The 72,089-nt window shown below is 38.6% G+C and overlaps 7 protein-coding genes and 2 pseudogenes across 7 annotated transcripts; 8 read left to right on the forward strand and 1 right to left on the reverse strand.

Annotated features, from left to right (window-relative positions):
* Nucleotides 1-2,932: 2,932 nt before the first annotated feature.
* LOC116214911 (UDP-glycosyltransferase 13-like) lies at nucleotides 2,933-4,655 on the forward strand. The gene has a single exon (XM_031550409.1). It carries the CDS (start codon nucleotides 3,107-3,109, stop codon nucleotides 4,535-4,537), a length of 1,431 nt encoding a protein of 476 aa, XP_031406269.1. The 5' UTR covers nucleotides 2,933-3,106; the 3' UTR covers nucleotides 4,538-4,655.
* Nucleotides 4,656-7,080: 2,425 nt separating this feature from the next.
* LOC116214462 (UDP-glycosyltransferase 13-like) lies at nucleotides 7,081-10,726 on the forward strand. Its single transcript, XM_031549866.1, has 3 exons — nucleotides 7,081-7,379; nucleotides 9,289-9,865; nucleotides 10,022-10,726. The coding sequence occupies exons 1-3, from the start codon at nucleotides 7,081-7,083 to the stop codon at nucleotides 10,724-10,726; spliced, it is 1,581 nt and encodes a 526-aa protein (XP_031405726.1).
* Nucleotides 10,727-13,843: 3,117 nt separating this feature from the next.
* Nucleotides 13,844-15,250, forward strand: LOC116214463 (UDP-glycosyltransferase 13-like). Its single transcript, XM_031549867.1, has one exon. It carries the CDS (start codon nucleotides 13,844-13,846, stop codon nucleotides 15,248-15,250), a length of 1,407 nt encoding a protein of 468 aa, XP_031405727.1.
* Nucleotides 15,251-15,307: 57 nt separating this feature from the next.
* LOC116214970 (probable mitochondrial saccharopine dehydrogenase-like oxidoreductase At5g39410) lies at nucleotides 15,308-17,946 on the reverse strand. The gene is given in 4 exon segments (XM_031550509.1): nucleotides 15,308-16,258; nucleotides 16,327-16,651; nucleotides 17,550-17,763; nucleotides 17,766-17,946. Coding segments are annotated over 4 exon segments (1,356 nt in total). The 5' UTR covers nucleotides 17,887-17,946; the 3' UTR covers nucleotides 15,308-15,562.
* A 2,813-nt stretch (nucleotides 17,947-20,759) lies between these two features.
* Nucleotides 20,760-24,084, forward strand: LOC116214289 (lamin-like protein). The gene is made up of 2 exons (XM_031549688.1): nucleotides 20,760-21,090; nucleotides 23,523-24,084. The coding sequence occupies exons 1-2, from the start codon at nucleotides 20,925-20,927 to the stop codon at nucleotides 23,843-23,845; spliced, it is 489 nt and encodes a 162-aa protein (XP_031405548.1). The 5' UTR covers nucleotides 20,760-20,924; the 3' UTR covers nucleotides 23,846-24,084.
* Nucleotides 24,085-24,233: 149 nt separating this feature from the next.
* LOC116214288 (protein IMPAIRED IN BABA-INDUCED STERILITY 1) lies at nucleotides 24,234-29,149 on the forward strand. The gene is given in 10 exon segments (XM_031549687.1): nucleotides 24,234-25,417; nucleotides 26,168-26,452; nucleotides 26,562-26,870; nucleotides 27,031-27,258; nucleotides 27,350-27,447; nucleotides 27,672-27,780; nucleotides 27,937-28,315; nucleotides 28,318-28,376; nucleotides 28,476-28,614; nucleotides 28,705-29,149. Coding segments are annotated over 10 exon segments (1,977 nt in total). The 5' UTR covers nucleotides 24,234-25,054; the 3' UTR covers nucleotides 28,713-29,149.
* Nucleotides 29,150-29,735: 586 nt separating this feature from the next.
* LOC116214464 lies at nucleotides 29,736-33,430 on the forward strand (annotated as a pseudogene).
* An 11,535-nt stretch (nucleotides 33,431-44,965) lies between these two features.
* LOC116213055 lies at nucleotides 44,966-45,989 on the forward strand (annotated as a pseudogene).
* Nucleotides 45,990-59,617: 13,628 nt separating this feature from the next.
* LOC116214466 (probable glycosyltransferase At5g11130) lies at nucleotides 59,618-65,293 on the forward strand. Its single transcript, XM_031549868.1, has 4 exons — nucleotides 59,618-59,887; nucleotides 60,297-60,484; nucleotides 64,110-64,464; nucleotides 64,581-65,293. Exons 1-4 carry the CDS (start codon nucleotides 59,618-59,620, stop codon nucleotides 65,235-65,237), a joined length of 1,470 nt encoding a protein of 489 aa, XP_031405728.1. The 3' UTR covers nucleotides 65,238-65,293.
* The last annotated feature ends 6,796 nt before the right edge of the window (nucleotides 65,294-72,089 follow it).

Here is a 72,089-nt window from a genome sequence, read left to right on the forward strand (position 1 = left end):
CTTGGACGGTTTATAATCTCAGGGAATGGCACGAATGCCAACCATCAAGTCCTCCATCCCAAATACTGAGATTTTAAAAGTCCTAATTTAAGATAATTGAAGACCTCAATGGTATCGGATGATCTCGAACGGAATACTTATAAGCATATATTTTCTAAATTTTCAGAAATTATTTTTCATTTGTAAAATATTTACATGTCAATATAGATTTGACGGTGATTTAAATGACGAGACCAAACAATGAATGATCGTGTCACTTTGATGAAGATACTAAACAAATAAGTGAATTAGGACAAAACAATAAAAATTAACTAAAAAGTGACTACCAATTTTTTTTTTCAATAAGGTCAATATAGTCAACGGGATGGTGTATCAATTTTTTGGTTAATTAGTCGGAAGTCCACATGCGTTGCATGGGGTCTGCATTTCATGAATTATATATATTTTTATTATTTTTTTGAAATAGTAATATGTCACTATAATAAACAAATTTAAGTAAGCCTTTAGTAGTTTTTTTTTTCATTTTTCAATTCAGGGTTGTTTGTGTACGTATGAAAAGTGTAGTTGACTTGAAGAGTAAATTAGCATAAATATGCTATATAAATTGTGTACGATTAACAAATATGGAGCATCCCACTTAGAAGAGTATGAAATAAATGCAATGCACAACTACAGAAGTTGATGCAAAGTACAAGGCTACCCAACAAATTTTACGTCTGCTAATTTCATAAGCCCGCGGTAGGGCCGCCCGAGGGAAACAGGAGCCTGAAATGAAACCATAAGAATGGGCCTTTTATTTATTTAACGAAATTAATATAACTTCTATGAAAAAGTTATTATTTTAACTTTTTGAGATGTAAAATTACTTTTTTTCTAAGTAAGATGCAAAATTACTAATTAAATCTTTACAATCAATTTCGTCTAACTTTTTGATGCCCCATAAAATTAGAGTGAAAAAAAAGAAACAAAATTGACTTTTCCAATATATTAAAATAGCCGTGGACTTTGGGGAGTAATTGAAAAACAATCTCGACGTTGGATGAATTAATTGAATGAATAATTGAAAATCCGGACCAATTGGAATGAGTATATTAATTTGGATGTACAAATTGAATAAGTTTATTTTGCTATTAATATTAATTAATTTGATTATTGTTGGACTGATTATTTATTTGGAAAATAACTAATTATGTAATCTTTCCAAAACACCAAGTTGTACGTTAGAGGAGTAATTAGGAAGTAATTGAGAGATTAATGAAATTAGTAAGCAATCATTGGAAAGTGTGAGATGAATTGGGCTGTTAGATAATTAATAGGGGCTTGATTTGTTATATGAAGATATTATATATATATATATATATATATATATATATATATATAGTAAGGTTGTGTGAACTATGAATGCCATATTCATATGGTCAAAGGTACTTCATACTGACCACGAGTCATATATATAGCTGGAGTGGGCCAAAAATTGAGGCCCTAAACATGACATAAAGGATTTGGTGGACTGGGAGCCTCAAACGAAGCTTTACTCGCCTATATATAGCTTAGGTCAGCGCTGCCTAGCGGGAGAAAATAGACATATTAAGAATTTATAATTTTAATTATATTACTGGATACTAACATTATGTACTCTTATATCAAATATTACAAAAATTGTAATTACAATGTCATTTTCCTGAAAAGAATTTGTCACTTTACCCTAGTTAGTTTTTATATAAAAAACAAAAAACATAAAAAGGGGAAAAAGACAGTTACCTAAATACTGAAACTTAATCAGCCGCCGCCCCACCCCCCCAACAACCAAAAAAAAAAAATCACCCTCTAGGATGATTGACCAGCCGGCCCTGCCTAACTGGAGAAAAATGGACATATTAAGATTTTCTAATTTTATTATATTACTATAAACTAAGATTATGTACTGTTATATCAAATATTGCAAAAATTATGATTACAATATCATTGTCTTGAAAATTTTTTGTCACTTTACCCTAGTTAGTTTTTATATAAAAAGCGAAACGGAGAGAAAGGGGAAAACGACACTTACCTAAGTACTGAAACGTAATTCAAAAAAAAAAATAAAAAACTCACCCTCTAGGACAATGGATCAGTTTTAATTGTTTAGTTAGATAGATTAGATAGATGCTAAACACAAGTTCATCAAAATGAGCTTTTTTTCTTTTTGGTGGGGGGTATGGGTGGGGTGGGTTTATACGGTGGCGGGAGGCCTAAGATTAAGAGGTCAAAATGAACTAGTTAAATTGAATACATTCTACCAGTTTTTGTATTTTCAGGAATACATCTTTCTCACTATTTTTTGTGCTGTCCTTTTTCTTTTTTCTTGTTCTTTGTCTGGGAATTTTTATATTTGTAATAATATGATACACCAGAAATGGACGCAATCGGCCAAGGTAGCTCATGTATGACGCTCCTTCAATTAATCATGGAAAAAGCGACTTGCGGAAGTAGTTGTCACTTCTACCCACATGACTCACCTAACTTTCAGCAATCCGCCCTTCAACCTTATTGTTATGACTAGGGATTTGGCCTAGTGGTTAACGTGCACTCAAGTTTGCACCGAGACCCGGGTTCGAATCCCCTTGGGGCCACCGGAGCGCCTTTGGCGTGATTACCCGCTCCATGCGCCGCCGGGAGTTCACGGAGCCTCGGGGATTAGTCGAGCGAAGCCCGGATACCCCGAGTTAGCAAAAAAAAAAATGACTAGGCAATCAGCTCGCGCATATGCACGGGCTAGAAATATAAGAATCAACCAATTTTATTTTGGATATGGTTTTTTGCCATATTTTTCATATTGCTTTAAATTTACAAATATTAAACATAACAGTTAATATGTAAATGGATAAATAGTGATAAAAATATGTTTTATTCATATGTAGATATATATTAAAATAGGGGTGTCCATAGGTGAAGGATAGGCCTGTATGATAATATATAATATACTCTTTGGTGAGTACATAGATAATCCTGAGGGGGACATGAATTGCATCTATAAAAAGAAGACCAACTATTTTATATATCCCTTCAACTCTAATAAGATCTATCACACTGATATTTAAGGTTTCATTCTTTCGGCAATATATCAATGTCGAATTGTGCACGGGGAGACATGTCCGGTAGCCCGCACATAGCCCTCTTCGCCCAAGCCGGCATGGGCCACCTGATGCCGCACCTCCGCCTTGCCACCATACTTTTGGGCCGCCACTGCCGCGTCACCCTTATAACGCTCAGCCCTACCCTCACCACAGCTGAGGCAGCCGCCATTTCTTCCTTCCTCTCGACCTACCCTGAGATCAACCACCTTGAACTCCATCTCCTCCCTGACGACAATGGCCCCGACCCGGCTATCACTGATCCTCGTTTCTCCCAGTTTGCCCGGATCATCCGCTCCACCCACCTAATCCGCCCCATGTTGTCCTCCGCAAGTCCGCCCCTCTCTGCTGTCATATCCGAACTTTATACCGCCTCGCAGATTGCCCCAATCCTAATCGATCTCCACATCCCGCACTACATTCTATACACGAGCTCCATTAAGACTCTACCTTTAATAGCTCTTCTCCCAAAGCTCTTATCAGACCCATCAAGATTTAATCCATCCTGTTCTGACGTCAACTTCCCGGGCTTACCTCCATTGCCTGTTAAGAGCATCCCATCGCCACTATTTAGCCCCGGTCATGTCTTCACGCAAACGTTAGCCACAGCTTCCCTGACATTCCAACGAGCAAAAGCAATCTTGATGAACACCTTTGAAGAGTTTGAGAAGTCAACTCTAACCGCCCTAAATCACGACAGGATCATCGAAGACTTGCCCCCACTACTGCCGATCGGACCGCTCACACCGTATCGTAAGAGCCGAGAGCTCACTCCAAAGGGTGACTATAAAACGTGGCTAGAAAGTCAACCGGTCGACTCCGTGGTGTATGTGTGCTTCGGGAGCAAAGCACCCATGGGCGTAGCTCAGATGCAGGAGCTGGGAAAGGGGTTGGTAGGGAGTGGATTTAGGTTCCTGTGGGCCTTCAAGACGAAGATATCATTGGACGATGAATATAATGACGAGGACGAGGAGACGAAATCAGAGGATGTCAGGGAACTGTTGGGAGACTCAGTATGGCATGAGAACGGAAGAAGGGGAATGGTGATGAGCAGTTGGGTGGACCAGGACGAGGTTCTGGCCAGCTCGTCGATTGGGGGGTTTGTGTCGCACTGCGGGTGGAACTCGGTGACGGAGGCCATGTGGGCTGGAGTGCCAGTGCTAGCATGGCCTCATAGTGGGGACCAAAGATTAAACGCACAGGTCGTGGAGGAGTCCGGTCTCGGGGTTTGGATGAAGGAGTGGGGGATGGGGAGCGAGAATGGTTTAGTAAATGGGGAAGAGATCGGGGAGATGATCGGAGAGTTCATGAGGGATGAGAACTTGAGGGAGACGGCCAGGAAAATCGGGGAAGAGGCCCGGAAGGCCGTTGATGCTGGCGGAAGCTCTCATGAGACGATCACCAAATTCCTCAAGAGTCTTTAGTTTTCGAAAATTAGATCGGGCCAGACATCTAGACATCTATTGTTTAGCAGTTATATCTTCAGTTCAGCTATATGTGGATATTGGTGAAAGTTAAATATGACATGTTCCATCGAGACTAGCCGTCAGCGTATATATATATATATATATATATATGTTTTTGGTTCAACATAAAAATTTGTGGACAACAACTTTGCTATGAGTGACAGGTCAAAGTAGCACAACTGCATGAACTTGTTAATGGCTAATTAAATGCAACTGGAAATGGTTTCTTTTTTTATTTTTAATTTCGGGCGAGAAATGGAAATGTGTTTAAATTACTTTAAAATGGATTTTAATCAGGAAAATCTTGAAACAGTTGTTCAACTTATAATCGGATTGAGTGAGACTTTTATGCAATAATTGCTTTTTTGTCTGCGCTTCTCCTCAATATACGGATTAAAAAGGTTTTCTCTTTCTATATTCCTGCAAAATTTAGGTAACTCTTTGCTAGTAATCGCGCAGTTAACAAATTACATTTAATTAAAAAAGGACTGTTGCTGTGATATGCGTAAGAAATAAGAGATTTAATATCCGATTCTCATGGATGGAAAAAATAATAAAAGAAAGTTCGGAAATAAATGATATGTAAAGAACAATAGGGGAGAACTTTGGGCCAATATCAGAATGATTAATTAATATTTACAATAATAATCTATATAATTAATTGGGGATGAGGAAAGAGAAAGATGGTGCAAGTGATGCCAAGAAAGGGAGGAGGCTTCTTGGGGATGGAGATTTCGAAGGATGACGACGGTATCAAGAAAACCTTTGGATATTTAAGAAGAATAGAATAATTAGAGAATATTTTGAAAAATCTAAAATTAGTGTAAACGTTAATGGAAATATTAATATAGGGGATCTATAAATTATGTAAATATCACTCTCTTATCTTCTGAACCACGAGAACCGGTATCTATAATTTATAGGTGGGTATATTAATGGAATGGTTACGGTCTCCTTCCCTAAATCTTTCTCAAGTGATATTAAACTCTCTTCTACCCAGAAAAGTTGACATTCTCTTTCCTTGAAATTTTCTCAAATAACAAATAATTTCATTTGTAGGAAACCTTAACACCCCCTCCGCATTTGATTCATGCTGACTAACACTGTTAACGAGCATTGTTGGAGAAAATTGGGGAGTGTGAGAGGACAACAAAGTTCCATACCGATTGAAAGAAAAATATGGAAAAAATTTATAAAAGACAAATGCCCAGTAATCCATTGACTTAAAGTTTTTGGGTTGCATATGGATTCAAGTTTGAAATAGGCCCATTTTATTTAAAAATTTATTCAACAAACACTCAGCAAAAATAAAAAAACACTGTTAAGAAAAAGAAGAAGAAGAAGAATAGGATCGTGCTTCGAATTCTGATTTAAACATGCTCCAACATATTCGTTAATATAACGGGATATTCTACAAAATATCCTAATGGCGATGCTCAACGTAGTTAATTAGGAAGTGTCAATTTTTTCTGTTGGGATCTACCGTTAGTTGAGATCGATTTGTAAAGATCAAAATGGATCTAACTCCCAATAATCTTGACAAAACAATTGAAATGAGATAAGGGAAGAGAAGCTTGCACATTCGTGTACGTGGTTCTGGTTAGTAGTGTGCCAACCATATGTCCACGGTCAAAGAAGGCTGTGTCGGTTCTTCTTTTACTATGGGCGATGAAGCCGTGGAACGCAGAGAGTTTTCCCCAAGTACCAATTACAATGTTCTTTCTAGATCATCTCTACTTTTCTCTCACCCCTTATGTAATCTTGTACAAGAAGAAAAGAATCAAGGAAAATAAATCTCATACAAAAAAGAAATCCATTGAGCAAGGAAATACAAAACTAGCCAAATCTGATTCTGATATGTTCGATCTCATTCAGAAATTTCTACTATTTTCTGTAGTCAATTGCGCGGCTTATCACAATCGACTGTCTATGACTTCTCTCCTCTTCAACCTATTCAAACTACAGTTGGTAAACAAACAATCGACTATCCGCAACATAAGTCTTTCCTGTTGCTTTCAAGTCTTGAGGTGAGAATTCGAGCCACACTCGACATTTTCAAAGAATGGGGTTGAAACATCCGATGCAGAGGTACACCCCGTCATGCATCGAATTCTTATGCAAACATGCTCAAACATATTTGGTACCGGTAATAAGTACCTACGAAATGCAATAAAGTTTCGAAGGTGGGTTTTTAGAGTCATGATGGAACGTAAATAAAAAAAAAGGTCCATATGCTTGAACATTTAGGGCCGTTCCGGTACCCAAAACCCGATCGTCCCTATGAGGAAACTGGAGTGCCATGGCATTGAAGAAGTGGGACTGTATGGGCAATTTTTTTCATGCTTTTCTTGGGAAACACCCCTAAACAACTTGAAATACTTACGTTGTTCAATTTCCTGGCCGTCACGTTTGACTCTAAACAACTCTTTATTAATACCAACAAGACATATTTAAATAAGCAAATTCAGTTTACCTTAAGGCTAAGCTGACTTTCAAAGAAAATGTCAAGAACCGTCACTCACTTGGATTCCATGTCCACCCCTCATGTGGCCCTCCTCCCGAGCTCCGGAACGGGACACCTGATGCCCTTCCTTCGACTAGCCGCTGCGCTTCTAGCCAAGGAAGTCCATGTCATGCTCATCACTGCCCACCCCATGGTCTCGGAGGCTGAGAATGAGGCCCTGTCTAGCTTCTTGTCAGCATTTGATAAGGTCAACTCAGAGCGGCTGGACCTCCTTCGGATTGACCCCGAGCAGTCCATGGCCACTGATGACCCATTCTACCGCCACATTGATCTTAAGTTTTTACAATCAATTTCGTCCAACTTTTTGATGCCCATAGCAATTCAGAAAATTAGAGTGAAAAATAAAGGAACAAAATTGGCTTTTCCAATATATTAAAATAGCCGTGGACTTTGAAGAGTAATTGAAAAACAATATGGACGTTGGATTAATTAATTGAATGAATAATCGAAAATCTGAACCAATGAGAATGAGTACATTAATTTGGACGTACAAATTGAATAAGTTTATTTTTCTGTTGATATTAATTAATTTGATTATTGTTGGATTGATTATTCATTTGGAAAATAACTAATTATTTAGTCTTTCCAAAACACTAAGTTGCACGTTAGAGGAGTTACTAGGAAGTAATTGAGAGATTAAAGAAATTAGTAAGCAATTATTGGAAAGTGTGAGATGAATTGGGTTGTTAGATAATTAATAGGGGCTTGATTTGTTATATAAAGATATTATATATATGTAAGGTAGTGTGCACTATGAATGCCATATTTATTTCGTCAAAGATAATTCATACCGACCACGAGCCATATACATAGGCCTTAGTGGGCCAAAAATTGAGACCCTCAATAGACTGACATAAGGGATTCGGTGGACCGGGAGCCTCAAACGAAGCTTTACTCGCCTATATATTGCTTGGGCCAGACCTGCCTAACGTGAGAAAATAGACATATTGAGAATTTATAATTTTAATTATATTACTATATACTAAGATTATGTACTGTTATATCAAATATTACTAAAATTATAATTACAATATCATTGTCCCGAAAATTTTTTGTCCCTTTACCTTAGTTTTTATATAAAAAACGAAACGCAAAAAATGGGGAAAAAGACAGTTACCTGAGTACTAAAACATAATTCACACCCAAAAAAAACAAAAAAATAAAGAAGAAAAAAACTCGCCTCTAGGATGATGGACCAGTATTAATTGTTTAGTTAGATAGATTAGATAGATGCTAAACACAAATTCATCAAAATGGGGCGGCTTGGGTTAATATGGTGGCGGGAGGCCTAAGTGGTCAAAATGAACTAGTGAAATTGAATACATCTACCAGTTTTTTTTTTTGTATTTTCAGGAATACATCTTTCTCACTATTTTTTGTGCTGTTCTTTTTCTTTTTTTCTTTTTCCTTGTCTGGGAATTTTTATATTTGTAATAATATGATACACCAGAAATGGACGCAATCGGCCAAGGTAGCTAATTATTGACGCTCCTTCAAGTTTTTTTTTTTTTTTTTTGCTAATCCGGAGTGTTCGAACTTCGCCCGACTAATTCCCGGGGCTCCGTGAACCCCCGGAGACGCACGGAGCGGGTAATTACTCCAAATAAAAAGCGACTTGCGGAAGTAGTTGTAACTTCTACCCACATGACTCACCTAACCTTCAGCAATCTGCGCTTCAACCTTATTATTATAACTAGGCAATCAACTCACGCATATGCACGGGCTAGAAATATATGAATCAATCAATTTGTGAATTTTCCATTGATTGGAGCAGCAAGAGTCACTCAACTTGAGGGGTCTTTCATCCTACATGGTATCATCCCGCACTTTGACTCGACTTTTAATATTTATATAGATAGGTAGATATAGATTATAAGTAGGGAGCATGCGGATCATAAACTATCGTAAACAATATAATCAATAACCAGTAACTGCACATTTACTATACACTCGAAAAGCATTTTGTTATCAGTCTCAATTAATAAACTGTGTACGCCTTGATTCAAAAAAAAAAGAATAATAATAATAATAATAAAATCCCGACGCACATATATATAATATACACTTTGGTGAGTACATAGATATTCCTGATCTGTAGGGCACATGCATTGCACCTATAAAAAGAAGACCAACCATTTTATACATTCCTTTAACTCTGATAAAATCTATCAGATTGATATTTAAGGGTGCATTCTTTCGGACATATATCAATGTCGAATTGTGCACGGGGAGACATGTCCGGTGGCCCTCACATAGCCCTCTTCCCCAGCGCCGGCATGGGCCACCTAATGCCGTACCTCCGCCTTGCCACCGTACTTTTGGACCGCTGCTGTCGCATCACCCTCATAACGCCCTGCCCTACCATCACCACAGCCGAGGCAGTCGCCATTTCTTCCTTCCTCTCGACCTATCCTGAGGTCAACGACCTCGAACTCCGTCTCGTCCCTGACAACAATGGCCCCGACCCGGCTATCACTGATCCTCATTTCTTCCAGTTTGCCCGCATCAGCCGCTCCACACACCTAATCCGCCCCATGTTGTCCTCCGCAAGCCCACCCCTCTCTGCCGTCATATCCGACCTTTCTGCCGCCTCGCAGGTTGCCCCGATCCTAACCGATCTCCACCTCCCGCTGTACATTCTATTCACGACCTCCGTAAAGTTTCTACCTTTAATAGCTCTTCTCCCAAAGCTCTTATCAGACCCATCAAGACTGAATCCATCCTGTTCCGACGTCAACTTCCCGGGCTTACCTCCATTGCCTGTTTGAGAGCATCCCACCGCCACTCTTTAGCCCTGGTCATGTCCTCACGCAAATGTTTGCCACAGCTTCCCCGGCACTCCAACGAGCTAAAGCAATCTTGATGAACACCTTTGAAGAGTTTGAGAAGTCAACTCTAACCGTCCTGAATCACGACAGGATCATCGAAGGCTTGCCCCCACTACTGCCGATCGTAAGAGCCGAGAGCTCACTTCAAAGGGTGACTATAAAACTTGGCTGGAAAGTCAACCGGTCGACTCCGTGGTGTACGTGTGCTTCGGGAGCAAAGCACCCATGGGCGTAGCTCAGATACAGGAGCTGGGAAAGGGGTTGGTAGGGAGTGGATTTAGGTTCCTGTGGGCCCTCAAGATGAAGATATCATTGGTTGATGAATATGATGACCACGACGAGGAGACCAAATCAGAGAATGTCAGGGAACTGTTGGGAGACTCAGTTTGGCATGAGAATGGAAGAAGGGGAATGGTGATGAAAAGTTGGGTGGACCAGGACGAGGTTCTAGCCAGCTCGTCGATCGGGGGGTTTGTGTCGCACTGCGGGTGGAACTCGGTGACGGAGGCCATGTGGGCCGGAGTGCCAGTGCTTGCATGGCCTCATAGGGGGGACCAAAGAGTAAATGCACAGGTCGTGGAGGAGTCCGGTCTCGGGGTTTGGATGAAGGAGTGGGGGATGGGGACCCGGAGTGGTTTAGTAAATGGGGAAGAGATCGGGGAGAAGATCGGAGAGTTCATGAGGGATGAGAACTTGAGGGAAAGGGCTAGGAAAATCGGGGAAGAGGCTCGGAAGGCCGTTGATGCTGGCGGAAGCTCCCATGAGACGATCACCAAAGTGCTCAAGAGTCTTTAGTTTTCGAAAATTAGATGGGGCTAAACATCTATAAATCTCGACAATGATCGTATTGTTTAGCAGTTATATCTTCAGTTCAACTATATGTGGATATCGGTGAAAGTTAAATTCGATATGTTCCGTCAGGGACTAGCCGTCAGCATATATACCGGGCCGTTTGGATTCGGAGTTAAAGTCAACGAAACTTTAACTTTAACTTTAACTGAGCAAGAAGACAAGGGTTTGTGGGCCCACCAATTTGACTTTAAATAAAATAAATGGATGTAGTAGATAATTGTGTATAATGAGATTGTGTGTTTGAATAAGATATGGGACCCATTAGTTTGACTTTTCAAATGTGTGTTTTGTTGTGTAGTGTAAAGTTAAAATTAAAGTTAAAATCATGATGATTTTAACTTCGAATCCAAACAGGGCACATGTTTTTGGTTCAACATAAATATTTGTGGAAAACAACTTTACTATGAGTGAAAGGTCAAGTAGCACAACTAAATAAACTGGCTAATGGCTAACTAAATGTAAATGGAATTTTTTTTTTGTTTAATTTTGGGCGAGAAATGGAAATGTGTTTAAAATGGATTTTAGTCAGGAAAATCTTGAAACCGTTGTTCAACTTAAAATCGGATTGAGGGAAACTTTTACGCGATAATTGCTTTTTTGTCTTCGCTCTCCTCAATGTACGGATTAAAAAGGTTGCCTCTATCCATATTCCTATAAAATTTAGCGAACTTTTGGCCAGATATCACGCAGTTAACAAATTATATTTAATCAAAAAGGGACTGCGGCAGGGATACGCGTAAAAATTAAGAGGTTTAATATCTGATTCATTAGTGGAAATAAGAAAGTTCGGAGGAAAATGATATGTAAATAACAATAAGAGAGAGAAATGTGGTGTAGTGCAGTGACTAACCTCCTCACCTAGTAACTTAGAGATTTCAGGTTCGATTATTATCCGTGGGACTACCCGTGCCCCTTTATTTAAATTTTCTTTTCATTTTCTTGTACTAGGTCATGAGATTCCTACTGTAACCGAAAAAGAAATAACAATAAGAGAGAATTTTGGGCCAATATCAGAATAATTAAAAAATATTTACAATAATAATCTACATAATTAATTGGGAATGCGGAAAGAGAGATAGTGCAAGTGATGCCAAGAAAGGGAGGAGGCTTCTTGGGGATGGAGATTTCGAAGGATGATGACAGTATCGGGAAACCTTTGGATATTTAAGAAGAATAGAATAATTAGAGAATATTTTGAAAAATCTAAAATTAGTGTAAACGTTAATCGGAATATTAATATAGGGAATGCGAAGAGCCAACCAACCGTGAGTTGAGGGTTTACAAAAAAAAAAAGTTTATGTGGAAATTTCTCATATGATCAAAAGGGGGTTTAATATAATGATGCACCCCTTACCTGTTCACTTAGAGATAGCACTTCTGATACTTAGCGGGACTACCCATATAACTTTATTAGTTATTTAAAATTTTTCTTTCATCATATTAAATCTTGAACCTCTTTTGTTATGGGAAAAAAAACTCCTCATTAGTTAAGCGGAATAGGAGGCTCTCTTTACTTCATATTAATATATATAATATATTAATTATATATAGATGGTTTTTTAACAGTAAATTTTCCCAGTTTTTTAACTGAAAAAAAAAAAGAGAGCAGCAAGTATTATGTAGATATCACTCTCGTGTCTTCTGAACCCCATGAACCGGTATCTATAATTTATAGGTGGGTAAATTAATAAAAAGGTTACAGTCTCCTTCCTTTAGGCTTTCTCAAGTGATATTCAACTCTCCTCTACCAAGCAAAAAAAGAGACATTCAGCTATCCTCTTAGAAAAGTTGACATTCTCTTTCCTTGAAATTTTCTCAAATAACAAGAAGCACTGTTAAGAAGCACTCACCAAAAAAAAAAAACTGTTAAGAAAAAGAAGAGAACAAGAATAGGATCGTGCTTCGAATTCTTATTCAAACATGCTCCAACATATTCGTTAATATAACGGGATATTCTACAAAATATCCTAACAGTGATGGTCGACATAGTTAATTAGGAGGGGTCAAATTTTTCTGTTAGGATCTAGAGATCGATTTGTAAGGGTCAAAAGGGATCTAACTCACTATAATCTCAATGAAACAATTGAAATGAGATAAGGGAAGAGGAGTTGTGCACTGGTGTATGTGGTTTGGGTTCGGGTTTGGGTCGGCAGTGTGCCAGCCGTACGTCCATGGGCAAAGAAGGCCGTGTCGGTTCTTCTTTTACTATGGACTATGAAGCCGTGGAGTACAGAGTGTTTTCTCAAAATTCCAATTACAATGTTCTCTCTAGATCATCTCTTCTTTTCTCTCACCCCTTATGTAATCTCATACAAGAAGAAAATAATAGGGGAAAATAAATCTCATCCATGAAAAAAATAATTGAGCAACGAAATACAAATCTAGCCAAATCTAATTTTGATATGCTAGATCTCGCTTAGAAATATTTTGTTACTTTCTATAGTCAATTACGCGGCTTACCACATCGATTGTCTATGGCTTCTGCTCTCTTCAGCCTATGCTCTCTTCAGCCTATTCAACTGCAGTTGGCTGTCTACAATGCTGCAATCAACTATCTAGATTTTTCTTGTTGCCTTCAAGTCTTGAGGTGAGAATTCGAGCCACACTCGACATTTTCAAAGAATGGGGTTGAAACATCCATTGCAGAGGTACACCCGGTCGTGCATCGAATTCTTACATGGACATGCTCCAACATATTTGGTATCGGTAATAAGTAACTGTCGAAATGCAATCAAGTTTCGAAAGTGGATTTTTAGAGTCATGATGGAACGTAAATAAAAAAAAGGTTCATATGCCTGAATATTTAGGACCGTTCCGGTACCCAAAACCCGATCGTTCCTCTGAGGCAACTGAAGTGCCATGGCATTGAAGAAGTGGGACTGTATATGCCATTTTTTGCATGCTTTTCTTGGGAAACACTCCTAAACAACTTGAAATACTCACGTTGTTCAATTTCCTGGCCGTCACGTTTGACTCTAAACAACTCTTTGTTAATACCAACAAGACATATTTAAATAAGCAATTCAGTTTACCTTAAGGCTAAGCTCACTTTCAAAGAAAATGTCAAGAACCGTCACTCACTTGGATTCCATGTCCGCCCCTCATGTGGCCCTCCTCCCGAGCTCCGGGATGGGACACCTGATGCCATTCCTTCGACTAGCCGCCGCGCTTCTAGCCAAGGAAGTCCGTGTCATGCTCATCACTGCCCACCCCATGGTCTCGGAGGCTGAGAATGAGGCCCTGTCTAGCTTCTTGTCAGCATTTGATAAGGTCACCTCAGAGCGGCTGGACCTCCTTCGGATTGACCCCGAGCAGTCCATGGCCACTGATGACCCATTCTACCGCCACATTGATCTCATCCGCTGCTCTTCTCATCTCCTCTCTCCGCTCCTTTCCTCAGCATCGCCGCCCCTTTCAGCCATCATGACGGACATGAGCTTGGTCTCTGCTGTTCTTCCCGTGACCAGGGCACTCGCGATCCCAAATTATGTCTTGTTCACATCATCTGCTAGGATGTTGACGCTCTTCGTATCGAGCCACAGGATATTCAACTGGAAAGTTATGGCAGAAGAGACGGATGAGGTTCAGATACCGGGTCAAGAACCGATGCCCATCAGGTGGATTCCTTCATCCTTCCTCCAAGACGAGAACGACTTCTTGCGAAACTACCTCGTCGAGAATGGAAGGAGTATGATGGAATCCGAGGGGATACTGATCAACACGTTTGAGGATTTTGAGCACGATACACTAAAGGCACTGAATGATGGGAAAGTCATAAGCACATTGCCTCAGTTGATACCCATTGGGCCATTGCCTCCATTGGATCACGAGACTGGGATTGGATTGGCATGGCTCGATGATCAACTTTCCCAATCCGTAGTGTATGTGAGTTTCGGAAGCAGAACAGCCATCTCGAGGAATCAGATGAGGGAGCTGGGGGAAGGGCTATTGAGCAGCGGCTTCAGGTTCCTCTGGGTCGTGAAAGATAAGAAAGTTGATCGAGACGATGGAGAAGAGCTGGACATGGTGGTAGGGCGAGAATTAATGACAAGGTTGCGCGAGAGAGGGTTAGTCATGAAGAGTTGGGTGGCCCAGAATGAGATACTGAGGCACCACGCAATCGGTGGATTCGTGACTCACTGTGGGTGGAACTCGATCGTGGAGGCGATTTGGAATGGAGTGCCCATTCTAGCTTGGCCTCAGCACGGAGACCAGAAGATAAACTCGAGTCTCGTGTTGAGAAGCGGAATCGGGATATGGGAAGAGAGATGGGGATGGCCAATTACAGAGCCTGCAGTGAAAGCGGAGAAAATTGCCGCAAGGATCAAGGAGATGATGTGCAATGAACTGTTGAGATCACGAGCACGGGCCATGAAAGAAGCAGCTAGGAATGCTATCGCTATCGACGGAAGTTCGACCAAGGGATTGATGGAACTCATTGGCTTGTGGAAGAACGAGGGAACGTGAACTCTATGTAAACTATGTAAGCTCAAAGTCCGTAAATGTGAAAAATAAGCCCGTAACTTACTCCAGGAAATAAGTCCGTAATTTATTCCATGAAACTGAATCTGACAGGGTATATCAGGCTATCCTTACCGGATTGAACAGAGACAACTTGCGACGAACACCCGGGCATCTCAAGAAACACGCACAGAGACAGTTGATTAATATTCTTATTTCCGATGTTATTCAGATGAACTACTCTCAGCTCTTGGAAGAAGAAACCGAAAAAAGACAATGAAGAAACACAAAAGGAAATCTCTGGAAAATAATATCCAACTATTCAGCTGTGAGAGAACTTTTTGAAATGATATCGAACGACATCCCGTTCTTCTGGAGCCTTTCTTGAAGATCCGTGGGGCCAAAAACAATCCCAGGGGGAAAAATCCCTCCCCCTGGCAAGTTCTCACGCTGGCTGAGAAGAATGAGGCCGCACTGAAGCAAAATTATCGGCGTGGTCAAATACCCGATTTCGGGTCCCATTACTCGTGTTATTATCTCCGTGTCAGGTTTTCTGTTACTCTCTGAAGCAAGGTCTCTATTGCTGTATCCTTGACCAATAAACCACATCTTGAAGGATGCACTGCTCACCTCGTCCTCAGAGGGGCCTGCCTTTCTAAACCAACCCAGGCTGAAAACTGAAGGGAATTTCAGCAGAAGCCATCTCCCAAAAGCCGTTCTCCCTAAAATACCGATGAATATCCCGACTGTGCTAATCCGAAGTATGCCCAGCAGGGATTTCACGCCAATCTTCACCCCAAAATGTGCGGGCTTCACAGTGGACCAGAAGTCTTTTCTCCTATTCCTGTGTTCGGAGCTCTCCTTTGCCCCAGGAAGACCCTGGGGGTTCTCGATCAAGATAGAGAGTGTTCTGCGAACGACGACAGAATCTGCTGAGGGGAGCTTGACTGCCCAAAGCCCAATCTTCTGCTGATGCTCTATCGTTGGGCCTTTTGGAGGAGGTGGTCCTGGAATCTGCAACTGAAGGGTATAAGTAATAGTAAGAATTTACTCCAAGTAAAATGGCAAATGAATGTTCATACCACAGGCCGAGCTCTTCTAGGTCGGGATCTCCTCAACTCTTGCAATTTATCCACATTTGCCACGCCAAGCACTGCAGACTCAAAGGTCCCAAAATTTCCCACTATTTTCTTGTCAGACTCCAAGCTCAGGTATGCTTCAACCCTGTTCACAACGGCTGGTTCTCCCCACTGCCTTGAGTTGAACATCAAGCCTAATTCTGCTGGAACTGAATCAAAACCACAGGCTGAAATAACCAGAGAACTGGTCTGGACTGCCTTTTCGTGGTACTTTGCCTCCATTTGCTCCATGAATTCAGGCTCCCCACATATATCCAAGTAATCACAGCTGCAATCAGATATCAGAATTTTAAAAACAAATACGATGACCGCTCAAGTTTTGACTGGCAATTAATCACGTACAAGTAATCACTGATGAAGTAATCATGAGCCACTTTCATTAGACTGTTTTCCCCATTGAAGGGCAGAAGGATGAGTCCATTATCACGACTAACGAACCATTACGGGCATCTCCCAATGGCTCCCTTCTTAAAGTGGTCGCTGTTTTACAACCTTAAAGTTAATTTCACAAGCAAGATCATTCGTCAAACATGTATCTATAGAAGGGCATTTCTTGCAGGTTTAAGCTGCACAATCAAAAATCAGATTATTATCATAGTAAGAGCACAAGGAATGTGCGCATCGAGAAAACGAGAGAGTTTCCTTTAAAATACTTAACCATCTCGATATCGAGCTAACCAAACCTTTGTCTCCTCAATCACCCAAATCTTAATCACTTCGATCAGATAACCAATACCTGAAAGCGATTTATATCTTATGTTGAAAAAGAATATACACAGTCAAATTCAATCACTTTAATAATTCTGAATGCGTCAATAAAATATGCAATTCGCTGACACAAACATTACTATAAGTAAATGGCGCAATAGCCGAAATCTGCACACATCCAAGATAGGTGATAGGAAATGGATCTTCTCCGAAATTCCCACCGCAATAAGTTTAGAGCGGGAACTTCCGACAATCGGGATTGGGCAGGTTTCACGACACGATGCATATGCGGACAATTTTGCTTGGTCTGACTGTGATTTCCTATCTTGAACTGGGGACACGTTGTACTGTAAATGCTTTCACAATTCAAGAGAAACCGGGGAAGTGTTCTTGACAAGAAATCGCCAGCAAATATACAGTTTTCAACTAAAAGAAATTAAAGTAATCGAACTTCGTACCCCGTCTCGACGCAGGCAGCAACGACCGGCTCACCGTAGAGCCGAAATGGGCCGACGCAGTCGAGGATAAGCTTCGTCTGGGAGCAGAGCCGGCGGAGGGATTCGGGGTCAGTGACCTCGGCCGTCAGGATGGCTATCCCCGGCGGAGGAGGGCCGGGGCGGGCTGCCCACTCAAGGGCACCGGTCAGCTTCGCGGGGCTGCGACCCGCCAGGCGAGGGACTTGAGAGGGGAGGAAGGGGCGTTGAGGAACTTGAGGGCCTCCCTCACCACGTATTTGCCCGTGAAACCGGAGGCTCCGAGTATTATCATGTCGAACGAGACAGGGGATTCCGCCATGGCTGAGCTGAGATTGACGACTTCGCGACTGAATGCTTCGAAGGTTCTCTCTTCCTCTGTGGTTTTCCTGGCGAAGTTTTTCTTGGAGTGCGTGCCGTGCGGATACGGAAGAGGGGAGAAGAAGACAGAGAGAATTAAATTCTGCACCCTAATGTTTATTTGTTGCTTCATTTTAGCCCAAGAGCTTGGACTGTTTTGCACATTTAGTAGTTTGAAGATTGTGATTGCACCTGAATACTATTGACCCCTACATTTTACAGGTCCATGACTTATTTCTCAAGGTTTAATTCTAGTTTCACTTTGCATAGAGTCGGCAAACACAAATCAGAAACGTCAATTGTAGGACCAATAGTAAATTAATTACTATTCGTTCAGTGACTGGAGTCAGTCTTGTCAACCCTCGTTCGATTTAGTCAAAGTGACTTTGGAAGGGTAATAGGATTTTCTTGGAAAGAGGAAAATAAAAACTTCGGGGGCAGTAGTTAATAATGTGGATTCTCCGTGATGCCAACATGCAGCATATAGGGTGAACTGATATGGCACCAACCGATACGATTGAATATGGTCACACTGAAGGACTACTAGAGCTTCTCTCCGTGTCTCCTGCTTAGTTTGCAGGTCTCCTAACTAATCAAAATTGAACACTTGAATTTAATAGAGAGAGATCTGAATCTGATGTTTTGAAGAGTCAGTGACAGATTCAGATATTCAAATCGGCAATGTTCCTCCCGCTTCTTTGTCTCTTGTCACTGCCCTTGTCAAAACCAAACCAGACAGACGTGCAGAAATAGCATTGAAAAGATTGCACGCTCTATTCTGTGGCCTCTTCTTGCTCGGAGAGCAGGCAATTATCACTTGAAAATATACTCGCAAAGATCTAACGAAGTAAGACATCCAAGAACATGACGCACCGGAGCAAAGGAGTAGCCAACAAAAGGAATTTCCAATTTCACAGAATTTTAGCAACCGACTATATATTATATGTTACCCCTTTCAAGATATGCGAGGTATGCTAACCGATGGCAAGAACTGCATCAACTGAATGATCAATCAAACGGACATTTTACCTCGAAACTGCTCGACAATTCCATTAGAAAAATGCAGATCTGCAATATTTACAGCAGATTTTATGGTTTCTCCTGCAAAAACGAAGAGAATGATGAAGTAGTTGCATAAAAAATGCGTAGATTAAATTCTACGGGCCCCTTTTTGGCAGCTCAGCCTCTAATCGACTGGTTCCCTGGGTCCTCCTCAAACATCTTTCCTTAACAAACCAATCTCATTTGAGCTACTTCGTCCCACTTCTCTCCTCTACGCATACAAGATTGATATCAAGGCATGGAAGCTCGACTTCTCAGATCTTGAACACCCCACCCCCCTTGGAGCTCTCTCCCTATGGCCTCACCCTATCAGAGTTGCGGTAAACCTTGAGCAGAAATCTCATCCAATGCCAACCTAGTTATTATGTAAAACATAAGTCAAAATTTTTGTCTTTCAAAATTTTCCCATAATGAATGATGATGGACGGTATAAATATATATCATAAGCTTCTTAAATGTCGAACTTCTGTCAAATTAAGACAATATATATATACATATATATATTTGATTACAAGATAATAAATAGGGATAATATTATAAATGTCTATACAATTACTTCATATAATTAAACATTATTTCTTACATATTTTTAAATATTAAATAACTCGATATATATAAATCTATTTATAAACTTCTTATCTGTTAATAGGTGCAACATCGTAAGATAGATTATGTATTATGGTCAATTTATGAAATAATTTGAATTCATTAAAAATAATTCATACATAAATAAAAATATATATGTAGACTATTAATTAACATAAGGCATAATGTTACATAATTTATTTTGGTTATAATCAGTAAATGTATATTCTTTAACAAAAATCATTATAAAAGATCTAGTGAAAAATATCACTTCTCGCAAATGATGAATTAGCATAAAATTTCTTTACCTATTACTAATAATATAATATCACTTATTTATCAATCTCGATATAAAAATATGCTTTTAAAATGACGAGATGAAAACGTCTATAAAAATTTATTTGTATATAGTTCACTTTATGCCCAATTAATAGGACTAAATTGGTAATTTCATTAGTAATACCTAATTGAATATATTGAATATAATTTTCTGATGATATAATAATAAAAAAATAAGTAAAATTAAAGTTAGCTTTGCTTCTAAATTATTTATTAGATGAGTGCCTTTTAAGTTTTGTTATTGAGAATAGTGATCATAAAACACACACAAAACTAGGAATAAAAAATTGTCATACAATGTAAACAAAAATTATAATAAACAAAAAGTATAAATTTAATATCTTCAAAAATTAAAATTTCATCATATATGATAATTTTTTTTTTCATAAATTACAGACTAAAGTATAAATGAGAAAAATGTCATTAGATTCTAAATTGTTTTAATTGAAATATATATAAGTCGGGTTTGAAGCTCATGTGGACATATTGTCCATAGGCATGTGCGAGACTATTTTTCCAACATCTAATCAAAATGATATCTTGGCTTAAGTATTCTTATTTATTGAGCAAAATTCCTGTAATACCTCGTATCTTCTAATCAATTCGTAAATTCTAATAATTCATATTTAAATTTGTATATATTATAAATTACATGTTAGTAAGGACAATAGTAACCAGTCCCCGTTAGGATCAGTTACATTTGTACTCGGTGTACAGTACACACTGATTTAGTCAAAACTTTGACCAAACGGAACACGAGACAAGGCAGGATTTAGGAAGAGGAGGCGCATTCTAGGATGTTGCTGCTAACCTGCGCCGCTACGCGAATTGCCCCGAAACTGTCCAACGCGTACACCAAAAGAGGAAGGCTTATGGGAATGGAGTCATGCTGAGATCTTCTTCCTCAGCAATCCTTCCTCTCTATCTAATTGAGTAATTGAGCAAATTCTCTTCCCCATCAGGCCATTCTCATCATCCACATAACATAAAAGAGAACTGCTCATAGGGAAAGACATGATTTCGAGGTTGGCAGCGACGTTGGTGGCGTTGGTCGTGGTGGCGGAGAGTGCAGTGGGCAGAGCGGCCCTCGTCAAGGTGGGTGGACCGCCTGGTTGGGTCCCGAACACCAATTACACCGACTGGGCGAGCCACCAGCAATTCCACGTCGGGGACTGGCTTAGTACGCTCACCTCAAAACTATCCCTCTCGCTCTCATTAAATTCTATACTGCAGCATGCTTAGTGACTTCCGAGTTCTTGACTGATTTACCAAGTACTTGTGATCGATGATTTACCAGTTTGAAACGCGATGGTTTTCGGACAAAACATTTGATGAGCCTTTGAGGGTGAAGTTAAATAATTTTGTCGAAATTTGAGATTTAAAGGAGAACGAATCAAATACTCCTCAAGAATTTGGACATGATATGGGGGCGAGTGTTTCTCTGGCTGTATTTTTATCATGGAGTGTATAAACAAAGAGATCGTGATTGGATTTTGAATCGATTAGATTGATCAACTTGTTTGATATCTTCTTAATTATTTGTTAACTTTTTGATATTATGTTTCCTAATATCGGGCAAATTGAACAGTTGTCTCGTATTCGATGCGGATTTACATATTCGGATATTCTCCATTAATATGTATTCTTTATATATTCACAAGAGAGTGAACGTCTTTTACCATTATTATATTTTACATTCGTACTAAGCGCGGCGAAATATGATAGTTTTAATTAATTAAAAGAAAGGGGTTTTATCAGTGAAATGGCTACCGAAAATTGTTAAAAGATTAGCTTTTGGGGGACCATCAATGTTCATTATCTATATGGACCATGCTTGGATTTAATCGACTGAAAACTCAGTAATTCCTAAATACAAAATATTTATTTTGTAAACAATAGCTTTTCATTTTGTACAAAAACTTTTTGTAGAATTACGTACAAAAGATTTTTGTATAAAATTCAAAAAACTCTAGTATAATAAGAGTAAATATTTTGTACTTGGACAGTCGACTGAAAATTTCGTGATTGGTCCCAAGAATTTTCCTATCTATATATTAATAGTTTTTTTTAATGAAAAAGATAGTCTAGTGTTCAAACGATTTAGCACTTCTCATTTGTTATTCCACATAATTGATTCAGTCGGTTTGATATGATATGAGCAATTAAATTGATTCCCTTTTTTTTTTTTTTGCTAGTTTGAGCCTAAAACCTTAGTCATAACCATATAAAGTGAAAGGACTTTCTTTCGAACGAGTGATATTTATGGATGTAAGTCACATGAAAGTTTGGCTGCACCTTTTGACATATGGAAGGGAAATTTACAATATATACAAATATCAATATGATACTTTGCCTTTTCATTAAGGATTTAAGTTGGGCTGATCTCACCTGCATACACTAATGAAAAATGATAGTATAATGTACATACGTGCATGTATCTAGAAAATATTTGCTGCTTTATAAGGTTGAAAAACTCAAAATAGGTTAGGTTTATGCATTTCAGGGCTCACTTGAAATAATTTCTTTCTTGTAATCAATGATCAATGAGATAATGCGCGGTTAATAACAGTCAAGAAGTTAGGTTTTGAGTGTTAATTCTGTCATAGATATTGCTCTTGCAGGCAGCAACACATTACCATGCCTCATATCTTATCTTCTTCACATTTAATGATTTTGCTTTAGTTAGTGTTTGATAAATGATGATAATGACCTGCACACTTATTAAGTCATTATCATATGCCCACTCATTCATGTTCGAGCCACGTAATTCCAAATCGGTTTTCTTCCGATGTATACCTTCAACTACAGTGCATGTTACTGTTTTGATTCGGTATTCAGCCATATCTTTCGATAATTAATTAGGAACCGAAAAAGGAACGAGTCGAGGAATCAATTCGAGACATAAGTTGGGTTCTATTATCACAGTGTTTGTTTTTTGATTAAGATAAGACGACTACTAGTTTCATTCGAGCTTTCTTATAAAGCATTTGGGATCTCTAGTTTTTCTTACACATGATATATTGAAAAATCTGAGTTGGTTCTGATCTCTCTCTCTCTTTTTGGGGCCAAAAAATCTAACAAAAAAAGTACTTTAATCTCTAAAATCTTTAAAAAGAATTGTTCAAAATCTATGATTTCTTTTTGGATGAGGTATCATGTCCTATTGACAAGAACTAGTTTTTATTTAGATGTCGACTTGATCTGATCATGAAATAGATTGATCGTTTGTCCATTGCGCCTTGCGGTGGAATCCGTGAATGTAAAATTTTCTTTGGAAAGTATGTGTTTGATTTTTGAATTGAGATTTTAATTAAACTCAACTCAATTTTAAAAATAAAAAGATAAAAAATAATTATAAATGTTGAAAAATATATAATATGTGAGAATATATGTTTGTATGTATATATAAATATAAAGTAGATAGAGAAATTTAATATTAAAAATTAATTATAAAATAATTAAAAAATTAGTTAGATATTATTATTAAAATAAAGAAAAGATAAAGGTAATTGTTGGAATATTGAATTCGCAAGTGATTAAAATTAAGTTTGATAAGGAAATTTTTTTTTGGCTATTTTTTAAATTTTATTTTATTTTGATGTGTGTGCGTAGATTTTGTGTTCGACAAGTATCAGTACGACGTGCTGGAGGTGAACAAGACGGTGTACGAGACCTGCAACAGCGAAGCCGGCTTCATCACCAACGTCACCCGCGGCGGCCGGGATGTCTTCCAGCTCACCCAGCCCCGCACCTACTACTTCCTCTGCAGCCGCGGCTTCTGCTGGGGCGGGATGAAGGTCGCCATCTCCGTCCAAGAGCCCCCTCCCCCTGTTCCCGCCCCCGCCAAGAGCACCGCCACCTCCTCCGCCCGCCCTTCCCTCCTCCTCACTGTAGCAGCTCTGTCTTTCTTCTCCAATCCTTTCTTCTCCATGTGAACAGCAGATTTCATGAATTCTGATTTTTCTTTAAAGCTTCCCGACAAATGGTCAAAAAGGAAGAAGCTTGGGAAAGCAGAAAAGCTGGGGGCTTTTGGTGCTTAATGCTCTGTTCTTAATACTTATCCTCCTCCTTTATATACACAATACATATCTACAGCAAGCTGTGATTTATTGTATGAATTGATCGGCTTTTGAATGCCCTTTAGACAATATAATTGTTGGTCGTATGGACAAGATAGACAAAATCCCCTTTTTTTTTCTTTTTCCATTTGTTGGGCCATCGTTTTGTCCCTCTTCTTTTTTCTGGTACATGCAACCCTGGATTCTTGCTTTTGGGAGGAGAGCTGCCATCATCAATGGCCGAAAAGCATGCTCTTTCTCTCTTACACACTCTGTGCCCGTCTGTGTTTAATGTGATGATTAGTTGATTGATAGCATTTACGTACGCACCCAAAACAACGAGGGCAGAGCTGCCCTGCCTCTTGATAATGAAATCAATCAAAGCAGTAGCAGCACCGGTTCCTTTCTCTGTCTCTGTCTTCTTCTGGATTGTGAAGAAGACACGACCTAATCCTCCTCAACCCCACCATGAAAGTTCTAGTTTGTTGAGCAGTTGGCCTTCACCCACCGCCTCCCTCTGGCCTCTCTCTCTCTCTCTCTCTCTCTCTCTCTCTCTCTTTCTCTCACTAGCCCCAGAGCAAAAGCAGGGCAAACGGCTACACTTCACCTTTCCTTCTTTATTTTGCAAAAATCAAGAAAGCTATGGAGCCGTCTGGTCCCACCGCCCCCTCCCTCTCTCTCTCTCTCTCTCTCTCTCTCTCTCTCTCGCCCTTTTCTCGCGGCCTGTTTGCATACAAATCCCTCATTACCCCGCAGATCTCGCTCCCCCCACCCCCAAAGACGCGCAACAGACAGGAAAAAAGAAGCAGAGGAAAAACAACGAGAAAGAAAGACAGGGGAATTCCTGTCTTCCAACTGTGTTTTCTTGAGGGTTTTAGCAATTTTCCCCCATCACGTTGCATGCTCGGGATGAGCCGTATTTGCCCCTGATTCGCGGCATGGGACCAGTTTGTTGATCGGTGTCAGGGCTCAATGCGGCCACCCCGATCCCCTGATATCACTATTGAGCAGAAGCCCCGTTTCTTGATGCGGACAGGTCGCAATTCTGCGTGATTTTGGACCGATGCGGTGGTGTTTCAGGGCCTGATGGGCTGCATTTGTGCGAAACCAGCGGCGCCGAGACCTGAGGCGTCGCCTGGTTTCGGGTTCTCGGCAGCAGGCGGGTCCGAAAAGTATGCACCATCATTCAGGAACTCGTCCAGGTTCTTCGACTTTGACAAGGGCACCGGAGACGAATCTGAGAGGCATCAGAGCAGGGAGTTGAGGAAGTTGAAGAAGGGTAGTTATAATGAGAGAAGTTCTTTGAGCATGAGATTAGGGTTGTCTCGGAGATTCGTGGAAGCCGAGCAGACAGCTGCTGGGTGGCCCTCTTGGCTCAGTACCGCGGCCAGTGAAGCGATTCAGGGATGGATTCCCCTTAAAGCTGATTCTTTCGAGAAGCTGGAGAAGGTAATAAATGGTCACTTTCAGTTTTTAACTGGATAATCAAATGAACTACTTGCATTACATCCGATAATCGGACTGCTGTGGGCATTCCAATAAGTTGTTATCGATGCTGATACTTGAAGTAGAAGGCGGTTGGTGATTTTACCTTTTGGAGTAACTGTATTTTCCTGTTCAATCTGTGTGCATACGCGCTACTGACAACGATCCATCTGTGTTGAAAATTGAAGATGTTTTTGGTAGATGTAAACATTTAGGTATGGTAGTTCATATGTTGTCCAGTATGATTAGATTTCCGAGCTTAAGAGTTGGAACCAAAGTAAATCCAGTCCTATCGACTTGAGCTATGAGCATATTAAGTCTTTATGGCAATGAAAAATGCAACTTTGACCAAGCATAAGGTTTAGTTGGAAAATATAAGTAATAGATATATGCATAATACAAGAACTTACAGTCGATTGTCGGTTGATTCTTCAACATCAAGCCTGAACCCAAAGAGTAATAGTGGTGCAGGATTGATGTAGTTCTTGGAATGTCCAAAAGGGTGAAGGACAGCGAGGATTTGGCAATGTGTTTCAGATGCTGGGGTGATAGAGAATGTGAGCTTCATTTGGCATGAAATACGTCTCCTTCATTTGTGGAACATTAGTACGGGTTCTTAGACTCATGGTGGTAGCATTTCATTTGGCGTCTTCATAATCTTGATGTATTTGGTGGTAAAATGATGTTTTGATTTTTTCTCCTTTCTGCATTTAGATTGGACAAGGAACATACAGCAGTGTGTTCAGAGCGAGGGAGGTGGAAACAGGAAAAATGGTGGCCCTCAAGAAAGTTCGCTTTGACAATTTCCAGCCTGAGAGCATTAGGTTCATGGCCAGAGAAATCACTATCCTTCGCAGGCTCAATCACCCAAATGTTATGAAGTTGGAAGGGATAATTACTTCTCGCTTATCGAGCAACATATATCTTGTGTTTGAATACATGGAACATGATCTGGCCGGTTTGATATCATGTCCTGATATCAAGTTCAGTGATGCACAGGTTTGTATGTTTGCTGGAATCATAATGGGTCCATCCATTTAAGGTGCTAATCTTTAATATATAGCTTTCTTGACTTAGTTCGGAAGTGATCTTGGATTATCCTTTGCAGGTCAAGTGTTACATGAAACAGTTATTACTAGGAATCGAGCACTGCCACTTGCGTGGTATTATTCACCGCGACATTAAAGTGTCCAACATTCTGGTGAACAACGAAGGGATTCTGAAGTTGGGAGACTTCGGCCTTGCAAACATTCTCAGCTCGAAACAGTTGACCAGTCGTGTCGTGACCTTGTGGTACCGTCCTCCCGAACTTCTCATGGGTTCCACGAGCTATGGAGTATCTGTGGATCTGTGGAGTGTGGGCTGTGTTTTTGCAGAACTTCTCTTTCGAAAACCTCTTCTTAAAGGAAGAACAGAGGTGATGTGTTCATTTCGATTGGAGAAGCTTTTCCTTTAGAATTTTAAAGCTTATGAATAGTTCATCGAGACTCTTTCTTATCATGTACAAAGATTTTTCTTACATGGAGTTCCGAAACTCTAGCAATCGATTCTGATCACTTTAACAACTAAAATTACAGGTTGAGCAGTTGCACAAGATATTTAAGCTCTGTGGGTCCCCACCAGATGAGTTCTGGAAGATGTCTAAGATCCCTCGCTCAACAATGTTCAAACCCCAGCACTCTTATGACAGTTCTCTACAGGAAAAATGTAAAGGCATCGCGTCAAGTGCAGTGAATCTGATTGAAACCTTCCTCTCTATCGAGCCCTACAAACGTGGAACTGCATCATCAGCCCTCATGTCTGAGGTAAAGTTGCTACAAATTAATTCGTGCTGAATCCTCCAAATTTAGTCCTTTCTCCTTTCCCCTTCAAACGGTCAATTTATATAATTCACAGTATTTCAAGACACTGCCTTATGCATGTGACCCCTCGAGCTTGCCAAAGTATCTTCCCAACAAAGAAATCGATGCCAAACACCGCGAAGAAGCACGGAGGTGAGTTATGCCACTCTTGAGTTCAGTATTCTGCCCTTAATCGATATAGTTATTTCAGAATTCAGAGGTCATTGATAGTTGAAATTTGAATTTTATTAATCAGTTTTGCAGGAAAAGAAAGGGACATCTTTTCATCTGCAATTCAAGTTTATAAGTTATTTAATTTTGAGTGAGCATTGTGATTAACAAAAGTTATCAATTGGACTTGAAAAATTGTCCGACAGGAAGAGAAATCGAGCAAGACTCCGCGAGTCAGAAGCAATGAAAAAGCCGACCAGGGTTCGTAAAGCATTGCATGAGCCGAGCAATGGCAGAAAATTTCTCCCCAAAGAGGTCTCTTTCTCTGTTTTTACTGTATCAACGTTCACCTTTTACGAATAAAGATTTCTTATATGCCATCATTCTCGCACACAAACATATTTATGAGTTTACAGTGGTGCCCATTAGTCCCTAATAGTTTATCCTTTCGATCTCCTTCCTTCTTATCAGGAGGTGCAAAATAATAATTGTCTTGCTCGAAGAAACATCCCAAATGAAAAGGGTGCAAACAGAGATCAACAGAAGCCATCATTTGATGCCATGTCAGGGATTTCTGACTTCTCAAACATTTCTCAAGGGCAAAGCATGCTGTCAGGGCCGATAAATGTGACATCTTCAAGTAATTTTGCATGGGTAAAGAAGCGAAAAGATGAACCCACTGTCAAGAGATCATACAGCAGATCTAGCTCGAGAAGTCAAGTCAGCGCATTGGACCACTCAAGCATTGTAGTCGAGCCCAGTGCCAGACAGCAGGATGGGATTTCTGTCTGCGAGTTGTCGAGTCTGGGAGACGAGGTCGGTCTGTGCAACAATTCTTTTGGCATGTCCGAGTTTTCCATTCTCGAGATTTATCTATGGAGCTTAATCAAAGGGGAGATTTAGATCTTATGGTGAGGAATTACGAATTCATTACAACTTTAATCATTTCATGATGAAGTATGATTTCATTGAACAATTATATTGAATTTTGTTTCCTTGGGATTGATTAGGGATTTGAGGGCATAAAGGATAGGGTGGAGTTCTCGGGGCCAATGTTGACACAATCACATAAGATCGACGAACTCTTGCAGAGGAATGAGAATCACATTCGTCAAGCCGTTCGAAGATCGAGGTTGGATAGAACCAGAGGTACGTAAAAGTGAGCAAAATATTGCCCTCCTGCGTCAAATTTAGGGCGGAGACTTGCCTAACTTCAAGCTTTTGATTGTCTTTTGGCAGTTGAATGAACATCATTCCTTTCAAAGAACTGGAGGGTATATCGTAATGATTTTGGCCACTCCGTCGTATGAAATTCTTTGACTACTACTTTGTATGATAACTCGTCGCAGAAGGGCAATCCGACCATTCTTTCACCTGGAAAATCCAACATTAACATGAAATTCTGCTGTAGGAACAAGAGGACAGCTAGCTGATAAGGTAGTAATAGGGGGAGAAATTTCGGAATTTCTACTTTAAACTTGCACGGGTTTATGGCATGTACTACCATATATACATGACCCTATAGTGTTTATACCATTGGATCATCTTGAGATTTGTATTCAAATAACAAAAAGCATAATTGGATGCAGATCTCATGAAGATCGAAAGAAACGGTATATTGTGTATAGTATAGAATATATTATAGCCTTCCTCTTAAATTTTATGAGAAATTAGTCATTGAGAATGTCATAATATGACGTGTATGAAAAATGTGACCTCCCAGAAGTTCTACAAGATATTCAACATGTCATTATTTCCCATATAGTGCAGTGAGAAGATCATGTGCTATGAGTTTTATCTGAGTTAATTCGAGTAGCCATTCATAATGCCTTCTCGTACCATAGGAAATTTTATGCTGGATGAACACTGTTTAGTGCCACGTTGGTGGGTTAAAAAAACAAATTTGATCAAGCTTCAAACCTGATCCCTACATTCTTATATATCCTTCTAACAAGAAAATTGGATCAACTCGCTTATAGAAATTATAAATAAGGAAACATAACTGCAAACACGCTTATAAATAAATATAGAATAAAACACTAAGCCAAACAACCGATATTAAATTTTAGCTATAGGTTGGGCGCTTGATTACCTAATTGTGTAGTAAATTGACATTCAAAAGCATATGGAGAAAGAAAAAAAAATCATTAAATAAAATTTGTTACCATGGAGCATAACAGCTTCCCTCGAGTTGGTTCTTAGCATTGAGCCATCCTGAACTTTCCACATGTGAGCATTGTCCTTAACAACGTAGATGTCGTTGCTCCGTTATGGATCTCTCCAACACTGTTGAAGATGCGAGTGAGAGCTTCTCCAGCATCCAAGCAAGAGAAGTTATTGAGTTCGACTACTTGGATGACATCTTTCAGAAGAACTATTCAAACAAGTAGAGAATGTGCGAATGAGAAATAGCCGACTATGGTTGTTTGGCATAGAAATCATAAATCATAAAACAATTCCTAACCCAAACAACCATTGCCCATCATTTCATTTTCAAACAAACAACAGGTTGTTTGAGTAGTTCTAGTAAAATGTCGTCCAAGCACCCTAACTTAATCACTTCTCTTGCTTAGACGTTAGGAACTTTGACTTGCATTGAACACTGTAGTAGGGATCCACATCAAAAGAACAAGATCCACTTCGTCGAGGATGATAATCATCATGTAGAAACATTGGTCCATGGCCTTTCCAGTCAAATGCAATGAGTCAATTTTCGAATCTTCGCTAATAGCCTATCCAACCACAGCTCTTGTACGCCATTGTAATGAACTCCACTGATTTCTTTTCCATATTACTTTGAACTACACAATTGGACGTATTAAGAACTCAATTTCATAGTTGAAAAGAAGTATGATATGTCTCGTACATGAGTGAGTATGCAATGTCTTTATATAGATTAGTAGTTCGTGATTATTAGGTGTGTAACTACTGAACAAGATCGACGCGATCAACCGCAGGTGCATATGGTGGAAAATCTAGCTCTCATGGGACTACATGAATTACAACATAATATCCACTTCTTTGGAAAGTTATCTATAGTACTTACATGGTATCACCCATTTGCTTGACTATTATCTTCTCTGGGAAGATTGTTGTAATAGTTTTTTTTTTTTTGACAGCGTGCTACTATAAATGGTATTAGAACCAATTAGAACTCTTTCAAAACCATAAATATTTATACAATTACATGTGATATGAGTTTTTTTTTTGACAAAACTACATACCCAAATCATATGGTCTAATAAACCAAAAAGTTTTGTTTTTTGTTTTTATGATAAAAGGACTCGTGCTTCTATATATGGTATTCGAATCTTTTTGTACTCATTTAAATCCATAAAGGAAAACAACATTGTACAACACGATCTTTTAATCTTTTTCACTTTGTAGCATAAAATGAAATAATTTCACCATATGTTACAAAAAAAAAAATTCCATCCGCATCCGTCTATTTTCCTTTCCATCCAACATGGTTTTTTGACAGTGGCTGTTTCTTTTGAATAGTTTTCTAGGAATGACAACTTGAGGGACCTAAAATAAATAAAATATAATAAATTTGATAAACTGACCAATTCAAAAACGGCCTCTAGCAATCGCCTTTATTTCCTAATTTGATATAAACTTGAACGAGGTTCTTAGCCTCAATATGCTAGCATATGCAAATTGGACTTTCTTAAAAAGCCAAAGTGTTGGCTGTAAATTACTTTTTGATTCAGTAGATCATATAATTTAGGCATATAGTTTCCGTTAGAAAAAAAAAATCGCATCATATGTAATTCTATAGATATTTATGAATTGGGAAAATAACATTATACAACACACGTCACGAAAAAAAAAAGATATTTTCACCCCATAACATTCTGTCTATTTTGTTCACTACACAAATAAAATATAATTGTTATTGTGAAATCGTTGTTGTGAGATTTTCAATGTAATACCCAATCATATTTCAAGATAATATTCCTCAATTCCTAATCCTTTCCACTCTGCTGCTAATATCAGTTTTATAGAATTCTAAAGTCGTGCTATTACGCTTTGACTTGGCTAGGTTGTCCAATGTTTTGTAACGGTCACATGTGGGAATATTCACTAGCAAGCCTGACATCTGAGTAAGACGTCACCTCGCATCGAAAGCCGACATGTAGACACCTCCTCAATCCTTGCTTGTCCTACACCTAGCCATCATCTTCTGTCCACTTGACACCCACCTTCTCTTTTCATGCTATGAAGGCCATTGCGTCGACTACTCACTTGCCAACATACATGTTTTTATCCCAAATGACCGCAGCGGTGCATGCCTGGACCAGGAAACTGCTGTGTTGGCAAAAAGATTAGAAGTGCCGCAGTCATTTTCATGTGTATGAAATGTTTTACAAAAGGAGTTCCTCGTGGTCCATCCTATGGAAGATATCGTCCTTTCTGTTATTTGCTCTCAGGTGTGAAGCTTCCACGATTCATAACTTCGTTGTGAGTATCGCTATATCTTGATATATCGCATTGTGATATGAAGTATTAGAAAACATACAACTGTACAGCATTACGCTTTTAAATTAGTGTATTTCGTTCCCTTGGGGGTTTGCTTCGATGGTTTTGTAGGTGGAAGAAGCTCCATACACCCGATTGTGCGAGACGATGAACATCTTCACTGTAAATGGAGGATTTCCCGGACCAACTCTACGAGTAACCAAAGGAGAAACTATCTATGTAGAAGTTCACAACAAGGGAGATATAACATTACCATTCATTGGTACTATTATCTCAGATTTAATTCTGCATAAAGAATCAATACAGTAGGAAAAACTCGAAGTATAAACTCGGTCATATTCTGTTGGCAGGCATGGGTTGAAACAACCAAGTAATCCATGGTCGGACGGTCCTGAGCATATAACACAGTGCCCCATTCAGCCTGGCTTTAAATTCACGTATAAAATCATATTCTCCACCAAGGAAGGAACGGTGTGGTGGCACGCTCACAGCAACTGGTCAAGAGCAACGGTATACGGGGCTATCATTGTCAACCCAAAGCCCGAGCATCCACACCTATTTCCCCGGCCTGACGATGAGGTGCCTATCATATTAGGTACGGAAATTTCACGATTCATGAACTCCACCAGATATAAAATTAGATAATCATATCCACACAAAAATTTATAAAATTGATTTCGAAATGCAGGGGAATGGTGGAAAGCAGATGTAATGGAAGTTTCGCGGGATGCCCTCGCTTCAGGAGGAGACCCGAATGTTTCTGATGCTTTCACCATTAATGGGCAACCGGGTGACCTCTATCCTTGCTCGGAGTCTGGTATATCTTGTGCTGTCATATTGTTTGATCCATAATCGAATGTTTGACTACTGAATATCTCTTTTGGTGGCAGATACCTTTCGGCTTATGGTGGACAATGGCAAGACGTATTCACTCCAAATAGTCAATGCTGCCATGAACATCATTCTGCTCTTCTCCATCAAAAGCCATCAGCTCATAATCGTAGGATCTGATGGTAACTACAATAAGCCGCTGACCGTTGATTACATTGCCATATCCCCTGGCCAGACCATCGATAGGCATAGCTGGCCGACCAACAACCTGATCAACATTACATTGCTGCTAGGGCTTACTCCACTGGCGTTGGAGTCCCGCTTGACAACACCAGGACCACGGCTATACTGCATCCAGTACACCGGGATATACCCCTCGTCCTCCTAGTTTCAACGTTCTTTGCCTGATCTCCCTTATTACAATGATATAAGCACGGCATTTAATTTCCTAGGTAGCCTAAGAAGCCCAGCGAATCATATTACGGGATATGCCATGATTTCCGAGATATTTCCACATATATGATTTCCGAGATATTTCCACATATTCTCCGAGATTTGTTACATTAGAATCTTCTTGTATTCTTAGGATATTCTAGGATATTCTTAGGATATTCTTTGTATAGTTTATACAGTATCCTTTTTGATTTACTTACCGTAGGTATCAATGAGTTATTTTGTATATATACGGTTGTCACATCAATAAAGATTATCACCTTCAATTCAATCGATTCTCCTCTTTTCACATGGTATCAGAGCATCAAAGCCTTGAAACCGATCAAATCCTTGTTGATATTCGTTTCTTATTCTCCAATTATCCCATGGAAGCAAACACTGGAGTAGGAATGGGATCCATCATCGCTGTTTCACCTTATACTGTCACCTCATCCGATGCGCTAGGAATCAAGATCATCGCTTGCACTTTGAATGGTGAGAATTATCTCACTTGGTCCAGGCTAATGACTAATGCACTTCGAGCAAAGAATAAGCTTGGGTTCATCGATGGCTCAGTACAAAAACCAGCTGAGGGAGATGCCAATGAATTGCAATGGATCATGTGCAATTCGATGGTCGTGGCGTGGATAACCAATACTCTCGATCAAGATTTGCAATCGAGTGTCGCATGTATCGAAAATGCGAAGACTCTCTGGGATGACCTCAAAGAGAGGTTTTCGGAAGGTAACGAAGCAAGGATATATGAATTGAAATCTCGTTTATGTCTGATGAGACAGGAAGGTGAAACCGTCGCAAAGTATTATTCCAATCTCAAAGTCTTGTGGGATGAGCTAGAGAATTTTCTCACGGCTCCTACTTGTACTTGTGCGGCGGCAGCATTCGTGACTTCACATCGCGAGAAAGAAAAAGCATATCAATTTCTCATGGGGCTCAACCCGGAGTTCGGTATGGTGCGCTCCAATATCCTGAGTCTTGATATACTTCCTTCTCTTAACAAAATTTATTACATGGTGATTCATGAGGAGCGACAAAAGATTGTGGCTCGTGGACATGAGTCGGGACCAGAGGCAGCAGTATATTATGTCAAGGAGGGAGCTGGAACAAATCAACCCGACGCACGATCGGAGGACGACCTTACTGTGATCACTGTGACCGAATGGGCCACACTCGCAGCACATGCTGGAAACTTCACGGAAAGCCCACGGATTGGGAGCCCAGGAGCAAAGGCAAAGGCGGGTCCAAGCAGCAAAAGAAACATGGGCCGAGTTATGCAGCGACTGGGTAGAGTAATCTGCAGGCCCGTTCAAATGCAGTCCAGGCCGCCAGCTCTGGTCCGAAGCCCAGCAAAATTTCAGAGCTGTCCACAGCCCAGTTCGAGAAGCTTCTGGACATAGTCGGAAGAGATAATCACTCAGCTGAGCCTCTTGTCGGTAATAAATTAATTTCCATTAATCCAAATGATCAATGGATTATTGACACGGGTGCTTCGCGCCACATGACAGGAAGGGTTGACTTATTTAATTCTAGTCGACTTATTGAGAATTTCAGGGTTCGATTTCCTAATGGCAATTCTATTCTTGCCACTAAGGAAGGAAACATTCATATCGCTGGGGATCTCAATTTATCGAATGTCATACTAGTTCCATCTTTTGAGTGCAATTTAATATCAGTTGCTCAATTATCCACTGATTCTAATTGTCGGGTGATTTTTCATGGTGACATGTGCTTATTACAGGACCTCACCACGAGGAAGACGTTTGGAGTGGGTGAAATGGTCGGGGGGGTCTACTATTTACGGCGTGTGTCATCATCGTCAGTCATAGCTTCCGCAGTCACATTTGAAAACAATGAGCTTTGGCACAACCGTTTGGGGCACCCGTCACGTCGTCTTATTTTTAAGGGTATTACATCTAATTCCAGTTGTCATAAGGACTGTGATGTTTGCTATAGGTCAAAGCAAACTCGTTCTCCATTTCCAATAAGTCTCAATAAAGCGAGCTATTTATTCCAATTAGTTCATTGTGATTTATGGGGGCCATACAAAATTAAATCACTTTCTGGGGCTTATTACTTCATGACGATTGTTGATGACTATAGTCGAGCTATTTGGATATACCCTTTACGTGATAAAGCCGAGGCCAGATATAACCTAATTGGATTCATCAATCTGGTACAAAATCAGTTTGAAAGATCAGTGAAAATTCTTCGGACTGATAATGGGTCGGAATTTCTCTCCAAAGAAATACAAAATTTCTTCTCACAACGTGGCATCATACATCAGACTTCCTGTTCCTATACTCCACAACAGAATGGGCGAGTAGAAAGGAAACATCGCCACATATTAAACGTGGCACGGCACTCTTATTTCAGGCAAGTCTTCCAACACGATTTTGGGGAGAATGTGTAACCACTGCTACATACCTCATCAATATAACGCCATCATCGATTTTATCGGGTAAAACTCCGTTTGAGATGTTATTCAATAAACCACCTGATTATTCTCACCTACGAGTATTTGGTTGTCTTTGCTACGCACATAATAGGTCAAGCGTAACAGACAAATTTGGAGAAAGATCACGTAAGTGTATTTTCGTGGGATACCCATACGGTAAGAAGGGTTGGCGCTTATATGATTTGAAAACACGAGAAATATTTGTCTCTAGGGATGTGAAATTTTTTGAGGACACTTTCCTTTTTCTCAAGAGAGGTTGGACAATAGAATTATTGACAAGAATGACACACCCTTGTTCTTGGATTTTGTGCCCGGTTCAGATTATGGAAGCAAGGGGGAGAATTATAAGCTAGAAAATAAATTCATATCAGTTCAGCCCAATGATGAATCAGGACATGCCCAGCCCGAAGTTAATTCAGCAGTCCAGCCCGTTTCTTCTGATCATCGGCCCGCAGAACTGGAGAATATTCCAGCTCGGCCTGCAGTCCAGCTCCCTTCCTCTGAGGCCCAATTCTCTTCCTCCGAGGCCCGGATCACTTCCTCCGAGGCCCAGCTTCTTCCTTCTGCTGCCCCTTCCTTTCTCTGTACACAGTCCACTGATTCAGCCCATGGATTTTGGGCCTCTTTCTCCTACCCATGATGATAGTACTCCCTAATCAGAATATTCAGTTACGAAGATCAGACAGAAATCGACATCCTCCCAGTTGGCACAAGGATTTTCTTTGCCATACAGTTGAAATTCAGCCCCCCTCTCCAATTCAAGCACACCCACTTCATCGACTTTCTCGGGTAAGTCTTATTCAATTGAGCCATGTCTATCATATTCGAAATTTACTGATTATCATTTTGCATATACTGCGGCATTGGACCATGAGGTTGAACCTCGATCCTACCAAGAAGCAGTACAAGATTCTCGATGGCGTAATGCTATGCAGGCTGAAATACGAGCTTTGGAATCTAACAATACTTGGCGAATAGAACCAGTTCCCGAAGGCAAGAACCCATTGGTTGCAAATGGGTTTTCAAAATTAAACGTCATGCGGATGGCAGCATTGAACGTTTCAAGGCTCGTCTTGTAGCAAAAGGATTCACACAAATAGAGGGTGTGGATTTTCATGAAACTTTTGCACCCGTCGCCAAGCTCGTTACGGTACGTGTTCTGCTTTCTCTCGCAGTAACTAATAATTGGGAAATGCATCCACTAGATGTCCATAATGCATTTCTTCATGGGGAACTTGAAGAGGAAGTATATATGAAGTTACCCCCGGGATTTTCTCATCGACGCCCAGGTTATGCGTGTCGTCTTCAGAAATCCCTTTATGGTCTTCGCCAAGCGTCTCGCAATTGGTTCTCTAAGTTTACGAGTGCCCTACGCAATTATGGTTTCTCTCAGTCTGAAGCCGATCATTCTCTCTTTACACTACAGCGGGATAAGAAATTTCTTGCGGTACTAGTCTATGTGGATGATATGATTGTCGTTGGGAATAGTTCTGAAGACTGTACATCTCTTAAGAGATATCTTGATACTCATTTTCGCATTAAAGACCTGGGGTCTTTAAGATACTTTCTCGGGATAGAAGTAACCCGCATGGAGAAGGGCTTATTTCTTAATCAAAGGAAATATGCACTCGACATCATCAATGAGTGCGGCTTACTTGGATCGAAGCCCTCCTACTTTCCTATGGAACAACGTCATGGTCTATCATCGGACTCGGGCTCTCCAATATCAGAACCGACTAGATACCGTCGTCTGATCGGTCGTCTAATTTATTTGACCATAACTCGTCCTGAGTTGTCTTACTCGGTTCACATCCTCTCCCAGTTCATGCAGGACCCACGAAAGGATCACTGGGATGCAGCATTAAGGATCATTCGTTACCTCAAATGCTCACCGGGACAGGGAATATTCTTACGACCTGCTTCCATGGATTTAGTAGCATATTGTGATTCCGATTGGGCTAGCTGTCCAATGACTAGACGATCAGTCACCGGATATTTTATCACACTTGGTGGTAGTCCAGTATCATGGAAAACAAAGAAGCAAACCACAGTCTCCAGATCATCTGCAGAAGCTGAGTACCGAGCTATGGCAGCAACTGTTAGTGAGGTCATATGGTTACGTAGTCTTCTATCTTCTTTGGGCGCCACAGTACCTGGACCTACACTCTTGTACTGCGATAATCAAGCCGCTCTACATATTGCGGCAAATCTTGTATTCCATGAACGAACCAAGCATATTGAGATCGATTGCCATTTTATCCGGGATCATATACTGTCAGGCATTATTTCTACAGCTTATTTATCGACACATTCACAGTTGGCAGATTTGTTCACTAAAGCTCTCGGTCGAGATCGCTTTCATTTACTCCTTCGCAAGTTGGGAATTCGGGATCCTCATTCTCCAACTTGAGGGGGAGTATTACGGGATATGCCATGATTTCCGAGATATTTCCACATATATGATTTCCGAGATATTTCCACATATTCTCCGAGATTTGTTACATTAGAATCTTCTTGTATTCTTAGGATATTCTAGGATATTCTTAGGATATTCTTTGTATAGTTTATACAGTATCCTTTTTGATTTACTTACCGTAGGTATCAATGAGTTATTTTGTATATATACGGTTGTCACATCAATAAAGATTATCACCTTCAATTCAATCGATTCTCCTCTTTTCACAAATCAGGACCATGAAATTGATGTTTTCTGTTGGAAATTAGTGTCCACTGTCCCGATAGTCTCTACATTTTCAGTTAACAATTTCCCTTGCAATAGAGGATGATTCATGTCAAGGGCCGAATGGAACTAGATTTGCCGCAAGCAAGAACAACATTAGTTTCTCAAACCTTGCAAGCTTACTACGATCACATTAGCTGGCCATTCAGTTATCATTTACCGATGTTCCCACCTTATGTCTTCAACTTCACAGCAGAATACCTGCCCTTGGTCTTGGAGACACCGAAGAAGGCGACAGAGGTGATAGTACTAGACTACGCTTCGACCGTGGATATAGTAATGTAGAGTATGAATGTGGTTGCTGGGATAGATCACCCGATCCGTTTACACGGGTACAGCTTCTTCATCGTCAGATGGGGGTTTGGAAATTTCGACCCCTGAGACATATCATCTAGAATACAATCTCGTGGACCCACCTCGGAGGAACACCGTGACTATCCCTAAGAACAGGTGGGCCACTATCAGATTCAAGCCGAAAATCCTGATGTGTAACTTGTAAAATTTCCACTTGGCCTATAAGCAATTGAGCCTATCTCCAACCCAAAAGCTCGAGCTGATAAATTGTGGTACCCAATCTCTTATAAACTTGTGGAATTCCTTTTATATTTTCGATATGGGACTTAACTCTCAACACCCGCCCTCACGTGGTAACGTGTGGCTTTGACGCTTCACCTACACGTGCCACGTGGATTTGAACACCCGCCCTCAAGAACTGACTACGAGCCGGGACTGGACTTCCGTGCTCGGGACTTAACCATGAGGTGGACTTTTTCTTACACCTCGGCAAAGGAGAGGGTAATTGATAATAAGGCCACACTTGGGCCGAACTAAGATAAGGCGTACTTTGGTTACCTCGAAACTAGACTTGGCTGATGTGAGCCCACACGTGCGCGAAAGCGTAACCCGCTCTGATACCATATAAATATCCATTGGGCCTATAAGCGATTGGACCCATCTCCAACCCAAAAGCTCGAGCTGATAGATTGTGGTACCCAATCTCTTATAAACTTGTGGAATTCCTTTTATATTTTCGATATGGGACTTAACTCTCAACATAACTTAAACTGTAGTCCTACTCCTACAGGATGATTATATCAGTCTTTTTCAGATGCGAAAGGTCAAATAAGTTATCATTCAATTCATGCAATGATCATACAAAGTCTGTTTATTCATCACAGCGGTTTGGTATCTGCATTGTCACATAGGACGGCATCTTACATGGGGCACGAGCACAGTTCTAATTGTGAAGGATGGGGAAGCTCCGGAGGAACAAATTCTCAACCACCGGACATGCCTCCTTGCTGATTCCATGAACAGTGGTTGATTTTTTATAATCATAATACCATGCAGGGAAGGACCCAGGATTTCAATCGTGAGAGGTGAAATGCTTGGGCAGCGAACAGAAAGATATGCGCTCCTACTTAGGATTATGAGTATAAATAGTTTCATTGAAAATTGAAGAATAATATGTAAATTTTCTTATAGCATCGAAAGTCGCCCCCCTTCAACCCCCTGGTCCATCCCTCCTATATAATGTAAATTCAAATAAAGTATGTAAGGTTTGATATGCACTTTTACCCTATTTTCATGTAAAATAATTTTCATATATGGATAGAGCTGTGGTTAAATCAGTGCTGTTTATGGTTGTGACTGATTTGGCACGAACATTCTATATGTTATGTTGTTGATATGATGGAAACTTAATATGATCGAATTTTAGAGCTCGCAAAAATTATTGAGACTTTAACAGATATACGAACAAAACTAACAACAGAACAATCGTAAAAGACGATAGGCATAAGGTGAAGCAATAAACCCAAATGTGATTTGACTCTTGAGGAGAAAATGCTGTTTTTCCCATATGTTCGTGACATCTCATATATATATATATATATATATAAAGTTGTATCTCCTACATTAAATAGGGACATAACTATAAATAACTGTACAAATATATGAAACAAATATATAAATATAAATATATGAAATAGCACAAAACTTATTAAATAATATCAAAAAAATTGAATGTATAGACACACAATGTATATGAAAAATAATATGAACTAATATATAAATATAAGTATATTATATAGTACAGAACTTATTAAGTAATACCAAAAAATTGCATGTATAGACACACAATGTATATGAAAATAATATGAACAAATATATAAATATGAATATATTAAACATATAAACTTATTTACATATAATGATAAAATTGAAAAATAAAAAAAAAAACTAATCTATCTATGATATAAAGTTGTCTCCACTATGCCAAATAGGGTGGAATGGTAAATTTGAAAAAAATTAAAACTCTAAACTAATTATAAATTGATGATTTTCCTAATTTATTTGCACGTCTATTTTCTAATTTATATGTCTCAACTTTCATAACTGCTAATTACATTCTATAATATAAAGTTGTCTCCACTATAAAAATGGGGGTGAAAAAATTAAGTAAACCCTTAATCACATTGCGCATCCAGTTATGTAGGTATTTTTATCCTCAATATGAAAAATTTTATTTGTAACAAATTTATTTTCAAGTGGTGAGTTTATTGTACCATTTATGTACGAACTACAACTTATAAGTACAAAATTCGATATATTATTAGATTATTACAATATAAATATCCTATCATATTAGATTTAAGTTGGAAAATATATTATATCAATTTACATTATATATAACAAATTAATTCAAGCTGAACTATAATCAAATTTGAAAAATAAAAAAAATCTCCATTGGGAAAAAAAAATTATGATGTTACATTTAAAGGCGAAATGCATGGTTCTTAGAATCATGATTTAAATCGTAGAAGGGGGGTCATGCAATTCCGATACAATAGGCTGAATCGGAAACTGTAGAATCGCATATGAATCGGGCTGTGAATCGCGGAATCGCGGATTCAGGCCGATTCTGCGATTCCGGATTCGGCCCAGACTCGGGCGAAGGGCAGGCCTAATTCGGGCCCTTGGGCGAAGGAGAGGCCAGAGTGTGGCCGAAGCCCAGCTCGTTCGCCCTGAGCCCGACAACCCTTTTTTTTTTCCTCTCTTCTCCCTCCCTCCTTTCCCTTTCTTCTCTAGTGCTCCTCCTTTCTCCCGAGTCCTGACAGTCCCGACATTTCTATGCCCTAATCCACCGGACCTTCGACTCTCCACCAAGCTTCAACAATTTCTTCAATTTCTTCGTGTCGGGTTCTCTTGTTCGGTTGTTCCGACTTCTGACTCCGACGAGCTTGAAGCTCCGGCTGCTCCGCAGATCCCAATTCCATCACCCATTTGTGACATCAGTCGAACGTTTCAATTTACTAGTATTCTCTCTCTTTCTCCCTTCCTCTCTCTTCTTCTCCTTATGCTCTGTTCTCTGTGCCGCTTAAATCACTGGCTTAATTGCCTATTTGATCAATTTTTACTCTTAAAACCGCATTGCTGCCGTTGCCCTTCGGGCACGCCTCCTACGCTTACCACTCACCTACGCTCTTGCAGCATGCCCCGTTCGGGCAATACGGCTTTCGTAATACGCGAAGCAGCGCTGAGATACGGCTTCAATACGGCTTTCCCATTTTTTGATCTTCCATTTACAGCACCCAACATGTTTGTTGAAATGCCTAACTTATGTTTAGAGTTTTCTTTTGTTTCTGAACTTTGGCTTGCAATACGAGGAAAGTAAATATTATTCCGCACTGAATGATTACAATCAATGGTCTCTCTGAATATTTGCTAATTAGAACAACCACTTCCATTTGTCCATTTTATACAGCAAGGAATGCATTCATTTTTAATGACCATTATTATTACTAAAAGAATTAATTAAATCAATTAGTGGCCTACACTTCTAACGGTAAGTAATTAAATTAAATCATGTTTCAATGAGTTAAATTCAAGGATTCAATTTGACCATTAAATTGAATAACATAATTCGAATTAAACCAAATAATTATGGGCATTCTATGTTATGACTTATGTTGTTAACTATTTATTTTGAGAGTTTGAATTATGATTTGGATTTTGAATTTCGATAATTTGTAACGATTTTGTGTTTTTTATGACTTTTTGTTAGTTTGTTGGTTTTTGATCCTTTTTTAAATATAAGAATCAAGGATTGATTTTTTTTTTTGCTCAGGAAAGTATAATATAATATATATGCTTTTTTTTTTATTATAGGTAGAATCTCACGATTCACGATACGATTCTACGATTCACGATATGATTCTACGATTCACGATTTCTACAACCCTCGACCGATTCTAGGTAGAATCGCGCGATTCTGAAAATCTTGGTGAAATATTCAACAAAGTTTCATCAAAAATTTATCCGTACAACGCACAGGTAAAAATTACCCGTTCCAACCTCACCGTGCATGTGGGTGTTGATTCTCTAATTCGTTCTTTTTTTATTTAATTCTTTGTTTGCTTATATTTTTCCTTTTGATTTATCAAGCAATTTGATTGAATTATATTTATTCTTCCTCGATCGTAATTGAGGAGTATATCTTTCCAAAAGTTACTTTCGAGCAAAAATATTACAATTAAATATCTTAAGTTATAATCATTTTTTGAAATTTAATTAATTACTCATTTTATATAATGCAAATTTTTATATGATATAATCAGTTTTTAAATTAAACAAATAAATTATTTCATTATCTACTGTTATCTATCACAGAATAGGAAACCTCACTCCATATCCTCTCTTTCTCACGCACATAATCGCCTTCCACACTCTCCTTTTCAATCGCACCTCCCGCAGATCTCCATAACTCGAGTTTGTGCAAGACGCGAAAGCAATCGCGCACGTGCAAAACGCTATATATTAAACTACTGCGAGGCAACGCTTTTATTACACTTCCCGGGAGAAGAAAGATCAATTTACTGAAAGGGACCGCCTTGGCCCGGTCCAGATTCAGATTGTGCGATCGAGGATCCGACGGTTGTGATTCATTCCGTGACCATCTGCCGATCTTTCTTGGCATTTTGCAGGGGAGGGAGGAAGGAACTTCTCTCTCTATCTGATCGCCAGACCAACCGGAGACCTATCCTCCGCCGACAACGGAATCACCGCCTGGAGCACAGCCGACGGCCCGACCAGACCCATCCATCACTCATCATCGCGGGTGCGATTTTCAATTCCTCTTCCTCCATTATCGATTCTATTGAGATGATGCGATCTGAGTCCAATTCCCAATTTGTGGGTTACATGATACTCTTTTCTTTTCCGTTCATCCAAGGGAAATCAGGAATGGCAACAGGTTGAATGGTTCACAGCTAAATACCATGTCTTGATGCACAGATCTTATGCATGTTGCAGTTCAGTTTTTGTCAGAAGGCAGCATTGTAATTTGTGCTGTAAAATCTGTTGTCAAATAATAAATTGTCGGGTAGAGTTTGTTGGGAATTTGATTTCAAATGCGGTTTTTTTAGCGGTCGTGTTAAAATAACGTCCTTGAAGTATGTTCGCGTGGAAAGTTAGTGTGAAACTGAAAGAATAACATATTACATGAATTTTGGTTGATGGTACGTGTTGTTTTTCGACAAGCGTAGGCTTAGTTTTACCACTTTGCCCGAGGAAGATAATGCCACCCATTCTTAACTTCAATTGCGTTGCAGTTCAGTTTTGGCAGAAGTCACATTCTAAATTGGGTTGCAAGAATCGTTGTTGATTATGATGAATTGTCGAGTAGAGTGTGCTGGTACTTTGATTGCCAATGCAGTTTATTCGCTGCAGCGGTCCTGTTAAAAAAACCCGTGCTCAAAAATAAAAAATCCTTGAAGTAAGAGAGTGAATATGTTTGCGTGGAATGTCGGGTTAAGCTGAAAGGATAACATATAATATCACATCGATTTTGGTCAATCGGACGGGTTGGTTTGGACAGGCGTAGGCTTGATTTTAGCCGTTTTGGCCGAGGAAAAGAATGCCAAACATTCGTTTACTGTCAACTGCATTCGGAACATTCGGAACATTCGCATGGTTGATTTTGGGGTAGTTGCTGATGGTGAGTTGTCATGACAGATTTTCTGAAATTTTAGTTTGCTAGGAATTGATGAATGTTTGGTCATTGCTTGACATGTTCTGGTGAAGATCAGGTCTTCGTTTTGTACCAAATGATGTTTTGAGATGAGGAAGTGTTAACCAGGGCTGCTGACTGTGTTGCATGAAAGTTTTGATCAACGTGCTTAATCTTAAAACATACAGCACCGAGATTTTTGTTTGTGATTTGTGGAAAAGCATTTCATGTTCGATTTGGAGGAGAGTCGGGAGAAGATGGCTTAAATAAATTTAGTTAAATGATGCTCTAATAGGGTCAGTGTATTCAGTTTTAGAATCTGTCTGTTCCGTGGAAATGTAGTTTTTATTTCCTCAACTTCTCTTTATGCCACTTGACAGAAGAAAATCAGCAGACAGAAATAGAGAGATGTTCTTCACGCAATAAATTTTACTGCAGAAATAAATACTGATGTTTCAGTATTCTTATCGAGATGGAAAACATATGTGCGAGATACAGACTACTCATTCTCATTTCCTTTTATTTCCTTCAGGGGCTTGTGGATATCCCACAAGTAGAATAGCAACAGTGGTTACCAAATATGGCTTCAAGGCGACATGTTCGATACAGCCGTCTTCCCGTTGAGAATGTGGATGATGATTTTGATGGAAATACGATCCTCGGTTCGACTACATGCCTGGGTCCCTTGATAAAGTTCCATGGAAATCCATTGCCCTTGCATTGTTCCTTCTCTCTCTGGGGTCGTTGCTTCTCTTTCTCGGATTCTTCATCTTGACCGGACACATGGGTGGGGAAAAGTCCCAGGCCTATGGTCTCTTGGCCCTCGGATTCATCACCTTTCTCCCAGGTAACTTGTGCAAAATATTGTCTTGTCCAATTTTCTTCATCACTTTTTATGAAATGCCTAAATGACAACTCAGATTGATTTTTTGAGAAGAGAGGATACTCTGCAGTTGAGGTGTAGTAAGTTTCATGTTGTGGTTACTAAGAAATGTGAGTTCTTACATGTAACGAACATATGTTGTAGACAATAGCTGAATGTTGTCGCAAGAAATTCTGTTTTGAGGACTCTGTCGAGGACGCTGTTCTGATTTGAGGATCCAAACTCGCCACTTTGGTCCCTCACTACAATAGATACTTCCCAAGCAGAGTGTTTCTTGGTCTTCTTATGTCTTCAAATTTTGATTTGCTGAATATTTTTTGCATCTCCTGAACTGCTAACTGCATGTCGGTATTTGTTTCCTTCTGTCTCAGGCTTTTATGAAACCCGAGTTGCATATTATGCCTGGCGAGGAGCTAAGGGATACCGATTTGCTTTGATTCCCGATTACTAAAGCCTCATGCTCTAGTTCATCTCTCTTATACGTGGTTAACGGGAGATGAAGCAACATGTCAGTTTAAATATCTGCTAATTGGTCGGATGAATTTTTGATGTACAGTCAGAATGAGCCAGCGGAGGGGATCGAAGTACAACCACTGGAGAAGTCGATGCCTCTGAAATCCTCTGTTGTTTCATTCAGACACGATGAGTGATTTATAGATATTTGCTGTTATATGTAGCAGGCAACCTGTTCTTTAGTATGAGATGATCATGGTAAAACTTTTTTGGCTAAACTTGGTTTCAAGAAAGACTACATGATCTTGTGCGGTGATTAAAACTGGACCCTCGACCATCGATGCAAGGATCTTAAGATGAACCAAGCAGCCACTTCAAATCCCATTGATCTGATTAATCTCATCCTGATTAATTGCACGTAATACTTCGTGCCATTGATTCTCTTAGTGAAACTAAACTGCCATTGTCATCTACAGAGAGTTCGCTTGCTATTATTCATTGTATGTAGCGGTTGATGAATTTTGCATCTCTGTTATGAGCCAGCTTAATATAGCGCGTGTTGCAAAATCTTTATTTGAATTTGCACTTAATTGACTTTTATTAATATTTTTTTTCAACAATTGAATTATACGATCTTACAGTAAAAAATAATAGATCGTATTACTTTAACTATATTGATTTTGCAGCACAATCTTCAAGCATATGGTCCCTCTTAATGAAGCCCTTATTGATCTCGTTAAGGTGGATTTGAAGAATGAAGAAAGTAGAAAAGGAACTTGCAGGACAAACTCCAGAAAATAATTTTATATACGCAATACATGTCATGGTACATTATTTCTAAATAAGTTATTATACTTGTGAAAACTCGAAATTACATGTGAGGTTAATTTTAAAATTCTAATTACAAAGTTAAAAACCATATATAATATAAAAAAAAGGAGGAGAAACGTTGTATTTACGTAGAATGTGAATGTTTTTACCTACCGAAAAATAAAGAATGAACATGTTTTTTTTGTTGAGTAATTTTTTCAGTCACCTCGAGTAGAGATAAAAGGAAGGTTATAGTATTGTGCTGCCACCTCCATTTATGGGTGCTAAAAGTTCCCAAATCACGGCGTTCATAACTTAACTTACGAAAGTTCAATAACTCAAACTCATGGAAGTTCGAAAAGCTAGCTCATCAAAATTCAATAATCCGAACTCGTAAAAGTATAAAAGTTCTAAATCATGAAAATCTATATTCCGAAGTAAAAAAATCTTGTACATATAATGAACAATCACCTGCATGGTTCTAGACAAATAATAAGTTTTGCTTTTTCATAATTTATTTTCTATTTTTTACAAGAGCACAATATTTTTTAAATTTTAAATAAGAGTTCACTAACATTTGGTCCTCGAAATATTCCGTTGCCACCTCTTCACTATCTAAATTAAATTTTTCATCAAATCGCTCCCCTAATTTCAATTTCTTCTAACACTTTGGTCAAACTTTAAATGACTAGACGGAAAGTTGATGTGGATACTGACCTGGCACCAACAACGTCAAATATATTATTTTTTAAGGTATAATATTAAAATGGCGTCATTTTAGTGTTTCATAATTAAAAAAAAATGAAAAACATAAGAGAGAGGTGGTCAACTGGGGCCTCCCATGGCCGGCCCCCTCTCCTCAGGTGAGTTTGCTGGGGGACCACCTGCTCCAGGCGACCTTCCCTGAGGGGGAGAGGGGTGGCTAGGGAGCCCGGTGGGTCTAGCCCGTCCTCTGTCATTGACATTAGCTATCAGGTCCATAACATGCTTCGACGGTGTCTCGACAACCAAACAGAAACTAAGAAATGAAAAGTTCAAACTACACGATCACACCGATGATAAATTCCCAAAGGCCATGGGGGAATTGTCGCCATTGAATCAACCACGAAGAAGTTCCCAGAAGCAGCAACCAATTAAACTATCGCGAAGGATGAGTTGCAACAATTCACATACCCGTGAAGGGGATTGGAGGGGTTCTTCTTCGCAAGAACCCTTATGAGGAGGAGCCGGCAGTGACCCACACAAACCATCGGCGGCTAGAGAAGGCTGGCAATGCCTCCCAAGAACACTAATCTCAAAGACCCGCAACTCAACCCTCAGAGCCTCGCGATCAAGGTTTTAAATCTCAGTCTATTTTTAATTTCCTATTTTTAAATCTTTTTTAGTTATTCCATGAAACATCGTTTTTGTGATAGTTTCAATATAAAATAGGGTTAATAGCGTCATATAGCCTAACGTTTGAAGGAATTCTTAGTTCTTGCCCAAATTTGATTTTTTACCTGAGATATCCCAACGTGACATGTTGGTTTTCAAATCTATCCCGACGCTAACTTTCCGTCCAAAATTGACGGAATTGCACACGTGGCATGTTAATTTTGTAACAAGTGTCGGGATGTGAAATTAACGTGCCACGTGTGCAATTCCGTCAATTTTGGACGAAAAGTTAGCGTCGGGATAGATTTGAAACCAATACGTCAACGTTGAAATATCTCAGGTAAAAAATCAAATTTGGGCTAGAACTAAGAATTTAAAATATTATATTTGATGTTGTTAGCGCCAAGTGAACATCCACATCAACTTTTCATCAAGTTATTTGATGTTTAGACCAAAGTGTTAGACGGAATTGAAATTGGGAGAGCGGCTTGATGAAAAAATTGCGATAGTGAAGTGATGGAAAATTGGAGGACTAAAGTGTTCGTGAACTCTTTTAAATAGTGGACTTCTCAAATGCTGATAGACAGCTCAAGGTGCTTGTCGAGCAGCATATTGGGGTAGTTAATATTTCAATGATTTTAAGATGATAAAATTATGATTTGTTATCTTAATTTTGAAATTTCTAAACATCTCTATTAACAAAATCAAAAATTTTAGTATGGGACACAAAATAATGTCCCATGGTCGGAAATATACTTTTTTTTTTCATCCTTTAAGAATTAAATTTACATTTTAATCTGTTTTTTTTTCAATATTGTTACAATGTCATCGAGTCACATTCCAAAACAATCAAATATATTGAATTAATGATGTGTCGCATGTAAGCGTCGACACATGTCAACTTGCCCTTTAAAACGTTCCTCTCGATCGCAACAAACCTGACCTGACTTTTTTTAACCAAACAATTTTTCAAGAAAAATGGTTAAACACAGGCTATTCATAATTAAAATCAGCTCGGATTTATCAGTCTGATTCATAGATTCGGTTTAAATATTTAGTTATTCTTTTGAAACAGCACCGTCGATCACGGCATCCATCATCACCGGAGAATAGAAAGACAGACTTAGGTTTCCATTGGAGAATTACAACATAGTGAAACAAGACATAATTAAGTGAATGAAACAAATAAATTTAGTCGACTTATGATTAAGTTTCATGAACAATTTATGTCCGACCATGCTCCTATGTGCTAACGACGGCCACTAGTGGTTGTTTTGTTATGCAGTTGGAAAAAGATCGGAGTTTGAAGAACAACCATAGTGGAATGCAAATTTATCAAACAACAACAAGATTATAGAAAGGAAACAAAATTGTTGCAATAAGGCTCAATATATTTTAAATATGATTAACGCCGTTGTCGATGGCAGCTTCTGATGAACTAACGGTTGCCTTTTCTTTTCAATTATACGCATAAAAAAAAACAAAAGATGGAGAAAAATTAACTTTCCTAATTTAACTTCCTAAAAATATGGAATGTTACCTTTTATGAGATCATTATTCCTACAATTATGGAATTAAATTTAGGAAAATAGGTAAAAAATTTCCAAAAAATACGATTCCTTTAATTGCCATTTTACAATTATTCAATGTTATCCCTTTAGTTAGATTCGCTTAAGCGGATTACATTATTGGCCAAGGCCAACATATAAATGTACGAACGTATTACTTTTCATCAGAGTCCTTTCGATTGATGCTTTTGTTTTCCCTTTTGAAAAAATATATATTCCTAAGACTATTAATAGCACACAATGCGATCTAGCAGACACTACAAGTAGCTTGAGCTAATATAAATAAATAAAATAAAAGTTAGTTTTGTTCCAAATATTTTCTTCTATCAGATGGTTGTCATCATTGCTGCATTCATCAACAACTATGACTATAAACAAGAATAAAATATGAATGTCACCTTTGCAAGTCCTTTAATCAACCATATTAGTATTGCTCAAAGTCTTTAACAATTACTCGATGTTATTCCTAGACTAAATTTGCTTAAGTGCATTATATAGTTGGCTTAGGCCAATATATAGATATACGAACTTTTTTGTTTTTCATAAGGTCCTCTTCATTAATACTTTGTTTTCCTCCTAAAGAAATTTATATCCCCAAGGTAATTTATAGCACAAATGAGTTCTGATAAACATTACAATTAGCTTGAACAAATATAATAAACAAAATAAAAGTTAATTATATTCCAAATATTTATTTCTATCAAATGGTCATCATCATTGCTGCATTAATTAACAATTCAGACTATATAGAAAATGAAGGTAAGGCTTGGCAAGTCATTCGATGAACCCAAATCAGTGTTGCTCGAAGTCTTTAACAATTACTCACCATTATCCTTTAGTTAGATTTACTTAAGCAGATTATAGAATTGGCTTAGGTCAACATATAAATATACAAACTTATTAATTTTTTTTATCAGGGTCCTTTTCACTGATACTTTTGTTTTCTCTCATAAAGAAATATATATTCCTAAGACTATTTATAAAACAATGAGCTCTAGCAGACAAGACAATTAACTTGAATCAATAATCAAAATAGTTTTAGAAGTAAAAATCAACCTAATTAACGAATGAAATTTCCTTATAAAGTATCAACTTACCAGGAAAAAGTTGCAAAATATCCATAATATCAGGGAATAACATAAGGAAATTATTGTTGCAAAAAGAAAACTGATTGGAGGTGAGAGAAAAAATGAGAAAGATAAACGAGGGCAACCTTCGGCGGACTCTCCAAGAACACTACGGAAAGCCTTGAGCCATGGTGCGGTTTGACGAGTGAAGCAAAATATGTCGATAGGGATTGGCCATTGTAATTGAAACTAGTTTCTCGTCACAACAGCAAGACGTCCAGCAGAGGGACTCTTTTCATATTGAATGCACCGCGAATTGATGAAGGAGTTGAAGTTTCAATTCTGATGAACAAAATTTCAATAGGTACAAAGAAATGCGAAAGCTGGTTGTTTGTGGAAACAATTTGATGATCGAAAAGGCCAAAACCTCGTAATCAATTGTTAGATGATGATCGAATATGGTGATCAGAATTGAAAACAATAGAATGAACCAATGAAAAACCGAAGAATCCTATTTAAAAAAACCATAAAATGAACCGATGAAAAATCGAACAGACATGTTTAATAAATAAGACTAACCCGCAAAAAACTAGACTATCGGTTCGATATTAGTCCAATTAATTAGGGTTGGGTTTTGCCCATTACCAGATTACATTTTGTCTCGCGCGTGTAACACTTGTGACTATTGATTGGGCTACGTGTGGATGAATGAGGGACGATTACAAATTATTAATATAAAAAATCGCTAAATGAATAATGTAATGACTACAATTGATGGTGAAAAAATATGTAAATTATAATGGCCAAAATTTCATATGTTGGAATATTTAATGGATACGATTAGTGTCCCATCATGGAAAATTATTTAGTGTCCCATGCTAATATGATATAATGTTTTCATGTGTTGAATGATTATAGAGATAGACATGGACTTCTAGATTACCATTATTATTTAGTTGTTTTCGAATTGGGAAAAACACATTTTTGGGACAAAAAGTTTTCTCAACAAAACGTTTTGGTATGAAATGTTTATTTGCAACGTTATGTTACAAAAAGAAATTCAATAAGTTACAATAAAGTGTATTTTGTCATCATCCGCTTGACGCCATTTGCATTTTCTAACGTGGCGCTTCCTTTGTGTTATTTTTGTTTCGTGGAACCAATCATAGCTCGACATGTCATCAATGGTGAAGCAAAATCAGAAAAACTAAAATAAAAGTATAAAAATAACAAAAAAATTTAAAAAGTATTTAAAATGTAAAAAATTTACAAGTAAAAAAAAAAACTAAAAAAATATGAATATGCACAATGAATTTTTTTTAAAAAAATAACAATAAAAATATAAAAAATTTATATACAAAATTTAAAAAAAATAAAAAAAGATAGGGAGCTCCGATCCGTTTAGAGAGAGAGTAAGGGAGGTAGATCAGGGCCCTTCCAGACAACCTTCCCCCACGAGCGAGGTCTCCAGAGGTTTTTGACGCCTCCCCTAGGGCGACCTCCAATCCCTCGGGAGGGTTCTGACTTTTGAGCATTTTTTTTTGTTTTTTAATTCTTTTATTTGAATTTTTTTTATCGCAATCAGTAACGTTGCGAGTTTTGATTGATTTTAGGGGGCAAAAGTGACACATAAGACGTGCCATATCAGCAAATACTAACAATGTCAAGTGATAGATGACGAAATGCACTTGATTGCAACATATTAAATTTTTTTGTACCAAAACGTTGCAAATACACATTTTGTGCCAAAACATTACAATGAGAAAACTTTTCGTACCAAAAATGTCTTTTTTCCTTTCGAATTTATGATACTATGATTAACTTAGGGCGTCATTTATTGGCTTCGACTTTCAAAGGAGGCCTACGGGTCTAGGCACATTCATGACCCAAACAACACGCTAACTCCCATGAATCAATCCATGGACAGCCGGCCACGTGAAACCGACCAGATCGAAAGCTCGATCCAGATGGTAACAGACATGGCCGGCTTCTTCCTCTCAAAGAAGGCGTGGCGACTGGGTGGTCCTGCGGCCTGAGGAATATCCCACTGACTGACTGACTGACCGGACCGCTGTCCCGGATTTTGAGGAGTGAGATTTGATAGAGACCCATAACAGAAAATCAGAACTGATCATCCAATGATATACATCAAAAGGATCCGCTCCCCCATCAAATTTCTACTCTCTCTATCCTCTGTCCATTGCTCTGATTGAAAGTTTTGACTGATCAGCCATGACTAAGCTCGTGTCCTGCTATGCTATTTATCTTTCGCTTGGTAGCTTTGAGTTTTCGCGTAAAGTTGCTTACTTTCGATAAGGATCGACTCCCTTTAACATGTGCAATAATAATTTCAAGACATTGTACGTTTCCCATATTTATCTTTGGCATTGCAGGCTCGAGTTTTCACTGAAAAAGTTGCTTACTTTCCTTTAGAATGCACAAAAAAAATAGGAACTTATTCAACAATGACCGAGTCCCTTTGAACCTGTTATTCGAGTTGAATGTGGGTTCTTTCCGAACAATCGAAACCTGCAACAACCAGCTTTTCCCAGCAGCGGGAGGAGTCATGATGCATGCCTGCGTGATCACTCTCACCGAGTGGAGGTGCTGAAGCGTTTTCAGTTATGCGCAGGTGAAGGGGGAGAAGAGCAGTTCCCAGAGGATTGAGGAAGGGCTAGAGAAGGCGAGAACGGCCATAAGAGAAGCCGCCAAGTCGAAGAGTTACGGCCCGAAAAAAAATAACTGCAGCAGCAGGAGGAGGAGGAGGGAGGAGATAGAGTTTGTCCTCAGAGGACCAGTTTACAGGAATTCCCTATGCCTTTACCGGTTAAGTCTATGTTCTTCGGTTCTTTTACGTTAGATTCGGTCGGTCCCTCTGCGGTCTGGTCCTCGGCCGGTTGTCCCAACAGCGCCTTTCAAAAGTCAAACTTTTCAATTGGCTGCGAAATATTTTCCCCTGATCCGCCAATTAATAGGTTAAATATCTCCCCCAGGAAACTGAAAATAAAATTAAAGAATTAACAAATTTTGATTTACTCAACATTATTTACGTAAAATTTGTCGAATTCACGCAACTTACTTCATATCAATCAATCAAGTAATCTACTAAAATACTAGCCTCTTGCCCTGGTTTTTTATGATGAATTTTTAAATTTTTTCGATTACAAATGATGTGTTTATTTTTTCTTCAAATGTGCATGGAAAATACTTTTAATAAATTAGAACTTTACATTATTAGGAACCACCACCACCGCACACTAATAATGTCAACCGCCAAGCATCTATTATCGAGTTACTTGGAGGGAATCACCATGGGATATACGCTCTGAAGCAATCCCATGCACGGCACGATATTGTCAATTTCGTTGCTAATCCACCTGACTACATTACTCGGCTCTTGACTAACTGTTTACCTTTCTCTCTATATGGTTCTCTCATTTTATATCATCTCTGGTAGCTAAGGAACGAAGTCTTATTTGCAGGTCGCATTGCAGACCTATCTGACTGCCTTCGCCATATCAGACGTGCCTTCGCGGAATACAGCACTTGTCAGGCACCACTGCCTCACTTCGAAGCCAATTCGGGTTTTGGCCAGCGCAAGAAGGAAGCAAACTGCCTCTCTGATGAGTAGAACTACATACACACTGATGCTGCCAGGACTACAAAGAGCGCCAACCTTGCAGGAACTAGAAACAAGCCAAACATGCCAATTTCACACTCATGGATTGCCAAAACAGAGATGGTTTCTCCCTTGCAAGCGGATGTTGGAAAAATAATGAAATTAATGGTGGTTCGTGAATGAGAAATTAATGAAATGAATGTACTGGATGGTGATTCGTGAATGAAAAATTTATGAAATGAATGTATTGAATGGTAGTTCGTGGAATTTGGGAAAATGCACCATCAATTGTTATGAATTGAACGGGTGCGAATTGAAAGGACACCATCTTCGATTGTCTATAAATTGAACATTCCCTTCATTTCCTGAAGAAAGACATGACGACAAGACAGACAAGACAAAAAAAAGAAGAAGAGAATTGAATAGTTAAATGAGAGTGTTCAGCTTCATTTTCTGGTTCGCTGGGGTGCAGATAGCTCATGCTGCTAGCTGCACTGGATGCCATTTTATCCTGGGAAACAGACGCCCACGTGACCTCAAGCACGCACTGAAGGGATGAATCTGTTTTAAGGGGTTTGTGTGATACACAAGACTCGGCTTTCTCGCGTCTTCCGATCTTCCTGCTTCATCCTTTTATCGGTTTGATTTTCTAAGTTTTTATACTAATGATATTCATTTAATTTTATAGCATACAACTTGCTATTCGAATTGTCGTTCAATTTTGTTACTTATTACGGGTAAATTATTTCTTACAGCGGAAGTCCGAGCAATCCTGCTAGCAATCTCTTTGGCCCTTGACCATGGATGGCGCAAGATTTGGATTGGGTCGAATGCACTGCTGCTAGTCGACGCTATCATCTACCCGCATCGCTCGCCGTGGGAAATCAAAAGCATTGATTCTAATATCGTTAGATTATTAGCTATTTTCTGGGACTGGAATTGTACCTAGACTCATCGATCGGATAACTCTCAAGCGCACGACTTAAGCCAGCTTGGCAACAAGTCCAATTTTCCTTCCTTTTGTATGTTTGAGGGTTGTCCAAATCTCGATGTACCGTTTTTGCATTAATATCACTCCTTCTACCTTATTTATCAAAAAAAAAATTAGAACTTTACATAAACATCTTCTGCAATAATCTAATGTGATTAGTTGATGAATAAAAAAAATATATAATATAAGAAAATATGATTTACTTTTTTGCAAATTATCCTATCCCCTATTGGAAATCAAATGTGGTTTCTAGTTAAACTAATTACCGTGTAAGGAATATTATTTTTATATTTAACTGGAAATCATAATAAATGAGTTATGTGTCGCACAAACCCGATTGAAAAAAAAAAATTGAAACTATGAGATACATCTCAATTTCAATACAAATTTTAGCGGAATAGATAAACGTACCCAATGGTGAATGGTTTCTCATTACTGTAGTGAACCGAATGGTTTCTCATTACCGTATTGAACCGGTACGATAGGAGTTCCCCCCAGAAGTTCAGTTTGCGGATGTAATCGCCGACGAACAATTCCTTTGCATGGTTTTGCTCTTTACCAAGAAAGATTAGACATACGCATTTAGTGGGAAGATGAGCCTAGAATTGGCAAGTACAGTTCTCTGATTACTAGGAATGGAATGTTCATTTATTAATGATGGAGCTTAGTTCAGAGTCATGGACATGCTCCAAAAATTCTACTATATGGCTCGGATACGGTACCTTAAGTGCCCCCTATCATTGGATTGAGACGACTTGGCCCTTCCTAGACAAAGGAAGTCGAACCAACTATGATTGGACCTCACCTTACATATAGTATCTGAGCAATATGGTATTAGAAGCTTGGGCGAGGTGCCAAATTGGGATTGTAAAGAGGAGATGGGACCTCACTTGGCCATCTAGTGCTAATAAATTCCATTGATTGGTTTAGATTTTAGGGTCTTATTAGGCCTGAGCTTATTAATTCTAACAATTATTGCATGAGAGCTCTGATAAGGACTGGTGCAATTGGACTACGAAATTGAAGTGAATGTTATGGTTACAATTTCGCAGTTTAGCTAGTCATTTTTTATGTGTCGTTACTCGTTTTTCTTTGAAAAGTCTACGTGCATAGACTAAAGCTCTAAATTACCAGATGATTATGAAGTTTCAGTCATATTAGGTGCGATCGATATTATAGAATATTTAATGTTGGGAAGAACTAATTAGCCTCATTCCTCTCTTTAATCTTCAACAGGAGCCCCAAGGAGATGGGGAAGAGGTTTTAGGGTATGGACCTACAAGGAAGGGGACTGGCCACTTTTACATAAGGGCCTATGAATGATATCTACTCCATCGAAGGCCAATTCATTGATGAGTTGGAGAGCAGTAAGAGCCCTTTCCGCAAATCCAGCCCCGATGAAGCCGTAGCGTTCTTCCTCTCGGTCAGCATCGTGAACATTGCCCGGTTTGTGTACGGCTGTACACCAACTAGTCTTGCGATTGTCTCCAGGACATCGTGAAGGACTATATCGACCTCATCTCGAGCAAGCACCCTTAATGGAACCGTACTAATGGGACCGATCATTTTCTTATCTCCTGCCACGACAGGATAAATACGTAGTTGTTCGTGATTGAGATCCCCATCTCTGGTTCTAAAGTTTAATGAAATGTTCCTTACTATGTTATATGAAATAATTTATATATACGTTTTTTCGGCTTTAGACCCCCGACATTTCAGCGGCGCATCCGGAGCTCTACAAGCACTTCATACAAGTCCTATGCAACGCCAATGTGGAGGTCCGGCGGCACTTCACGGTGAATCGTCCGGCAAGGCCTTATGATATGATGCATTCAATATGGCTACGGAGGCTTAACTCGAGGCTGCGATAGTGAGCGGGGAAGGTCCTTTTGATGATCCCCCAATTCTTTGTACTATTGATATTATAATACAAATTGCTTCAATTTATACATTGTGTCATGTACCATAAAGTCCCGTGTAAATCAACTTTAACCTTATGGCTCTTGGGGTCGATAGAACTTCAAACTCATTCTGAATTTCTTCCATATCGTTTCAAATCGTTGATTAAAATGACAGAGTACAATAAACATGGTATTCGGATTAAGAAATTGGGACTCATCTCCACAAAGCAAAGGTTGGTAATGACCCCAAATCTTTTTTTTTCGGTTGAGGTAATGACCCCAAATCTTTGTCAACTGAAAATGTTGTACGAATCAACTGAAAATTGGGAATTTATGCCAATCAGCGTTGCGGTTGCCTTCTCGATAAGATAGACTATGTTTATTATTTATTTTTAAAAATTAGGGAGGATCCATATGATCGTTGCTGTGACAATGGGGTCAAACACTGAGGTCGCTTCACTTCTCAAGGCATGCATCTTGAAGCGTTATTGATTTTCATAGAAATTAAACAAAAGTAATTTTTATAGGTGTTGAATATATTTTATGTAACATATTTGGTTGGTATTTTTAATGATAGACACCAATTAATTTGCTAATTATGATAACAACTCATGTGCGGCCCTTCTGGCTAGTTACAGGCAATACTCTGACAATTGTATAGCAAATTGGAGTAGATGTCCGTATGTTTATTTGGGAGATACGTCTTTTCATTATACCTTTATATGGAGAACTAAATACATGGATTATTGTTTAGCTTAAAATAACTATTTTCCTTTTTGTTAATAAATTTCACTTAAATAAATCAAGTTTAAAGGAAATTTTAACAAATGGATGAAAAGAAATGCTATCAGTAAAGTCTAAGTTTTAAATGTAGTCTAAAAAAACTAAAATTGTTATGTAAGTTTTGTATTGGTATGAAATATATATTTTTATAATATTCAAGATAAATTGTCCTACACAGATTATTTCCCATATGTAAATAACTTAGATAAGTTCAATTGGAACTACCAACCGGAACATTTATAAAATAATTTATGTGGATTAATTTTACCGTACAGCGTGACATTGTGAAAATTTTCACTATATAACACATATTGTCATAATTTCACCAAATCGCATGATATTTTGAAATATTTTCATTGCATAACACGAAACGCAATAATTTTACTATATGGTACAAAATTTCAAAAAAAAAATCATGGCATAGTATAGCATTAATTTTCAATCAATGACCCGATGCAGATCTGACGTGGTCGACGTTGTTGGCCCATCCTTGTTCATCCTAGCCATACATGGAGTCATAATTGAAAAATAATAAAAAAGGAAAATAGAGCAAGTTGAGGGAAGAAGGGAGAGAGGGAGAGGGGTGCAAGCATTGTTATCAGAAGTGGACCGGACCGGCCGGTTCCACGGGTTGGATTGGAAACGGGCACAATGTTCGGTCCGGTTCACCTGAAAATCCAAATTGCAAATTTGAATCGCCAGACCCATTAAACCGGTCAGTTTTGAACAAAATTCCATTGAATATACCGATTTTTATGAATTTTTTATTTAATGTAAAAATTACTTGGTTGTACAAGGATTTGAACTCATGATCTCTTGTTTCCCATACTAAAATACTACCAATCAAGCCACCACTATTTTCTTATTCTTTAAACTCTAGTTTTAAGTACTTATTAAAATCCAATATTTATTTTGGAGTAAGAAATATTAAATATAGATATTTTCTTATACTATTCTTATTATTCTTATATTTATTTGAAATCATCATATTTCTATCTTAATTATCATAATTTTTTTAATAATATGAATATTTACTTTATTTTCATTAAACGTACAGTCCGACCCATCGAACCCCCGGTTGGACCCATAAACCCATGAATACATATACCTTCCGGTTCATCATCCGGTCTGGTCCTGATAACATTGGGTGCAAGGAAGGAGAATGTTCCTAGACAAGGTGTTTGTCAAAGAGATATATCTCAACGATTTTTGGGAGATGAAATTACGATTTGTTATCTTGATTTTGAAAAAAATTATAGAGATGGACATGGACTTATGGATTACCATTATTATGTTGTTGTTTTCGAATATATGATAATTTGATTAACTTTGGGGGTCATTTATTGGGTTTCGACTTTCAAAGGAGGTGCATGGGTCTAGTACACTCATGATCCAAACAGCACCCTAATCTCTCCCATGAACCAATCCACGGAGCCACGGCCATGTGAAACCGACCAGATCGAAAGCTCGATCCGGCCAGTAACAAACATCGCGGGCTTCTTCCTCTCAAAGAAGCCGTGGCGACCGAGTGGTCTTTCAGCGTGAGGAATACCCCAGTGACTGACTGACTGACGGGACTACTGTCCCGCCTTTTGAGGAGCGAGATTATAACCCATAACAGAAAATCAGAACTGATCATCCAATGATATATATCAAAGGATTCGCTCCCCCGTCAAATTTCTACTCTCTCTATACACTGTACATTGCTCTGATTGAAAGTTTCGACGGATCAGCCATGGCTAAGCTCGCCTGCAGCAGCCCTGTCCCGCTCATTATCTACCCCTCCGTCTTCCTCATCCTTGTCTTCCTCCTCTTCGCTTCCTTCAACCACCAGTTCGACATCTCCCACACCGTCCCTTCTCCGCCGTCTTCTGCCTCCTCCCCTGTTTCTGGACACCGCCAGAGCAAGGACCAGCTGACCTCTTCGTCTTCATCCCCTCCTCCTCCTCCTCCTCCTCCTCCTCCTCGAATGCTCTCAAGGACTTCGTCAACAACTTCACCAGCCGTAGCAGGGTATGGTATATATAATTCCCCATGCATTACGGAACTGTTTGTGATACTTTTGTTTTGTGTCCTGTGACACTATTTGTCTTCGGCTTTGCCGCCTCGAGTTTTCGCGTAATGTTGCTTACTTTCCTTTAGAGTGTGTAAAAATGGAAACACTTTCAATAAGGATCGAGCCCCTTTAACATGTACAACAAGAAATTCAAGACATTACGTTTATCTTCGGCTTTGCGGCCTCGAGTTTCACCAAAAACAAAAGCTGCTTACTTTCCTTTACAATGTACCCAAAAAAAAAATGAACCGAAACCTGCAATAACCAGCTTTTCCCTGTGCCGGGAGGAGTCATGATGCACGCCTGGGTGTGCGGTCCCGTCGGGTGGAGGTAGTGAAGCGTTTTCAGTTATGTGCAGGTGAAGGTGGAGAAGAGCAGTTTGGAGAGGATCGAGGAAGGGCTAGCGAGGGCGAGAAAGGCCATAAGAGAAGCCGCCCAATCGAAGAGTTACGGCCGGAACAAGTACAACTTCAGCAGCAGCAGGAGGAGGGAGATGGAGTTTGTCCCCAAAGGGCCAGTTTACAGGAACCCGTATGCCCTTTACCAGTTAAGTCTCTGTTCTTCTGTTCTGTTACGTTAGACTCGGTCTGTCCCTCTGCGGTCTGGTCCACGGCGGGTTGACCCAACAGAGCCTTTCAAAAGTCAAACTTTTCAATTGGCTACGAAATATTTTCCCCTAATCCGCCAATTAATCGGTTAAAAATCTCCCCAAGAAACTGAAAGTAAAATTTGAAGTTATACAATTTTTTATTTACTTGATATTTAAGTAAAATTTATCGAATCTGTACAACTTATTTCATATCAATCAAGTAATCTACAAAAATACTGGCCTCTTGCCCCGATTTTTTATGATGCGTTTTTTTTTCTTCGGTTACAAATGATGTGTTTATTCTTTTTTAGGGAAATAACCTAAAAATTCAAATAGTTTTCTTAAATTATCAAATCTATAAACTTTTAAAATTTTAGCCTGAAAAATCAAAATGTTTCATTCTGTCCATCTACCAACCATTAGTTTTGGCATTAACAACCTGACGTGACAGTTAAATCTGCTTATATAGCATGTAGCAGCACACACTTAACAATGCTGACATGACCGTTAAATCTGCTTATATGGCACATGGCAGCATACAAGGCGGTAGTGTGTGGTCCTTTTAACCCAAAAAATTAAATAGTTTGACATTTTTCCCTATCTACCAAAATATCAAAAACTCAAAAAATTAATATATTTTTAATATATTATCTAATTTACCAAAATGTGGATTATAAGTTTGAATTATGAAGTCATATATATGTATCTTGGTTTGAATATTGAAAAATATCGCCACATATTCCAACATCTGCACTTTTTCTCAATTTTATCCCAACGTACAAAAATAACGCAAGGCACCCAAACATTTAGGGTGATGTCTTAAATCTATCCCACCATCAATATTCCATCCATTTTGGACGGAAAATCTAACATTGTACGTAACAGTGCTAGCGTGGCGGTATGTGGGCCATACCTATGATGGCTGACATGAAGAGTTCACCGGGCCAACTTTGAGCTACATGTTTTCATCGTTCAGGCCACCATATTGCAAGTTTTTGGATGCTACGGAAAGCACATATATAGGACTATAGCTTAGAAGCAAATTTTGAGTCAAAAAGCGAAGAAACGAGCTAGAAAACTGTTCTTGGAATTCAATTTTCATCACGCAAAGCAAAAATTTTGCAGAGCTATATTTATCAAACTGTACAAAGAAATTACAAGCAGTCAATTGTCGTAGCTTTCTTGCGACATGAGAAATGTGGTTATGTAAATTTTTTGGATAAAAAATTATTCTAATGGAACTCACCATTTATGCATAGTTCATCGGGCCAACTTTGAGCCGACTGTTTTCATTGCTTGGGCCACCAATTTGCCACTTCTTGGATGCTATGGAAAGCTCATTTATAGGACTACAACTTAGAAGCAAGTTGCGAGTCAAAAAGCGTGGAAACAAGCTAGAAAATTGTTCTCGATCGATTTTCATCACGCAAAGCAGAAATTATCAAACCGTAACAGAAATTTCGAGCTGCCAATTGTTATAGTTTTATATATGAGTTTTTCATAGCATTCAAGAACTCACAAATTGGCGGCCCGAGCGATGAAAACAATCAGCTCGAAGTTGGCCTGATGAACTTTGCAAAAAGGACGAATTCCATTAGTATCATTTTTTGTCCTAAAAATTTATGTGGTCAGATTCCTCATGTCACAAAGAAGATATAACAATTGACTACTCGTAATTTCGTTGTACGATTTGAGAGATATAGCTCTCAAAATTTCTAATTTGCGTAATGAAAACCGAATTTCAAGAATAATTTTCTAACTCGTTTCTTTACTTTTTGACTTGAAACTTACTTCTAAGTTGTAGTATTATATATGAGCTTTCCGTAGCATCTAAGTTCTTGCAATATGTTGGTCTGAACAATGAAAACAAGTAGCTCGAAGTTGGCCCAATGAACTCTTCATGTCTGTCAACATAGGAGTTGCTTACACACTGCCACGTCAATACTGTTATATGCCACGTCAAATTTTATGTCCAAAATGGGTGGAATATTGACGGTATGATATATTTGAGACATCACTGTAAACGTTGCGGTGCCTCGTGTCATTTTCATAGGTTGGAATAAAATTGAGAAAAGGTGCAGGTGTTAGATACGTGGCGATATTTTTCGATATTCAAACCAACATACATATATATGACTTCGTAATTTAAACTTATAATTCACATTTTGGTAGATTGGAACATATGAAAAATATATTAATTTTTTGAGCTTTTTTTTATTATATTTGGTTGGTCGGGGAAAAATGTCAAACTATTTAATTTTTGGGGTTAAAAGGACCACACACTACCGCCACGTGTGTTGTCGTCTGCCACATAGATAGATTTAACGGCCACGTCCTCGCCGTGAATGCCAAAACTAATGAGTTGGTAGATGGGGAAAACGAAATGAAACATTTTTATTCTTCAGGCCAAAATTTGAAAAATTGGTGGACCGAGAAATTTAAGGAAACTATTTGAATTTTTAACCTACTTCTCTTTCTTTTTTTCAAATATGTATAGGAAAATACTTTTTAATAAATTAAAACTTTACCTGAACATCTTACGCAATTTGTATGTGATAAATTGATTAATATAAAAAGTATAAATACGATTTACGTTTTTAGAAAATTATCCCATCCTTTTGGGAATCAAATGTGCTTTATATAGTTAAATTATGTACCATGTAATTAATATTATTTTTATATTTGATTGGAAATCGTAATAATTGAGTTATGTATCATACAAACCACATTGCAAAAAAAAAAAAAAATGAAACTATGCGATGCATCTGACACAATTTCAATACAGGCCTTAGTTGAATATTCTCATTACCGTATTGAACCGACACGATAGGAGTTCCGCTCAAGTAGTTCAGTTTGGGATGTAATCGCAGATGAATAATTCCATTGCATAGTTTTGCTCTTTACCAAGAAAGATTTGACTAAAGATCATATGCATTGAGTGGGAAGATGAGCTTAGAATGGCAAGTGCAGTTCTCTGATTACTAGGAGTACGAGATGTTCATTGATTAATGATGGAGCCTAGTTCAGAGTCATGGAAAATTCTACCATATGGCTCAGATACGGTACCTTACCTGCCCTCCATCAGTGGATCGAGATGCCTTGCCCCTTGCTAGACAAAGGAAGTCAAACCAACGATGATTGGACCTCACCTTAATTACATACAGTATCTGAGCATTAGAAGCTCCAGCGAGGCGCCAAATTGGGATTGTAAAGAGGAGACGGGACCTCACTTGGCCATCTAGTGCTAATAAATTTCATTGATTGGTTTAGATTTTAGGGTCTTATTAGGCCTGAACTTATTAATTCTAACACTTTATTGCATGAGAGCTCTTGATAAGGACAGGTGCAATTGGAACTATGAAATTGAAGTGAATGTTATGGTTACAATTTCGCAAGTTTGGTTAATCATTTTTTATGTGTCGTTACTCGTTTTTCTTAGAAAACTCTATGTGCATCAACTAAAGTTCTAAATAACAAGATGATTATGAAATTTCAGTCATATAAGGCGCGATCGATATTATAGAATATTTAATGTTAGGAGGAACTAATTAGTCTTATTCTTCTCTTTAAACATATCAATAGGAGCCACAAGGAGATGGAGAAGAGGTTTAGAGTATGGACCTACAAGGAAGGGGACTGGCCACTTTTCCATAAGGGCCCTATGAATGATATCTACTCCATCGAAGGCCAATTCATTGATGAGTTGGAGAGCAGTAAGAGCCCTTTCCGGGCATCCAGCCCCGACGAAGCCACAGCTTTCTTCTTCCCGGTCAGCATCGTGAACATCGTCCAGTTCGTCTACAGGCCGTACACCAACTACTCACGCGACCGGCTCCAGAACATTGTGAAGGACTATATCGACCTCGTCTCAAGCAAGCACCCTTACTGGAACCACACTAATGGGGCAGACCATTTCCTCATCTCCTGCCACGACTGGGTACATACATCGTCATTCATGATTAAGATCTCCATCTCCGGTTCTAAAGTTGAATGAAATGTTCCTTACTATGTTATATGAAATAATTTGTGTATATGTTTTTTTTTTGGTTTTAGGCCCCCGATGTTTCATCAGCATACCCCGAGCTATACAAGCACTTCATAAGAGTCTTATGCAACGCCAATGAGACCGAGGGCTTCAAGCCCTCGAGGGATGTCTCTCTACCTGAGATATTCATCCCTTATGGCAAGTTGGGTCCGCCCCACCCGAACGTGTCCCCTGAGAACCGCTCCATCCTCGCCTTCTTCGCGGGAGGAGACCATGGGGACGTGAGAAAGGTCCTTTTTCGCCACTGGAAGGAGGACAATGACATTCAGGTCTATTCCTACCTACCCAAGAACCTAAGCTACACGAAGCTCATGGGGCAGAGCAGGTTCTGCCTGTGCCCCAGCGGGTGGGAGGTAGCGAGCCCCCGGATTGTGGAGTCAATCTCTGCGGGGTGTGTCCCTGTGATAATATCCGAAGGTTATGTGCTCCCGTTCAGCGACGTGATAGACTGGTCAACATTCTCAGTGCATGTGCTGATCAAGAGAATCCCTGATCTGAAGGGGATCCTGGAGGGCATCTCCGAGGCCGAGTACAGGGAGAAGCAGAGGAGAGTGGTGGAGGTCCAGCGGCACTTCACGGTCAATCGGCCGGCAAGGCCTTATGATATGATGCATATGGTGATGCATTCGATCTGGCTAAGGAGGCTTAACTTGAGGCTGCAATAGGGAGCGGGGAAGGTCCTTTTGAAGATCCCCTAATTCTTTGTATAATATTGATGATGCAAAATGTAACAATTTTTTATACTGTCACGTACCATAAAATTCCGAGTAAATTGATTTTACACTCATGGGCTCTTGGGACTGATAAATAGCTGAGCTTGAGATTGGCCATAAAAATTCTTCCATAAAGTTCACAAACTTTTCCTGAATTTCTGCCCTATCATTTCAAATCGTTGATTAAATGACTGATTACGATAAAGATGGTATTTAGACTAAGAAATTGGGACTCATCTCCACAAAGCAAAGGCTGGGAATGACTCCAAATTCTCGTCAACTGGAAATGTAGTACGTAAGACAGCGTTAAACATACTGATGCATTGAATTAGCTTTTCCCGACTTCATCCTAAGCTTTCCTTATTTCGAAGGTGTTAATAAGAACACTATACGCATCAGTTAAAGGAGTGATAGATCTTAGAACAGATCTGAGCAGTTAGGGCTCGATGCTGGCCACACTGGTGGTCTACTTCTCCGGCAACTTTGCCTAACTAAGGCTGTGGCTGATGTATTCACAGAAAAAAGAAAAAAAAAAGAAATTCACCGTAAAAAAAAGAAGGCTATGGCCGATGTGGTCCGACTCTATCTATTGCGAACAAGACGATAGAATGGAAGTTCTCATGCGACCGGCCTTTTTGGGGTCCAGAATTAAGACACATGGGGTGGGGGGAATCATATATTAGCTGTTTGGAATTCACCCAGAAAAACAACACTCTTTGTAAATATATATATATATATATATATATATTAAAATAAATCTGACTTAGCATTTTCTTATGCAAAATTAAGCAATAAGTTTAAGCAAACCTAGACATACAAGGCCATTTATGACCCAGAGCGATGCTGCAGATAAAAACTTAAACTACATGGTTCACCAAAAAAAAAACATTACATGATATAATTAGATATATCTATAATCAATAATTATTTTCATATTCACTTATTCATATCAATTATAACGATAAATTTACACTTTAAATGCACTCTACTCGATTGAGAATAGAAATTGAAAAGTTGAAGTATTATCTATCTATCTATCTATCTATATATATACACTTTGAAAACGAAGCATTAAATAGTGGCATAAACGTAATATATATACAACTATCTATTTATATATATATATATATATATATATATATATAAACTTTGAAAACGAAGCATTAAGTAGTGGCATAACATATTATATATATAATTAGTCCACCTAATAGAATATTTATATATTTATAAACATGAAAACGGAGCCTTAAGGGTAGGCATAAACGTAAATATATATACAATCAATCCACCTAATAGAATATCATCAATGATTTGAAGATATATATATATATATATATATATATGAAATTCTACTTTGATAATTTTTCTTAGTAATTATCAGTAGACAAGCATTAAATAGTGGCATAATGTAAATAAATAAATATATATATATATATATATTTAATCCACCTAATAGACATCTCTATTAAATAAGGGTGGAATAGTAAGTGTTATAATAAATTAATATGTTTTATAAAATTGAATAATATTCTTAATTATTATTTAAAAAAGAAAAAGCGGAAGAAAAATTAGTAATTGCTATTTTATTAGTAAATAAATACACATAATTTTAGTAGTCATTATTATCCTCATAAGAATTAAACTAAGTTCATTGAAATTATTAGTCTTTTTATCTATAATTATTCAAATTACAAAAATTAATACATAAAATATGAGTGAGAAAAAGGCAATTGCAAATACTTAATAGAGAAATTTTATAAACTCTATGATTATTAATCTTTCTTTCAAAAGTTAAGGAATGTTGTATCTTTGGATTTTATGATTATTTTTTTTACAAATTGAATTGATAATTGAGATCATGTATACGAAATATTTTGAATATATATGATTTGCTTATAAGCTCTTTAATTAATTTTTTCTTGCATGGATATAGAAATTTATTGTATTAAAGTTGATATAGTATAAAAATAATTTTTCTATATATTAATATTAACTATAAAGGTATATTAATAAATTTTCAATATCTAACATTACATAATAAATTTTCTTTACAACAGCCGTGCAATGCATTTATTTATATATATATATATATATATATATATTTATAAAGTTGAAAACACGCATTTAATAGGGTTAAAATAGTAAATACCTATATATATAAAGTTGAAAACACACATTTAATTGGGTTAAAACAGTAAATGACTATATATATATATATAATATTTTAGTTAATATTCAGACATTAAGTTTAAATCTTTTTATATGAAAAATAAATACTACATAGATAAATTTAGGGTTCATGAAATGGGCTTAATTACATAGTAGTTATGAATAGCAATAACTTAAATCAATAGATTCATTAAAAACAATTTGGAAATTAACCACCTTGCCATGCCTTGCTCTTAAATTAGAATTAAGGAATTGGTGCAAATTAATATAGTGCTGGAGGAATATTGTTAGCCAGGTAATAAGTTGCTATATATGATGTATGGATTTAAATGCATAGTAGTAATTATGAACAGCAATAATTATATTTACATTAATACCGAATAATTTCTAAAATAAATGTAATCAGCAAATTTATGGGCGTGATACCTATATATATATATACGTACTTTCGATTACCATAATTTTCATCAATTTGGAAGATGATGAGGACGACTCAAGGCTAAGCAGGTTTGTATATGAAAGCTAATTTCTAAATATGATATTGCATCTTTTTCTTTTTATTTGTTTGATTGATCTCTGATTATATATAAGTACCTTAATTCTCACCCGTTCATAAGAAGGCAACTCAAGGTTAAGCATGTTTGTCTTTAATCCCCCTTTTTTTTTTTTGCTTCAATTTCTTATAGGTGTCATCTCCTCTAAAGGTAACATATGTTCTTTATATATATCATTAATCTAATTTCTCAATCTAATTTTACATATCATTTTCTTATAGGTGTTTAGTTTTTGGATAACAAGTCTACCATGATATGAGATGTTGAACAATCATAATTCCTGGGGCGTTCGACCTCATGTTGTTCGTGTCTTATGGGTTCGGGCTCGATCCGAATAAAATAGAATAAATCAGACAAGTGGTGAGTTATTTGTAAGTTACGTGGTTATCAAGTTATGATCCCAAGTTGCTTGGCACGTGAGTTTCCATCCTAAACATGTAAGCCCCGTTTGGGCACATACAATTAGAAGTCGGTCGTGGGCCACCCCGGAGGAAATGTTGCATTCGGACTTTGTTTAATGACAACTCGAAAGACACGGGGTCTCTTCCTCAAGTGTGATGATGCGTGAGTTTGTTTTAAATTGGTATGATATGTGACACTGAAAGATTAATCGATTATGATCGGAATTTGATTTTTACTTGAAGCCTAAACCTAGGGTTTGACTCACTCGTTCCCGTGTGTTCGATTATATCTGGAGTATGATTAGTTTGGTTTATTATTTTATGATAGATGAACCCAATCAAATACACCGAATAGGAGGTGGGGAAAGTGAAAACATCACGGGGACGCCAAGATCTTCGCTCGCATCCTACGAAGGACCGGACAACCTTTCACAGGTTTTTCCACTCACATTTCTGATCCAGGCTCTTAAGTGCCCGATCTCCGCTAGAACAGTCGTAACACTCTAGTTGGAGGGAGAAGGCTATGCAGATGAAAGTCGCGACCGCACTGGCTGCCCGTCTCTTCTCGCAGCTCAGAGTGTTTCGATCGTCTAACTCCTAGGATCATCGGTAAATCATGAACCCATTGTTATGCCCTTGTGAAAGGAAAATTGTTCTATGAAAAGAAACTGAGACTGTGTTATGCAGGTTGTCTCGGCCTGTAGCCAGTGTCAACCATTCCCCGGATCCTCCATGGTCGTCTAGTCCCTGAGGGAGCCAAAAGACGATTGATTAACCTGGAAGTGGTCTAAGAAGAACTCTCAAATTTCGACTTGAGCCGCCTCAAATCGGGCTCGGACTCGAGTTCGAATGCGCGAGTCCTTCCTAGATGTCCATACTGTCTTAGTGATTTGTTAAAATTGTTGGTTTTGAAAAAGGCACGGCTATCAGTTCATGATTTATTGACTCGATTACATGTTATTAGCCGATTCATACGATTTATTTAAATGTCAAGTGAATGAATTAGCCCGATGGATCATCCCAATTACTAGATGTGTGAGATTACTTAAATTGAGTGTATTGCCAAATGCTTTTGGTTTTACGAGTTTTGAATCGTTGAATCGATCCTTGATGACCGTCAGAATGAAATTTTGATCCCCAACTGCCCCAGAATTAAATCCGATTTTAAACCAACTTTACATGATTAATTCGGCTCGTGTGAGGTTCTAATTAAAATGACAAGAAACACTTCAAAACACATGAATCATGGGAATACAAAATCAGATCAGCATTTAATTTATCGATTTTGAGTTCAAGTGAATCAATTAGGCTGATTTAAAGTTTTTAATCCATTTTATTCCTTAAGGCTGAATGCACATGGGTTCAATTGGTGTGAACTCGTTCTCATTTCAAACAACCAATTTTAAGTCCAATCCTTTAAATATTAAGTTCTTACTTGGGTCGGTTGTTCTTCACATGTCTCGATTTTAAATAGTCGAATTCAATTAACAAATCGGTTCGTGTTCAAATTTCACAATGCTTTCGAGAAAACCATCGAATCATTCGATAAACGTAGCCCTAAACATGCCGCTAAGCTTGAGAAGTTATACCTCTCCCGAGTTATCCGAGAGAGAGAGAGAGAGAGAGAGAGAGAGGTCAATTGGTCCTGACCGAGAGAGAAAGAGAGAGCCCGAGAGTGGGTGAGGGGAAGGTGACGGAAAAGTGAGTTGACGTGAAGAAGAAGAAGTAGAAAGAAAAAAAGAAAAGAACTAGAGAGGAGAAGAAGAAGAAAGAAGAGAAAGAAACGAAAGAAGAGAGAGCGGCATGGGGATGTCGGCCACTTGGTGAATTGGGGCCGACACTCTTGCCATCCATTTTTAAATTAATTTTACTGTAATAATTAATTATTTTTTATTCATATGGCATATTTTTCGGCGAAAATTCGATTTCTCGGCTTTGAATTGATATTTTGAAATCGAAAAATCTGAAAAATAATCAGTTCCATAAAAAATCCAATTTGCGTTAATGGAAATCGAATCTCAATAAGAATCGATATCGAACCTCTGACAAGTGTCAATCGTGAGTGTCTAGAAAAATACAAAGATCAAGATTACGCAAAAAAATATTTTTAAATCCCGAGTATCATTACGAATTTTGGAAATTGAAATTGGTGCATGTAAAGGCCGAAAATATCTCGTAGAGTTTTCTTGCTTTTCTTCTTCTTTCTTCTTTTTTTTTTCCCTAAAAAATAAAAATTGGAGTTAAATTTAAGAAATACTCTAATTCATGGGTTTTTAGAATTGTGATTCGAATCGTAGAATCGTACGATTCTACGATTCAAGGAGGGGCATACGATTCTGAGTCGAAGGGTTGAGTCAAAAAACATAGAATCGCATGTGAATCGAGATTTGAATAGCGGAATCACGGAATCGGACCGATTATGCGATTCTGGATTCAACCCAGACTCGAGTGAAGCCTAGGCCTGATTCAGGCAAAACCCAAGCCTGATTCGGGCAAAGCCCAGGCCTGAGCCCGACAACTTCTTCTTCTTTTTTTTCCCTCCTTTTCCCTTTCTTCTCCTGCACTCCCTTTCTCCCCGACAACTTCTATGCCCTAACCTAACCCAGTCTCCGATTTCTCCGAGTCTCCGACGGTTCGTCCTTTATGCAACCATTTCTTCTTGTTCTGCTAGTTAGTCCCTAGTTCTGAGTCTCCTACGAGCTTGAAGCTCCGTGAGTTCGTGGTTCCGAGTTCGACTTCCGCTTCCGCAGTTGCTTGCTCTGCGCCTCTGCCTTTGCCCAGTGCTCGAGCTTCAACTGCCGTCATCGCCTAGCGACAATGGGTGAAAATGGGTGGTTCTTGAGAATGGTAGATGTGCTGTGATGACCCTTATTTCATCTACTTTTCTTAATATCAATCAATGCTCCTATCCTTCCTGGTTTTTGTGGTTCAACTCCAGTTTGGACTTTTACTCATCTATTTGTGTTTTGGTCTTATCCAATTTCTCTGTCACGCTTCTCTTTTGTTCTTCCTTTTGCTGAATTGAAATGTTGTCATCTTTTCTGATATTCTGCAAACCTCGAGCTTTAATCGACAAGTCAAATGAACCATATGCTAATGGTGACTCAAGAGTGGCTTTCCAAGTTAGGTGAAGTAGTTTTAGTGGTTGAAGAAACCCTTTTTTCTGAGCTTAAAGGTTGGTGATTATAATTGCTGCTGGAAAAGGGACTCGGATTGATTCTCCCAGCTTTCTCGACCCCTTGACAGTCTATGGCCCTCACACCAACGAGATTCTCCTCGGCAAGGTGGGCCAGCTCCTATTTCTCAATAAATAAGCTCATTTTATCATGTAGATTTTTGATACTATCATCTTGCTTCTAGTTTCTTACACTTTCTTGGTTGGAAGAAATGTTGTAAATATTGATTTCCTTGAAAAGGCCAGACTTTTTCGGGCTTTTTTGCATTCATGCATGATGGAAGCATTGACCTTCTTCTCTTGGGTTGACTTAGTTTCATTTTTATTTGGGGAGTTTGAGTTATGATTTGGACCTTGAATTTTGATAATTTGTAACGATATTTTGTGTTTTTATCATTTTATGACTTATTGTTGATTTGTTAGTTTGTGATCTTTATTTGAATGAATAATGATTGGTTTTTTTTGCTCAGGAAAGTATGCAACATATATATATATATGCTATTTT

This window comes from Punica granatum, chromosome 7, assembly GCF_007655135.1.
Source record: "Punica granatum isolate Tunisia-2019 chromosome 7, ASM765513v2, whole genome shotgun sequence".
NCBI lineage: Eukaryota > Viridiplantae > Streptophyta > Magnoliopsida > Myrtales > Lythraceae > Punica > Punica granatum.

Excerpts from the sequence above, each read along its gene's own strand:
- LOC116214911 (XM_031550409.1), top strand. The coding sequence starts at position 3,107 with ATGTCGAATTGTGCACGGGGAGACATGTCCGGTAGCCCGCACATAGCC.
- LOC116214462 (XM_031549866.1), top strand. The coding sequence starts at position 7,081 with ATGTCAAGAACCGTCACTCACTTGGATTCCATGTCCACCCCTCATGTG. Across the intron at positions 7,380-9,288 it reads TACCGCCACATTGATCTTAA|GGTGCATTCTTTCGGACATA; the intron begins GTTTTTACAATC and ends TTGATATTTAAG. Across the intron at positions 9,866-10,021 it reads CGGGCTTACCTCCATTGCCT|GATCATCGAAGGCTTGCCCC; the intron begins GTTTGAGAGCAT and ends GAATCACGACAG.
- LOC116214289 (XM_031549688.1), top strand. The coding sequence starts at position 20,925 with ATGATTTCGAGGTTGGCAGCGACGTTGGTGGCGTTGGTCGTGGTGGCG. Across the intron at positions 21,091-23,522 it reads CCACGTCGGGGACTGGCTTA|ATTTTGTGTTCGACAAGTAT; the intron begins GTACGCTCACCT and ends GTGTGTGCGTAG.
- LOC116214466 (XM_031549868.1), top strand. The coding sequence starts at position 59,618 with ATGGCTAAGCTCGCCTGCAGCAGCCCTGTCCCGCTCATTATCTACCCC. Across the intron at positions 59,888-60,296 it reads CGTCAACAACTTCACCAGCC|GTGAAGGTGGAGAAGAGCAG; the intron begins GTAGCAGGGTAT and ends AGTTATGTGCAG. Across the intron at positions 60,485-64,109 it reads AACCCGTATGCCCTTTACCA|GAGCCACAAGGAGATGGAGA; the intron begins GTTAAGTCTCTG and ends ACATATCAATAG.
- LOC116214463 (XM_031549867.1), top strand. The coding sequence starts at position 13,844 with ATGTCAAGAACCGTCACTCACTTGGATTCCATGTCCGCCCCTCATGTG.